This window comes from Lepeophtheirus salmonis, chromosome 4, assembly GCF_016086655.4.
Source record: "Lepeophtheirus salmonis chromosome 4, UVic_Lsal_1.4, whole genome shotgun sequence".
Classification (NCBI taxonomy): Eukaryota; Metazoa; Arthropoda; class Copepoda; order Siphonostomatoida; family Caligidae; genus Lepeophtheirus; species Lepeophtheirus salmonis.
The window spans coordinates 51,014,325-51,077,032 of record NC_052134.2 but is presented as its reverse complement, the minus strand read 5'-3'; the positions used below and the strand labels follow the sequence as shown (position 1 = coordinate 51,077,032).

At 32.7% G+C, this 62,708-nt stretch overlaps 5 protein-coding genes and 3 long non-coding RNA genes across 9 annotated transcripts; 5 read left to right on the top strand and 3 right to left on the bottom strand.

The window, feature by feature from the left end:
- The first annotated feature begins 8,103 nt into the window (after positions 1–8,103).
- On the top strand, positions 8,104–11,693 carry LOC139905086 (uncharacterized). The gene is made up of 3 exons (XR_011779563.1): positions 8,104–8,242; positions 8,299–9,941; positions 10,035–11,693. It is a non-coding gene; the product is annotated as an uncharacterized lncRNA (long non-coding RNA).
- Positions 11,694–18,432: 6,739 nt separating this feature from the next.
- On the top strand, positions 18,433–20,090 carry LOC121116149 (microtubule-associated protein 1 light chain 3 alpha). The gene is made up of 3 exons (XM_040710382.2): positions 18,433–18,699; positions 18,766–18,928; positions 19,015–20,090. The coding sequence occupies exons 1-3, from the start codon at positions 18,666–18,668 to the stop codon at positions 19,175–19,177; spliced, it is 360 nt and encodes a 119-aa protein (XP_040566316.1). The 5' UTR covers positions 18,433–18,665; the 3' UTR covers positions 19,178–20,090.
- A 1,987-nt stretch (positions 20,091–22,077) lies between these two features.
- LOC139905239 (uncharacterized) lies at positions 22,078–24,095 on the top strand. Of its 2 annotated transcripts, XR_011779881.1 has the most exons (3): positions 22,078–23,168; positions 23,221–23,360; positions 23,423–24,095. It is a non-coding gene; the product is annotated as an uncharacterized lncRNA (long non-coding RNA). The 2 variants fall into 2 exon arrangements; XR_011779880.1 differs by having other exon boundaries at positions 22,078–23,360.
- A 2,136-nt stretch (positions 24,096–26,231) lies between these two features.
- LOC121116148 (uncharacterized) lies at positions 26,232–38,555 on the bottom strand. Its single transcript, XM_071888012.1, has 3 exons — positions 37,815–38,555; positions 29,669–29,984; positions 26,232–27,585 (listed from the first exon to the last, which is right to left on the bottom strand). Exons 1-3 carry the CDS (start codon positions 37,885–37,887, stop codon positions 26,271–26,273), a joined length of 1,704 nt encoding a protein of 567 aa, XP_071744113.1. The 5' UTR covers positions 37,888–38,555; the 3' UTR covers positions 26,232–26,270.
- On the bottom strand, positions 31,154–37,659 carry LOC121116630 (Zinc-finger protein 72D; the record flags this gene model as incomplete). Its single annotated transcript, XM_040710893.2, has 2 exons — positions 31,154–34,664; positions 34,727–37,659. A coding segment is annotated over one exon (2,772 nt), but the record flags the coding sequence as incomplete, so codon positions are not given.
- A 527-nt stretch (positions 38,556–39,082) lies between the features above and the next one.
- Positions 39,083–42,361, top strand: polo (Serine/threonine-protein kinase polo). Its single transcript, XM_040710378.2, has 6 exons — positions 39,083–39,839; positions 39,892–40,275; positions 40,567–40,860; positions 40,927–41,399; positions 41,474–41,720; positions 41,807–42,361. The coding sequence occupies exons 1-6, from the start codon at positions 39,723–39,725 to the stop codon at positions 42,047–42,049; spliced, it is 1,758 nt and encodes a 585-aa protein (XP_040566312.1). The 5' UTR covers positions 39,083–39,722; the 3' UTR covers positions 42,050–42,361.
- Positions 42,247–44,629, bottom strand: LOC121116146 (galactosylceramide sulfotransferase). The gene is made up of 2 exons (XM_071888011.1): positions 43,817–44,629; positions 42,247–43,712 (listed from the first exon to the last, which is right to left on the bottom strand). The coding sequence occupies exons 1-2, from the start codon at positions 44,079–44,081 to the stop codon at positions 42,943–42,945; spliced, it is 1,035 nt and encodes a 344-aa protein (XP_071744112.1). The 5' UTR covers positions 44,082–44,629; the 3' UTR covers positions 42,247–42,942.
- Positions 44,630–59,130: 14,501 nt separating this feature from the next.
- On the top strand, positions 59,131–60,011 carry LOC139905085 (uncharacterized). The gene is made up of 2 exons (XR_011779562.1): positions 59,131–59,353; positions 59,723–60,011. It is a non-coding gene; the product is annotated as an uncharacterized lncRNA (long non-coding RNA).
- Positions 60,012–62,708: the final 2,697 nt, after the last annotated feature.

The window sequence follows — 62,708 nt, the reverse complement described above, 5'->3', positions numbered from 1 at the left end:
ATCTGAAAAACTCTCTTTTATACAGAAAAAATTATTAAAGATTCGTGATCTACACTTCAAGTACTATAATAATGAAATATGGATCATAAAAGATTTGGTTCTTATTGGTCGTGTTATGATATACATGAGAGAGTATCCGGAATTGCTCGGAGTTTTTTAGGGGTCGATGAACAATCAAAAAATAGAACTCCCCCCCCTTATTTTCATATTAAATATGACGCGTTGAACTTTAGCTTCAGACTCTTGTTGTTAAAATGATATTAATTAGATCAAGTAGTCACGAAGCTCTAAAATATTAAGCGCACACTCAAAATTGAGGCATCGGCATTTATTTCCTTCTCCCCTCGTCACAGCTGCTTATAACGGATCTAATGAAGCGTCATGGCAGCGAAACGACTCTCTCCCAAACCATGATTCAAATTATCAGAATTACCGTCTTGATTTTCGGGGAGTTTGTTTTTTACATGCCCAAAATGCCCAAAATTTTCATCACTATCCTAGGTCAGAGTTTTGAATATAAATAATTCTTGATTTGCCAAATTGTATTTACAATATGTTTTCTATCAGATAAGAAATTGTACATGGATGAAAAAAAGGTACAAAAAAAAACAAAAAACAATTCTCTATATTTTTCTTAATGTATACATACATGCAGGGTGAAAAATTGAAACTTACACACTTGAAAAAGAAATGAAAAAAAATCTTTTTTAATATTTTTCTGATACAACACCAATGTCAAATGGATTTATTCTGTTCGGCTACCATTGCCCTCAGAAATGGCTACAAGTTTGGCGAATGAAGAAGTTAGTGTCCATGTCAGCCCACTTCTGTCTACAGAGGCCTTCATGGCTTCAATGTTTGGATTATGGATGCTACAAGACCTCCTCTCGATGTGAAGGAAGATAAAAAAGTCGAGGAGATTCCCTTCTGGGCTGTATGGATGTCACATTCTCTTGTCCCAGAATGCAAAAGTGTTAGCTAAGAAGGTTTGATTTATTTTTGGCAGTGTGAGTCGGATCCCCATCTTGCTAAAAGATGATGTTGCCGTCCGGGAAATTTGCCCGTACCCTGGTTGGCCTTGAAAACGTCGATGTAACATACATAGCTGCCGTAAGCCTGTAATACTCCGGGAACCAGATGAGCATTAATGATGGGGTTTTTTCCTGAGCCCTCTCTATGGTCTCGTTTTGGTCTATTCTCTTCTTAACATTGTAGATTGTCTTATGAGCCATTACCGTCAGCCTAGCCACCCCTGTTGGAGTGTGACCCGTACAAAGAAGAGTTGATGCCCTAAGCCTTGAATCTCTCTGATATGATTTTTACGTCCGATTTATAAAGTTCAAAAAGCAGCAGGTGCTTGAGATAGATGGCTACCTATACAATTTACAGACAGTTCTAATTTTCTCACATAGAACCTCTCAAATCAATATAATAAAAGTGTGTAGGTTTCATGTTTACACCCGGTACATGTACATAAGGAGAAAATATTGGAGTATGAGAGTAATAAGGCTTTCTTTTTTATTCCAATGTGGTATTACTATACTTCAGAGTTATTTCATTAAAAAAAACAAAAAAAAAACCCAGAAAGAAAGCATCTTATGATACGCCCCCCCCCCTTCTTCTCCTCATCTTCTTTCTTATTCTTCCTACAAAAACCATGCTGATAAATAATAACAAAAGGACCATGTATAATTAACCCACTCTGCTAAACAACCAGCGTCTTAGACCATCAATAATATTCTCCTCTTGAAGTTATCTACGCCACAACTTTTTATGTATATGGAATCTTTTATATGAATTGCGATTGGATATCTAATCAGGCAACAACATTACGTAGCACAGAGAGCTAATTCGAAATCAACGAAATCAACAGCGTTCAGGGCACTCATTTGGAGAAAAGAAGAGGAAAAGTGGACAATTGACAATAAAATACAGTGTATATTTTTGTAGTATTAGTGAAGATGTAGAAAATATGTTCTCCCGGTATGTGAAAATAAAAGAAACCGAAAAAGAACCTGGTGCTCCTCACAATTTGAAGAATATTTGAGAGGAGAGCAGCTTATCTGTCATGACGTCTCCTGCAAGCAGCTGCGAGGGGAAGAAAAATAACATAAATCCCACTCCTTCACATAGAGGCTGGAATTACACTGATATCAATCCACAATTAAAGCAACTTTGGAACATAAAAAAACCTGTTTAGATTGTCAACTAGAAAAAGCTGCTCTCGCTTTCTAGGAGGTGGCAAGATTAATAGAAATACAAGGTTTTACCATAACGCTTTTCCCACTGATGTTTTTTGCTTTTCAATAGTGACGTCATAGAGAATAATTGTTGCTAAGAGTAGCTAAAGCTCACCCTCCTTGACTGTTAATGTTAGAGTACTAATATTGTTCTCTATGACTTCAAAATCTGTCTGTCTTGGTGAGCAGTCGGTACGCTACATCAAATTGAACAATGCCCGATTATATGGTGTTCTAACCTTGTATTTCTATTAACCTTGGGAATTATTTTATACACCCCCTCACCCCCAATGTGGTTAAGCAAAGAATACTCTATACATTAAACGCACACTCTTTTTTTCTTCTTCCTTTTTTATGACTTCCTTAAGGCCATGTTTCATGTACCAAAATAGAAACTAGTGCAGCCTATATAAAGTCAAAACCTGAATACATTCAAACTTTAAGCACTAACAAGAAGTTGGATTGTCTGTCAAGAAATCTAATTACGACGTGGTATCTTTTTCCTGTGATATAAAATTTAGTTTGAGCTCGGATTTTTCACATTTAATAATGTTTCCAGTCATAATGATCGTTTAAAATCATATTGAGTTTTTCCCCGATACTAGCGCCGTACCGGACATTAAACAGTTTCTATAAGTTTGGAATTACTCTGATGTCAATGTCTGAGTCCAACAGGAACTTCACAAAACAAGTGCTTACATTATACTTATATGTAATACCACGAGGTAGAAAGATAAGACTTGATTCGAGATCAAACTTTAATCCTGTTCGATCTTACTTGATTTTCCTAGACTCATATATCTTATATCAATGGCATTCCCTGCTTAAAGTTAAAGAGATCTACGTCACAAATATAAATAGAATCCATATAATTGTATTGCGATAAGTACTAGGTAGATATTAGTGATGAGACATGGTCCGAGATCAAATTTTTTGGCTGGGTCGGTTTTACGAGATATTTCTGTATCGATATTTTGGTGATCCAGATCTTGGTTTGAAATCGAAGATTGAAATGAAAGATAATTTGCTTTAACTTTGAATATCAAAGGTAAAGGTTGTACCTTTTTCCAGGGGCGTTCACAAGATTATTTATATATATTTATTTTTTTAGGGGGGGGCCTAGTTCAAGCTAACCACACAAAAAAGTGAAAAAGTTTGAAATATTCAATTTTTGTGGAAAAAAAAATTATAATACCTATAGCTATTCATAGAAAAATTTTATTTTTTGGAAATAAATTTGAAAAATGAAATTTTAAATATTACATTTTTTAACAAAAAATATCAAAAGTTAATAGTTATTCACCAATAATTAATTTTTTGGAAAAAAAATTAATTTTAACTAATAAATTTGTTGGAAAAAATTTCAAAATCCATAGCTATTTACAGAATAACTCAAAAATTTACAGCTATCCACAAAATATTAAATTTTTATAAAAAAAAAAAAAAAAAATTCAAAAGTCCACAGCTTTTCACAAAAAAAATAAACTTTTTGGAAAAAAAATTCAGATATTATATTTCTTGCTCTACTGCATAATTCTCTCTACGGACGCCCCTGGTTCCTTGCAACCTTAACTCCGAAAAGAAACAGAAAAAAAGGCTTAAAATCCGTTGGTAAACATCAATACCTGAAAGTAAATTATTGGGTAAACAATGTCTTAGAATATCAATAATATTATCATTTTAAAGTTAAAGATGTCATCTACGCCATAACTCTTGTTGGATATTATGGAATCCATTTTATTTCTATTGTATGCCCAACCAAATCGATATTCGTACGACGTAGGTAAATACTAGAGTTGATACGTGGTCCGAGCCCGAATTTTGTTTTTGGTTCGGTCCACTATTATACTCTTGATGTATATCCAATCCATTAAATGTCTTTCAATCTTGTTTGTACAAGCAGGCAAGGGTACTACGTAGATATTAGTGTTGTGACTTGGTCCGAGACCGAATTTTTGTTTAGTTCGGTCATAAATATTTTTTATTAGAATGCAGTCTGAAACCGTGGATCAAAATTAAATTTGCTTTAGCTTTGATAATCAAAGGTACACATTGATCAGGGACGTCCGCAAAAATTTCCATTAACTTGCTTAGTGGATTTTTTTGGAATTTTTTTTGAAAAATTATAACTTTGGAAAACAATTTTGGAAAATTAATTCGGCAGATTTGTAATTTTTTAACTAAATTATAAGGACGAAGAAATTTTATCTACAATACAGAAATAAGATTGTATAACGATGCTATAACATATTTTTAATACATTTTAGGGTTAGATACAGTTGTGCCACTAGTCCCATTGGGGAAGGGGGTTCAAGCCCCCCCACCCTAAAATGTTTATCATGTACGGAGTCAACTGTAATCGACTGTAACTGTTTTTGAAGTAAGATAAAAGGATTGGGATAGTAAGGCTCCTTAGGGCGGAATTGTCCTAGAAGGTCATTGAGGAAGACGATTTACAATCCATGCATAGAAGAAATTGTAAATCGTCTTCCTCGATGCCCCAGTCTACTCTCCGATGGCCTTCTGAGTCCATTCCGCAGAGAGGAACGCCGCTATTTCATTCTTCTTGTCGTACTCTGTGCTCATGGTGGCGACTAAGACAATGTTTTTCTTATCAATCGACAGATAATTATGTGTTCTACAGCATTCCTTATAGAAAAATTGTTAAAAAATATCCTAACTTCTCAAAATTTGTATAATAAAGTTGAGTTAATAATAACGGTTGGCCACAATGATGACAGCTAGAAACTCCTCTGCTCGAATAACATTTTTTTTTTTTTTTAGAAAATAAATCAAAAAAAAAAAATGTTTTCACATTAAAATTTTTCATCTGGACTGATATTTTTTTAAACATTACAAAACGTAACAGGCGTGTTCTACGCATTTAGATAATTTGCCTAAAAAATACTAGTTTAAGCGAGAATGAGTAGTGAGCTGCACATAAAAATTAAACGGGGTCACGGGCGGACATTCCTGCTCTACCTGGTTGTCTATTAATCTAAGGGTAGCTTCTTAAGTGACTTATTCTAGACCAATCTGGGCGGATATTTCAGTGATTTAGGCCTTGGTTTGAAACCGTGGACAAAAATTTTAATAACAAACTAAAACTGTGAACCAATTTTTAAGTATCTTAGAAAGAAATCCAAACCCTAGATCATAATTAGAATCGTAATGATAAATTTATTTTTCTAAAACACGAAGTTATACATTTTTTTTCTTTTCTCTAAATATATTTACATCATTTTTGTGTCTGCCCGGATCAAGAACATTTTTTGTTGATCGTATTTTACTAATATACCCGTCCAGTCCGAAGTTGGACTGCAAACTAGTTAAAATTATACCTGTCCCAGACAGGTCCAGACTGGAGCCCGACACAAACCTATTATATTACGGGTTGAAATCTGAACACTTACTAATTTAATGAAGGTTGAGTGATTGAAAATGATTATACCGATATATTAAAGCATAAACAATTAATTACAAGAGAAGACAAACCTGAGCTTAAAAACAAGTTGAGAAAAGAACACTTGAACGTGAGCGAAAATTTTTCAATTCGCACACTCCAAGCAGTTGGGTGTCTCCAGAAACCCCTGTCTACGCCAACAGAAAGTCCAAATTGTTGGAGAGGAAAAAGGACTCTGTCAAAAAGGCCAAACTGGGCCCAAATGAGCTACGGAAAACAGGCCAGACCAATCCCTCAAGTCCATGAGGGCTATGCATGATATCTCGTGGTTTCACACCAGACTATCTAGAGAGATATCAAAAAGTGTTGGAAAGAGCCATGTGAGGTTGGAGAGGCCACTTTTGACACCAGCATTGAAAGAAACCCATCTCCTTTGTTGCAAGATTATCTTCAATTCTTTTTTGACACTTTTGGTCTCCCTACAGCCCTGATGCCAACCCCTTTGACTATACCTTTTGGGTACATGTACAGGATAAAGCCTGCAGTGTTATTCATCCAAACATCGAGGCCCTCAAAGCCACTTTCAGCCAGCACTTGAACGCCAACACAGAGTACTACATCCGGATGCCAGGACTTCCACCGCCGCCTGGAAGCTATCATTGCCACTAAGGGCGGCTACATTAGTGATGAAGAGAGCTCATACACACATCTATAAATTTTGTGCATATTCTCTCGTTAATGAATAAAGTATATCTTGTTGAAATTTAAAATTAAAAGTTTTCAAATTTGAATGGACCACTCGGTAAATGTGTCTTGTCAACACAAAAATAAGCCGTCATTATTTTTTATATACATGTTGGTCGTCAACACAAAAGTAAGTTAAAGATATTTTTCTCAAAATTGTGTTTGACGAATCTTTGACGAATTATTATAAATTTCTATCAACAAATTATTTTTATTATGCCTTTGGATACGTCGTAAATTGGACTTAAAGTAGCCAAAATGGACAAATTTTATTTGGAAGACCATATCGGGGTTATTACAAATCTCTCTCATCAAATATAGATTTTATTCTATAGCTTAAACTCTTGGGTATCTGAAGTCATCCCAGAAATTTGAAAAATAATCCTATAAATTACTCAAATATGACCATGAAGTAAAACAAAAATTCTACTTTTCTTGATCTTTTGCATGATTGTTTTTATGTTAACGTGCACACATATGCATATTTTTTCAGTCCCAAACTATCTTACATTTTTCTATTTTAATTAATTCTTCTGAAGAGCCCCAAATTCCACATAAAGGTCACCCAAAACACTGAAAAATTATAGAAAAAGGATATGATAGAATTTATTTGAAGGGTCATATCGGAGCTTCACAAAGTATCATATATAGAAGGAAGGTTTTACAATATAGTTGATTTTCTTGAGTATATCCATACATCCCAGAATTTATAGTATAAAGTCCATATTTGATCCAAATAAGTCAATTAAATATTGATGCGATTATACTGATGATGTAGGCCTCGGAATTTCTGAAATTTATGTTCAATATTGATTTTGTGCTGACACACCATACATATAAAATATGTTGCCATTTCAAATGATTTATATATTCACGTCACATCCCTAATATTACATATTATTAATAATAAAACACGCAAAAAAGAGTGAGATGAAAGAAGAATATTATATTATATATATTTATATACATAACAAAAACAAACACGCCGAACCTGCCATTTTTTCTTTTCCTTCCTTTTTTTAAGCCAATAATACACTGTAAAAAGAAAAAATAGTACTAAATACAATAAAAGTCTTCTTTTTTTCTTCTCCTCTTCTGTTTATAATAGGAAAAGGTTGCGTGATTTATTTTTTGAAGGAGGGGGGGGAGAAATAAAGAAAAAGAAGAATAATAGGTTTGCAGTATGATCCTTGTAGTGATAGATCGTGTTGTAGTTGTTATATTACTATCACTAATAATAATTATTAAGTATGCCCTATGAAGTAAAAAGTACTACACTCTACAAATGTATATAAATAGTCACTTTATCCCGATTTTTTATTTTATATATATAATATTCATATAAGAAAAAACTGGTTGTCGAGTAGCCAGATTTTTAAGGGTGACTTCATTGTAATTGGCGGGAAATTTGGGTGGGATTTTTTTTTTTACTCTCTCTCCTTTTCTTTCCTTTTTTTTTACTTATGGGGTGTTTTTTTTTTCGTTTACGGCGGCGTAGCTATTGTCTTCCGTATTTTTTTATGTGTGTTATATAAATATCATAGATATATTATAGCAATAAATAAATAGAATTCAGGGAAGACTTAGGAATAATTTGATTTTTTATGCGTGTATTATAACAAGAAATAAAATAAGCCTCATGCATAATTTTATATTTTTTTTAAAGAATGTCTGTCGTCAAGACGAATTTTATTTTATTTTTTCTGTTTGATATAGAAAATACCCAAGGAAGGACATTATTGGTTTGAAGACTCGGTTCGAGAACGATTTGTTTCCCAATTCAGTGTTAGGTGATTCTTTGAATATTGATTTGAAAGCGTGACCGGTCATTTTGAGGTGAAGATTTTCCACTCTGGTAATTTTTCCCCCGTACATTTTCCATTATAGATTTGAATATTACACATATTTAAGGAGTCACAGATATGGGATCATAAGTCCATTTCGAAAGGGCTTATTGACTAGTGGCACCTTACTCTGCGTTATGATCTTATTTGATACTTGAAGAAATATAAGAAGGTCCATTGATAGAAAAAAAGCAATGATTTAACGGTAAAAACTAAAGTTAATCAACGAACTAGGGGCGAAGACCGAAATATAATCCTATTCAAAATGTAGTCTCAATATGACGTCATTGTAGGTCCCATGTTCTCAATTACGAAGCACGCATGACGTCATATATGTACAATTCAACAATGTAATCTGTCTAGACCGAATTTTAAATGAGGCCCGTCCAAACCAAACTTCTTTAAATGATCAAATTTGGTTGCTTCCAATACTAGGATACACTGACCGAAACTCAACACAAGAAATTCTCTCTCGATATCCTTAAAAATCTGGACCGCTCTCGTAGTCAAATGCTGTCTCGGGCAGTATTAGTGATGGAAAATTCTGGCTTTTTTTATTCAAACAGGCTCTTTGGACTCGACTCACTAAAAAGAGCCACCTCTTTCGGCTTTCAAATGGGCCTTCAGATTTTTTGTTATTTTTATAAAAAATTTCGATTTTTTTTTTTTTTAGAAAGAAATCCTCTTCAAATTTCATCCTTACGAAAAAAATATATTTAAATAAAGTAAGAAATCCATCATTTGGGGTGAGCTGGCTCCTGATTGGTGTGGAGCCCGTTTTTCACTTCAAAGAACCGGCTCATAGAGCCTTTATGTTCGCGAACGACACATCACTAGTCGGTACCATAAAAAAATGACAATATGTTTTAATAATAATTTCCAATGACTTTATTTAGAAAATAAAATTTTGGTCCACGGTTCAGATAGCGGTCTTGATAGACAATATACTGAAATTTAATACGGACATATCTTTTAAGGGGGTTCAATCATAGATTGAAACCCCTATGAACCGATTTTCGACACTCCCTTGATCTTCAATTTGGTCACAATATACAAAACACATTACACATCATATAACGTCATTGTATTACACAATCTCTCCATTACGATGCACACATGATATCATGTATGTACAATTCATGAATAAAATCCATCTGGACGGGGTTTTAAATGAGACCGGTCTGGACCGAATTTTTTTTAAGAATCAAATTTGGAACGGTTCAATACTAATCCAAAACAAGAAATTATCTTTTATTATCCTTATATTTATAACTGGACAGGTGTCCTAGTAAATTTTGGTCTTGGCGATTATCACAAAATGAAAATGACTGTAAATTCTGGTCCGCATTTCTGACAGTGGTCTGGATCGAAATATCGGTCTAGAAAAATCACTTAAAGCCAAACTAGTAGAAAATTATGTCTTGCACCAAGTCTCAACTCTAGAAATGACCTTTCATCAATAATATATTTTACAGAAACACCTTGAAGTATGAGTATCCCAACCTACGAGGGGGATTTCGAGCATAAATTTGCTTTGTCATACTAGTTTATCTTGAGATACAAACTGGTCGTGGAGAGTTGGTAACATGATGCTGATGCAACTGGAGGAGCAAGAGAGAGAAAGAGACGTTTTAATACTGCAGAAGATGGCAGATGCAATGATACTGTTAGGCGGCTGATCAACAGTGATGCCTAAAACATGTCCTGTCGGTATGTAAAAATAAGAGAAACTGAAGAGTAACGTAGTAATCCTGATAACTAAGGAGAGCAGTATAGCTACCATCAAATTTTATTTCATTTTAGATCAGCTGCATGTAGCCCTGAGAGGAAGGAAACAAACACAAATCCCATTCCGTATATAGCAAGTCCAAAAAAGCTGAAATTAATTCCATTTTGATCCTTAATTCTACTCCAAGTCCAGAAAAGGGCCCACACTTATAACTACCGTGACTTTCATTGTTACTCTCCGTCTTTCATGAGCACACGCTCTGGTTATTACTCTATACTTAGATGTTCTGTCTTCAATAATTAAATAATAATGATTACAGCTTTGGAAAATAGAAAGGTCAGATTATTAACTAAAAAAGCCTCTCCCACTGTCTAGGGCATATTTTATACAATTATCTTGTAGGACTACGAGCACCAAACTAACCATTTCTTCAATAAGTGCTTCGAAATCAGAGAGAACACCAATTGCACCCTTCTGGAAGGATCACTACTACAATGTCGTAAATTGTTTTAAGATTATAAGCAGGTGTGTCCGCAGGGGGTTGGCTGGAGGGGCTGGTGCCCTCCCCGAATTCAGGAATTGTTTGCTTTTTTCTGGAAACTTTATTATTTGAATTTTTTTCCAAAAATTAAATTTTTTCTATAAAGCTGTGTATTTTTGAATTTTTTTTTTCCAAAAAATTTAACTTTTTCTGAATACCTGTTGATTTTTGAAATATTTTTCCTAAAAGTTTAACATTTGAAATTTTTTTTCAAAATTTCTTATTTTTTGTGAATAGCTGTGGACTTTTGAATTTTTTTTCTAAAAAATTTAATTTTTTATGTAAAACTGTGGTTTTTTTAAATTTTTTTCAAATTTTTTTTGCAAGAGAACAAAATTCAAATAATTTGATATTTGAATTTAAAAAAGTAAATTATTATGGAAAAAAAATCCAAAAAACAAGCCCCCTCTGCTAACGCCCCTGATAATTCACCTATGGGGGTCTATAACACGCAGAGCCTTCAATTCTACGTGGAAGAAATTTTGGCCCCCTCCTTTAACTAAAAGGAATTTTGAAGGGTTGGGGTTGGGGCCTATACCGAAGACCTGCAGTTGGAGAATAAATATTAGTCAAAGGTAATTTAGTTTTTTTTTTTCAAGCTTGAAAGATATTATTTGTTTGAAGTGATTTTTTTATGGGATAAATTGGTGCTTTGTCATGCGATATCGGTCCAGGAAGGAATTAAACTCGTATATCGAGGTATTACTGTATTATGAGCAAGTAATAATAATATATTATTATTTTTATTATGGAACCAAAAGTGTAAAAATGTTATTCTTAATGTTGGCTTATACTTGGCGGCTTTCTCTTGCTTTTTTATTATTTATTTTTATGTTTATATTGTTAGGAACATTTCATCATCATCGACCTACTCATATGTTGTTTGTACTAATCATACCATCACTAATATTAAAAAGAGGGGAAGAGGAGGGATCATGCTCCTGGAAATGAAGAGCAGTGGGTCACAACCCTTCAAATAAAACCCATTTTAGAATTAGGAAACATTTTACTCTTTATTTTGAGTTTGGATTTTCTTATTTGGACCGTTGTTTGTAACCTGAAAAATTTTAATTTTTGATGAGCCTTTTTTGCTTCTTTCTAATAATTAAATGATGATAACAAATGGTCCATTAAAATCTAAACGCTTATTAATTAAAAATTGAATTTGAACAAAATCAATACTATATATAGATGTGCGTCTGAGATCTCTTAATCATTAATGTAACCGTCCTCAGTGGCAATGATGGCTTCTAGGCAGGGACGGAAGGCCCCGCTGCCGATGCAGTTCTCTGTCATGGCGTCCCAGTGCCGACTGACAGTGGCTTTGAAGGACTCTGTGTTTGGATGATAGAGACTGCAGGCTTTCTACTCGACATGCACCCAAAAGGTGTAGTCAAGGGGGTTGATATCAGGGCTGTAAAGAGGCCGAAAGTGACAAAAAAAAAAAAAAAAAGAGTTCAAAAGGTGTAGTTAAGGGGGTTGATATCAAGGCTCTAAAGAGGCAGAAAGTGACAAAAAAAAAAAAAAAGAGTTCAAAAGAGTCTTGCAACATTGCTGATGTCAAAGTGGACTCTCCACCCAATTTGGTGATGGCTCTCTGGACAGTCTGGTGTGAAACTTCGATATCTCTTACATGGGCCCCCATGGACTTGAGGTGATTGGTCTGGGTTGTTTTCTCTAAATGCTCTGAGTCCAGTTTACCCTTTTTGACAGAGCCCTACTTCCTTTTTAACGTTTCGGACTTGCTGACGGTGTAGACGGTGGTCCCAGATACGTTCAATTGCTTGGAGTGCGCGGATGGAGATTTGTCGATAACGTTCAAGTTTCATTTCCTCAACTTAATCGTAATCTAGAGAGCTCAGGTTTGATTTGTTTTGTAACTAATTGTTTATACTTTAATATAACGAAATATGAGTTAATTTCAATCACTCAAAATTTGTTAGTGTTCATATTTCAATGGACCACCCGGCATGTATATTGAGTAGTCATGTGTCTGTCCTTATTTAGGACTGAAGACTGGAGGAACCAGTTTAATCTCGATTTGGACTAGTTCAGTTCTAAAACTTATAAAGTTCTGTCCTTGATGACGCAACTCTACTTATTTTATTATTTTTTTTAGTAGTTCTAGAACTGACAATCCGAAGGATTGAAAGTCTTGAAGACCTGCCCCAAGGGTTGATAAGGCCGGTCCTAAGACTGGACTGGACCGAACAGGACTGAAACAACACTAGTATAAAGTTATTTTTTCTACAAGAAACTGCCATATATATTGCAATTATGAATTATAGATTATTTATTAGTGAAGTAACTATGTATACATTCCGTAAATTCTTCATCGGAGAAGAAAATCTCATATGTTGCTCTGATATTTGAGGTTACTAAGAATATTCTTACAACACTTTATACGGAATTCTTAATTATTTTGAGTCAAGAATTGTCTCTTCTCAAATCTCTTGTCTTCCGCCCAGCAGCCTTGATCGCCATTGATACGGTATACTTACTTTTCTTCCAAAAAAAAGTATAATCACTATATGAAGAAGAAAAAAACTCTCCCAGTTCCAACCAAATTCAGCAAAATCTGGCCGGAAGTCGGTTAATTTGGCAATACATTCTCAGATTTTGTCTTGTGTGACTTAGTCAACTGTTGTATTTAGTTTCATATAATGAATTTATAAAACTGTCTTCATATTTATATCCACATTCGACTCAAAAATTGATTAACGACCCCTTAATTATTATACTTAGTTATTAGGCGTCCACGAAGAGACACATTTTGCTTTAATAGTATATATTTGCATTATTTATATAAAAGATAACTTCCATACAAATCCTCAGTGTTATTTTCAGTTTTTCAGTCACTTTAAACTACGATGTTATCTCCCAAAGAAAGACAGAATATAGAAAAAAAGAAATATTATTAAGATCCCCAAAAACAACAACAGCATAATCATTATTATCATTTACATACATAAATATATACACTTTAGTCTCTAGAGCGCTCACTGGTTGAGTCACATTCCTTTTCTTTTCTTTTTAATGTAAAGTGCTCGTGGTTAAACTTTAGTTCTCACCCCACAAATAAGTAGACAGACAGACAAACTTTGATTCATTAAATATATCTTCCTAGCTAATTTGATACAATATCAAACAGATATACAGACAGAAAAACATTGCGTTATAACATAAATAAGAATTATGAAAATATTATAAGATTATTTGGCGATACTCAAATGATGGGTTCTACAAAAGAAAAGTCATTGAATTATAGTAAGATTCTTTGTTATTATAGCCTCCACTTTAAAGTCATTTTCTCCTCTCATTGTAGGGGCAATGCGCCGGTCTGACGCCTTGGGACTTATGCTTAACCTATAGGTAATGATTAATTATTTTGTTGAGGATTCAACTGAGGATCTGATATATATAAAATGTCCCAAGAAGTGTGATAGGTCGGTAGTTGACGAGGTTGAGAGGATCCTTCCCCTTTTTGGGAATAAGCGTAATGATACCAGTATTAATGAACTGAGGCAGTGCTTTAGGTTGAAAAATTTCATTATTCACTTTTTCTAAGACTTTTGATATTGGCTTATTGAAGGTTATGTAAAAGGGAGACCCGATGGTCCAGGAGGTTTAAACTTTTTCTTGTTGTCTACATTATATTTACTTATTTCATGTTCTGAGATGGGGAGGGGGGCAAAGTTGCTCCATAATTGTTATTGGAGTAGGATTGTATTTGTTCTTCTACATGGTTCTTGGCTATTCTCCATTGCGCAGAAAAGTTTAATTTTTTCTAAAGCCACAAAAGGTGTATATTGACCTTGATCAAGTTTTCTAATCGTTTCGTCAATGATATTTTCAATTTAGAAGCTAGTCGATGCATGCTCTAAGAGATATACTTTCAATTATACTTGTAAGTACTACTGGAGTAAAGGAAAGAGGCATAGAGTAGAGAGTGGTCTAAAATGTATTCCAGTTGTACTCTGAATTCTGCAAGAATTAAATTGATAGATGGAGAAACCAGAATAAAACTGTCATTTAATTCGCTTGGAAAGTCCTTTTTGGGGTTAACTGATTGAAATGATCAGACTAGATCTTTTTGATAATAGTTTTTTTATCACTTATTTTAAATTTGTTGGATTTTTATTTATTACATGAGCCCTCGTAGTTACTGGCATCCCTTGTGGAGTCTATCGTTATATTTAAATCACCATGACAGCAATCGTGCTCTGGGTGGATGTATGGGCAGTCAATATTTCTGAGAAATAATCCTATGTATCTTTGTTGAGACCATATATAACAAACAAGTCCGTGCGATGAGAAAGGAAATCAATCTCCATTACCATGTAGTTCCCTGCTGGGTCAGATGCCTTGATAATGGAGTTAATATTTTTCCTTACAAGCACGATGACATCCCTTAACGGGTGTCATCGTGCTTGTAACACACTCACTATAGAGTTGTCGTTCTAAAATAAATATGATGACTGGATGAAATTTTTCCTGAGAATGATTTTCTCTTGATTTTTTTCTTCAAAGAGTTTTCTAGGGGAGATGAAAAGGATCTCTGCATGTTTCTTTGTAGTTTGAGGTTTCTTTTCCCGTCTTTTTCGAAACGGAGTATGAGTATAGCAGAAGTAAAGAAGGGATATGTGTTAAGAAAAAACTAAGTATAGCGATTAGAAAAGGAAAAACAGTTGATGTGTGTGCTCTTTCTTCTTTTTTGTTCATTATTAAATAAGTCGTGGGGGCGTTAATATCTCCCTTTAAAAGAAGAATTATCGCCAATCTTTGGTGTAAATTAATTTAAGAATATCTAATATATCTAAGTAAACATATCTAAGTATCACTTAATATTGCATTAGTTTATCACAAAGTAGAAATCGCCTAATACTCCTGACGTATTAAATGTGCAAGGGACTCGACAGCTGATAATAAAATACATAGTTTTTTTTTGTGTGAGCGAGACTTATAATATTACGGAATGAAGACCTTATTATCATTAGTTGCATTGCTTATTTCCTTCTCCTCTCACACCTTGACACAGCTGATTGTAGCTGATCTCTTCCATTATAGAGGTGATTTTTTTCATTGCAGCCAATAGTTCATAGATATAGGTACTTGAGTCAATTATAGGCTTTGTATTCAAATTTGTGGGATGAGTTAAGATATCCAAGAATTTTAACAATGGCTAAGAATTTTTATTTGATTCATAAGACTTCCATTAAGCCCAATATGGTCTTTCAAATGAAATATACCAATTTAGAATTTTATCATAGTAATAATGTTTTATGGCTAATTCAAGTGCAATTTGCAGCTCTTCCAAAGGGTCAATAAGAATATTTTGCCCGTATAAATTGCCAAAAATTCGTCAAAAAATTGAATATAGTCCACACTCAATTTTGAGAAAAATCGAACTAGCTTGCTTACAAGTTGACGGCTCACATATTATGTATTAAGAGCAATGAACACATCTTGCAAAAATATTTTGGCTTTTATTATAATACGAATATATAATATTTTTACTTAATTATAAAATATTTTTTGTTAGATACTAGAAAAGGATTACCCGAGATTACTGAGCCAAAGAGGGAGCGAGAAATCACATTGACAATGGTGATTATTATTCCTTCTTAATATTGATACACCTTATGCACAAGCGAGCATTATAATATATGTTGTATTATAAACTTCAAATCCATAAAAAAATGGTCAAATCAAAATTCGTCAAGAAAATTGCAAAAAAAAACCACATTTTTGCATTAGTTTTGCAAAAAAAGGTAGTTAATAGAATGTATTGATAATATAAAGATAAACACAAAAATAACAAAAAAAAATCGTACTTGGAAAAGCGAAAAAGTTATGGAGAATAATGTTCTCGAAAAAATACACCGCGATAACTGGGTCGAGTTTGTACGAGTGGATTTATTAGCTTTATCAGTCGAGTTTATTATGCAGGAGCGTCCACATCCGGGGTGGTATGAAGGGGCTGTATCCCCCTCCAAATTAAGGATTTGTTTCTCCTTAAAGAAGTTTTTTTTGTCATTCTGCCAAATTATGCAGCAGAGCAAAAAGTTTAATATTTAAAAATTTTTCCTCAAAATTTCAAAAAATTTAGTTTGCAATTAAAAAAGTACCTTTTTTAATTAGAAAAGGAAAAACGGTTGTTGCATGTTCTGTTTCGTCTAACACCTAATCGAATGATGATGATTCAATAAATTAATTAAATGAATAGAGTACCTGTTGAAATTCATTACGACATGATCCCTTAGCACATAGGTCGGGGACCATATTGGCTGCGAGTGATTTTTTTACGGCCTGCCATCTTATTATGGACAATCATCTAAATATAGGCATACTAATTCAAAATGAAAGTTTCTAAAATTAAACAGCATTATGAATCTTGACATAACCATTATAAAACTTTTGCTCCTGTCATCGACAAATAGTTCACCTGATGTAGAAAAAATATCACAAAATAAGCAAAAACAAGTGTTTCATTAAATAATTAGTATTTATCTTATATTCCGGTCCTTAGGATCGTCAGTCCTAGGGATTGGTCCTTAAACGTCGGTCTTTGGGATTTTTCATACAAATATCGATGTATTATTAAGCCAAATAATATATATGAAATATGTATTAAGATTATTGTACATATCTTCCAAAAATATATGATTTTTTTCATTATAATAAAAAAGGAAAAACACCCTCATTGACGTCACGAGATATCAATTTTACCTTATTTAAGTACCGACAAGTGGGACTGGACTGGACCGTGGTCCTAAATAAGAACCGATACACCACTAATTGCAACTATTAAAAGGCATTCTAGGACATATTTTGTACACCTCTAGATATATTACAACGAATTAAGGAGGCTAAGGCCCTAGGCCACGTGTAAAAATGAATGTTTACTTGAATAAATAAAAAAAAAAGAGCTTGAATTTTTCCGTGAGTTCTACTCCAAATAGAGAAAAATAAATTTTCAATGCCCTTTTCTTTGCGTATTTTTTTTAAAATTTCGACTATTTTTTAGTAAAATAATTTCGAACCCTCGTTGCTATAAAAAATTAAAATATGGGACCCTTTTTTACTGTTAAAGTGATATCAAGTCATATTATTTTGATCACTACTTATGGGTCTTCTCCCCAATGACGTCATGTTTGATATATATGATCATTTGACGTGAGGCTCAAATACAACATTATTAATAATAATTATATTATATATCTACGTAGAGGGCTGCTTCTACAAAATGAAATAAAAAGAGGCTATCGCAATAACGATAAATAATATAGGACATATCTATATATAACTAACTGTAAGTCTTTTGTTTAGAATAGCTATTCCTCTCGTGTGCAGGTTTATAATTGAATACAATATTATATAGATTCCTTGGTGTTCAAAAATGAATAGCTCAGTTAAATTAACTAAATATGTAATTAATATTGAAGCGTGCACTTTAAAATGGAGTGGCTCAAATGGAAATAATAAATAAAAATCAAATTTCATAATTTTCTGCAATTAGAAAACAAAGGGGGGAGGGGGAAGAAAATGGAGTCTAAAGAAAGAAAAATCCTCCAATCAAATTATTTCCAAGATTTGTAGTAACATTATGTCTTTATTTGCAATAATAAGAGAGAATTAATAAAAAAATAACCACTTAACAAATAATAAATAATCTGCGTTGCCATCAGCTAAGAAGCTTCATCATAGGTCATAGATTGGAGTTACAAAAGATGACGCAAAAAGATGTTGGAGAGCTCCTCTTTCTGGCTATTATTATTATATTTGGAGGACTGTCGTATGTACTTTACCTCTCTCTCTCTAGGCAGACGGACAAAAGTCTTTGTTTCAATAATATCGAGAGTGCGCAGAGTTGTCAAACTCTCTACTATAGAGCGCGCGCGCTCTCTTACTCATCTCAACATTTGTAGTAACCAGGAGAAGATATGCGTTGTAGTACGAGGACGACGGAGCGAAAAGAAGACAAACAGCTGAGCTCCAGTGCAGACAACTTGCCTCCCCCCCCCTATTTTTTCATTCTCTTTCTGTAGTAGTTGTATTTCATCTTTTATTATTATTAAAGTTCGTCTTTTGTTGCTGTGTATATTTTGACGTAATTTAATTTTTATTTATTATTTAAAGAAAAGAGATCTATATATATTCAAACATGCAAAAGTCCTTTAAAGAACGTCGATCCTTTGGTAAGTATTTGTTTGTTCGATCATACTAAATATATCAATGTCGCATATTAACGATTAATTTTGTAGCTGCTCGTGTGAAAGACGTCGAAGAAATCAGTGAGAGGCATCCAACGAAAGTCCCAGTCATTATTGAGCGCTATCATGGAGAGAAACAATTACCACTCCTTGATAAATCCAAATTTCTCATCCCAGATCATGTCACTGTAGGAGAACTTGTCAACATTATAAGGTCTTTGTCTTGACTCTTGATTGATTCATTTTAGTACTCGCTATAGGGTCATTAGTTAATTATACCTTATTTCTTTCATTAATTAGGCGACGACTGCAGCTACATCCGAATCAAGCATTTTTCCTCTTGGTGAATCAAACAACTCTTGCATCGGTCTCTATGACCATGTCTGACTTGTACCGCCGAGAAATGGATCAAGATGGATTTTTGTACATTGTCTACGCCTCTCAAGAAACATTTGGAGTTTAAGTGGATTGGTTGTTGCGTATCTGTGATAAAACTTTTTAATAATTCCTTCTTTAATAATATGATTACATTATATTATATATTTTCCGTGTTTTCAATTAGTTTTTAAATATCTAAGTCAGGTTTGAGCGACGTAATTAAGGAAAATTTGAGCCTTAATTACTACTACCTATAATTTCATCATCAAAGTTGTCAGGTACTATTTTGACTTCTTCTGCTAAATTGTAAATTGTTTTGTATATCATTCCATTCTTGAAAAAAATCAACAACTAAATTCACACTTATTTATTTTTTTGTTAGTATTAATTAATTCATTTTGAAATTATAAACCTTGTGGCCCCCTTTTATTAGTTTTTCTCTAATAGGTAAATCATTTATCTTCTTTTTTTCTGTTACATAGTTATTAAATTATATTTTGATTTCCTTTAATCAAAATATCACCCTCTAAAACACCTTATGTAGTCTCGATGGATCAAATGGTAATACCTTTCATCAAATTGAATAACTTTTTTTAATCCTTGTCCATTCTAAAAGCTCAATTACTATAGGTAGTCATTCTCTCAAACTGTATACAATAATCAATAAATTATATTATTATTGGAAAATACCTAAAAAGTACAAAAAAATAATAAAATAAAAAAGTTGTAAGAAATAATAATTATAATAATAGACTGGCAAGTAAATTTATCTATGATTTTTATGTGACAACAATTAAAGTCAATTGCTATCGCATACACTGGAGGAACCCCCATATCTATTTTTTTTTTCAAGCAAGTAAGAAATTTATCTGCCAATATTCGCCCTTTAGGTACCCTCCCCCCACCCCCACCACCATATGATTGTATTCATAATTAATTACTTTTGTCTTAAATATTATTTATATCTAAATTATAAATAAATATGATAAAAAACGAAACTTGATTCGCATTTCTCTCTCATATTTCTTACGTTTCAACTCGTAAAATTTGCAATTTCTTCGTCTTTAGCTGCCGTATTTCATTCCTACATGAGTCATTCTAATATTGTCAACTATTAATCTGGGACTTATTAATTTATAATGTGCCAAGGAGTACTTTTTATCAATGAGTAACTTTTGTCACAAAAATCATCAAATATGTACACCATTAATACATTGACAATCTAAAGTATATATTTTTAATGCAATATCTACGATTTATTTACAAGTTGTAACTTGTATAAGTAGCGGATTGTACAAGTTACAATTTCTACACATAACTACGCCTTATTTCATTATATCAGTCATTTTTATAATTACCAACTATAAATGGAAGCTATCATTTCACTTTTGATCTATTAAACTCGTGCATTTATAATTAAAATGATAAGAAACTATAATTATATTTAGAGGAAATAATAAATGCTTAAATACGCATCCGAATCAATTATAGAGTCAAATTATTAGTCCCGGTAGATTCACATTAATGCAAGGATTTTTATTTAGGAGTAGGAACTTTTGAAATGCATAAATTTGTGATAGCTCATTGTTTGGTTCTCGTGATAACCCCTATCGTAGATTATGTATAGTTACTATTAATCCTTAAAATACTAATGGACCTATTTCAGTATTAATTTCCTGAACTATTTTACAATTCGTCTAGTCTCGTTTCGTCACATTTTAACTCATCTCATTTCGTCACGTTAAAGGAGCGTTTTCATTGACACCATCAATTGCAATTATAATGGAAGGAGACGCCATTTTGGGGGCTCAAAAGTTGATATTTATACTACATAAAATTGAAAAATTTCCAATAAATCTCAACAAAACTTTTTCGCATGTCATTAAGAATAGAAAAAGACTAAACATTACTTTATGCCAATTATAAATACTGATATTTGAATTAAATCAAAGTAATATGTACTAAAAATGATTAGATTTGTACATTTTTTCTTTTCTTGATAGATTACAAGTTAGATAATTAGAGAAAAATATCTTATTATTTCACTTTTAATTGCTAGTTGATTGTCTACAATGTGGAAATAAGATTGTATAGCGATGTAATAACATATTTTATACATTTTAGAGTCAGATAAATAATAAAATTATATAATAGAGGGGAAATTTATTAAAAAGAAATTATCTATTATATAAAAAGATCTTACCTTACCACCTAAATCTATTCATTTAAAGAATAATAACCAAAATTTAATAATACAACAAAATATTTAAAATGTGATATTTAAGATTTGATATCCATTTTTTTTTCTTGCGACTTCTTTTGGATTTTAGGGAATGGGAAATTTAAAAAAGTGAACGCTTCCTTGAAGCTTTTGGAAATTTGACACAGTTCTATTTCTGCATCCTCAATCCTCACAAGCGAGTGAGGCTTTTTTCTTAAGGTTGTTGAGAAGAATATTCAACTTTGCGAGGCATTTTTCCTTGTCTACAGGCTTGAGGGCTTGACGAGGGGTTCTCTTGTAGACCTCAAGGCCAAGATCTTTCTTAACTAGCTGGTCCATTGCCGTGTGATATGTTTCATTTTCTTTCTTTTTTTTTAAGTGCAATGTCTGTTGGGCCACAAATCCCTAGCTCAAAGAGACTCTCCTCCGAACAAAATAAGTTTTATTGTAGACTCCAAGGAAGAAAAAGCTGAAATACAAAGACTTTAGATGGACAGTAAGTCCTTTTATTTGTTGGTCCCATTTTGAAATCCAATAGTGTACTATTTTCCTTAATATTAATTAAAAGTTTATTTTTATAAAACTTGTTTGTTTAGACTTCCAAAATGGCCGACCACTACTGAGGTCACATGAAATGCTCTTTATAATATTTAGTCAAGAAGAATACATATTTTTTTATATATATAAAGTAACAGTGGTCTAATGATGACCTGTTTTAAGCGTATCACCAGGGCCAGTGCTACGATTTGTCTTTAGCACGGCGTTACCTCGCTAAGACAAAATTACTATGTGTAAGTATTTTGTCGTCAGCTGTCGATTACATCGTCTCACTTGTTACGTCATGGCTATTTCATAATTTATTCTTTTTCATATATAGACTAAAGTTAATAGAAATACAAGGTTACACCACGGACGTCTCTACTCTATGGACACCCGACTGTAAAAGCGTGTTCCAGAAAGTGGCTGACAGTCTTAAAAATGAATATGAAGTTTTTATAACTAATATGATTAAGACGGGTAATTGTTTTTATTAGACAATAAAAGATAATTCAAGTAATACATTAACATGTACATAATTAAGTGGAGCCTGACTGAAGCTTAGAAATCTTTCTTGAAGAGGATTTGACATTCTTAGCTGTATTCTGATTTGCAGTCCTTTTTCTGCTCCCTTGACGGGCCCATCATTAAGGGTGATAATTTTGGTAAGAATACAAAAGCGTGCGAGGAGAAGAGAAGAAATACTTATGGCATCATTGATTAAATAATATACATCTTCTTCTATTAAGAACGTAATAATTCCGGCCTTTATTATTCAATATTAATATAATATTAGATGCTCATAGTCTATAGAGAACTGAATAAAATGCCTATAATAACGTCGCCTTCTGTCTGGATTTCTGAAAATGGAGGCCCAGGAATTTAGAAAATACTTACCGGATGAGAAACAGATGGCTTGTCGGATTTGTCAATATAAATATGTCTTTAGTCCCTTGTCTAGAATTACACGCCTCTCATTATCCTCATCTCATATCAAGAGTATGGATATTCATCTATAAAATCAAGTTAACGATGAATACATCAAGTCAGACTTTAACATTGATCTCAGATGCTTATTGCATGTAATATAACCTTATCCATTGCTAATCATCCTACGTTCAACAAATTTATGGAGAATTACACGGGTAAATTCTTCACTTTCCAAGGAACCATCATTAAATTAATAAAGAATGTTGGTAATGATGTCATTTATAGAAATACCCCATTGTAAATTGTGAAGTTAAGGTAATTTTCAGCTTGTTTAGAGTGATCCACACCAAATGACGAAATTTAACTCTGAATTTTGTACCATCTAACAGTAAGTATTCATTTTTTTAAAAATCTAATCATAAAATATGATTCTATTTTAGCTAAAAATATCAAAAATTATGATACATAACTCATTAAATGGCAAACCCAACTGCTTAAATGGTCCCAACAACGGGGGTAGTAGCTTTGGATGGTTCGCAACTAGTTTATCTTACACTAGTTTCTTCACTTAAAGACTTGGGTATAATCATTATGTTTTCCAATATTACATAGTCAATAAATATTACTTTTTTATCACTTAAGGAATAACTATGGTTGATAACCCCCAAGAAATGGTGTTCAGAAAACTCATAAAAGGCAAAAACAACTGCTTATATGGTCACAGGGGTAGTTGCTTTGGGTGTAGCAATATAATTAGCAATTGTGTATATCCTTCATGATAATAGTATGTTGTTATATAAGCATAAATAACGGGGAAATAATCTTTTTTGATGCTCTTAATAAGGATTAATATCGCCGGACATTACTACATAATTAGCTTTTACTCTAAATCTTTACGATGGATTTAATTATAATATTTTTTTTTATTAGTATATTTATTGTTTAATTTTATAATTTTGACATTTACTTTATTATTGATAATTATTTAGATCTCATCGATAGAGATATATCTATCCTGTGCACAATTGTATATAGCAACTTCCACATTAGGAAAAAGGGGTGATGATCTTTTTGATTAAACTCCACGTCTGGCTTGTGTTTAGCAACTTAAAGTTATGACATATTTAACTGAATTCATGTCAGAACTAGAAAATATTTTTTGGACCAATCTATTATTTCAATATTCTGTATTTATAATTTATTGTTATTATTAGTTATATGATTATAATTGTTTAATTTTGTATATTTAACATAAATGTATGTAGCTTATATTTAATTTAAACATGGAACTTCAAATATATTTCGAAATATTCTACTTTGTCGTTTCATTACTTATTATTCTAAGAATATGGTTCATAATGAATTAATATTTCATGGAGTGTGACGTTTTCAAATCTACTGTAACGGATAAAAAACGTGTAAGTCAATTATACGTAGTATATCTTCGTTAAAGTCTTTCTCCCCCTTCTCCTTGCACGTATTTTTCTCTGCAGGATTATCAACTTTGGGTATAACCTTGATATAGACGAAGTAATAAGTCATTATATATTTATGCTCCGTTTCCAATAAAATAGGAATAGAAGTTGGTATTATTGAATTATTTGGCTAACTACCAGATGATTTCTAGTCTTTTTCTGTTTCTTTTTGGACAAAACATTCTGTGATACAAGGAAGGTAAAGATTAGTTCGAGGTGTTGGATACTTTTTTAAATTTTCCGACTAACCATTTCATTTTTTCCTACTCTTACTCTAATTTTGTTTACAAAATTGAAAACCTGGCTTAAGAGGCCATCTGCAATAAGCGGTTGCTTTTTCAGTTTACTTACCTAAGCGCTTAATACAAGTTTGACTGTACATGCATTTCTATAAACATTATACATTTGACAATGCATCCATTTAAATGTTTTTTTAATGCTAATGATTGACTAGATCGTCACTACTGCTTGAGGATACTCTGAAACTTAGTTTTAGCTAGTAACAGGATACTGGTTGTCTTCTGTACAAGAGAGTATTCATTATAAGGCTCAGTAAAAGATAAAAGGTATACTACATGGGCTTTTAGCCTCCTCAGTCATCACCCATTACACAAAACGAAACATTAAGTTTCTTCAAGAAGAGTAAATTTTTGTTTTAGTCAGATGAAGCTGAAAAAAAATCGTCTCGTTTTCGTCCTCAAAAAATCATTGTTAACTATTAATATCGTCTAGTCTTATTTGACCCATTCTAGTTTCAAACATCTTCCTTGAGGCCAGGGATGTCCAAATCTGTGGCCAGCATTGCGTCCCACTTAAAGGTCAAGTGTGGCCCGTACTCATTCTTAATTCAAGTAGTAATTTTTAGAAAAATTGTCACAATATCTGGACAGCTGAAGAGACTATAGCCCTCCCAAAATTAAGTAATTTTTGAAAAATTATCGCTCTGGGAAAAAAAATTCATGAGAAAACAGAGAAGTTATAGTTTTTTAAGGACAAAAAAAAACCTCCCCTCTCCCCAAAAATGGATGGTTGCCCAATTGGCTTTTTTTGAAACAGTTTGGCCTTCAAAACTAGATTTGGTCTAAATTGGAAATACATTTATATTTAATTTTACAGGGTCGCTGATATAATTTGAGGAGGGTTTGAATAAAAGGTTGAAAGCTTTTCGTAATTAATTTTGTTTCATTTTTAATCTAATTATATTTTATTTTAAAAGTAATATTCTTATCTTTTAAAAAAAGTATATTATTTTGTTTCTTCAAAAGGTCATTTCAATACTTAACTAAATTCAAAGTCATAATTTATCCATATGAGAATCGAATAAGAGAGTGAAGTAAGAAAACACTATTGAAAAGTTCCTGGGATCCCGGCACCTGTATTGGGTTAATTGCCGCTCATAGTACAAATGTGTCAAATTGACCCCCTTGTATGTAGTAGAAAAAAGTTACTTTGTAAATTGAGTGTAGTATGACTTTCAGGTTCTATGCAATAATTTGTATCTATAGTTGATTTTAATTCTTATAGAAATATTACTTGTGCCCTGTCTACACAAAAGAAAGATGGAATCATTTTTTTCAAAATTGAGTGTGAATTACATTTAGTATTCTTCCACGAATTATCGTTTATTTCTATTAACTCTTTGGAGGCGCCACAAATTATAAAGAAGTAGCCAAAATTTCTCGGCGTTAATAGGCGTAGATTAACTTTTCTTTCATAATATAACGCGCTGAGCTTTGGTACAAAGCTTCTTTAAAAAAATATATTTATACGAGTACATGAATTTTTTTAAATATGAGACGCAGACCATTAACCTCCTCAAGTCTAATCCTCACCAAATTGAAAAAGGAACCTAAGAATACATAGAACCGAGAACCAAACATTATACAAATTACACTGATATTTTTTTTCTCAAAAAGAACCAAAACTACCCGGATCCGAAATCTATCAGAGTTTAGATACAAAATAAAACGTACTTATTGAGGTATCTATCTAGTATTATATTTCAAACACCCTTGCTATACTCCATAGCCTTTAACATTGGCTATGTTAGATCCTTTAAACCTAACATCCAATTGAGCAATTGGAGTGGAAATGAGTCGGCTTTTCAGTTTTCTCATTTTGTTTTTAAGAGCAATCTCATTTTCCAAGATATGACGAGGGACATTTGGATGGGCCTTAAAGTTAGGTCGATGCTTGTATTTTCCTTTCTTGGATGCAAATTTATTAGAACCTTTCTTCTTCCACATTTCTTTGGGAGGTGGTGGTTTGATACTTTTATTTGTACTGCTCGATGGATCTTCATGTGCATTTGAGGATGAATCATCTTTCTTCAATTTGACTTCTTCTTCTTTAACAACCGAATCACTCTTATCCTTTTTAGATTTCTTTTTTTTGGGGGCTTCAGGTAAAGATTGTGTATCCGTCTTTGGGACTTTGTTGTTTTCATTATCTTCACGAGCTTTTTCTTCTGAATTTTGAGAATCACTGGGAGGCTCATTGTCCTCAAAATCGACATCTTCGTTCTTACTTTTCTTTTTGACTGGTGTTCCACTGGATTTATTGTCTTTTTTCCTTTTCCCTTTCTTCTTAGAACTGGAGTCAACAATCCCTTCTACCTCCTTTTCCATTTCTGATGGTATCTTTTCTTTAAACCTTTCCCCGTTTTTATAAGAATTGGAGTGTGCGATTCCTTCTACCTCCATCTCTGTTGATTTTTCTTCAACGACATTTTCGGATTCAGAATTTTGTTTTTTATCCTTCTTCCGTTTCTTTTTACTCTTTTTAACAGGAGGTACATTTTCCTCGGAAGAATCTTTTTTTGAAGCTCCTCCACAACCAGAATTAATTAATGTATCATCCACATCGGGATCTATTTTATTTTTCTTCTTAACTAATGATGATGTGATCGTCACTTCGTTGTTATCAGCAATACCCATTTCGGGATTCAATATATCACTAGGTTCCTTTGCACTCTCGGTGGATTTGATATTACATGGTTTAGCATCCTTCTCTGACGATTTTTTGACCCGTTCAATTAATTCAGATGATGACGGTTCTATTGAATTATCATTTTCTCTAGATACCCCTTTTCGTTTGTTTAATTCCGCCATCTTTTTTGCAAAATAGTCGTTGATACTTCCTCCCTTTATTACAAGTAGTCCATTATCACATTTTTCTACTTTGGCCTCCTCATTATTTTTTAACTGAGCCTCTTTATCTTCCTCTACTTTTTGTTTTTTCTTCTTTGCCACGACCTCTGAACCGAGAATGGAATTTAGATCCGAAGACGAATAGCTTGAGGTATCTTTGCTTCTTGTAAACTTATGATAACTACAAACAAATAAATAAGTATTAGAACTGGACTATAATTTTGTCATAATAACACTGAAGGATGATTAAAAGGAATATCTGGGTGTAGGAGAAGTCAAATATATTTATTTGAAATCATCAATACATAAGATAAAGTGGAGACTCTTTTTCTCTCTCCTAGATCCTTTAGAATAAGATCTACAATAGTAAATACTATTTAAGTATGCTAAATGATATTGCAATTTTCATATCACATAGTGCCTCAAGTAACTCAAATTAAAAAAAAAAAAAAAAAATTTTACCCAAGAAAATACATGAAAACTAGAAGAGCAACGCGTCTTCCGAAAGAAATGAGCAATTAACAGGAAAGAAGAAAACATATCTACCTAAAAGCAATTGTAAACTGTTGAAATTGATGTATTAAATTATTTCATTAATTAAAATACCTAGTCTATAATTAGCACGAGATTTTGGTAGATATTTTTTAAATATTTCTATTCAGTTGTTGAACTGGATTTCAGCTGTTTAGCGCACTACACAAATAGGGTACCAATTCCTCCGGATTTTCTCTTCTAGCTATAATAATTACTTATTTGTTGCTACCTATAGAGCATTTTCATGTGACGTTAACATGGTTGACATTTTGAGGGGCGAAATAACCAAGTTTTATAACAATATAAATCTTTTTTAATAATATCAGGGGTGAACTATTGGATCTCAAAATGGGACCAAGAAATTAAAAGCCTTTACTGTCTAATAACATTTTATCCATTCAATGCCTAATTTTATTATGTATTTGACCCTAATATCCATTAAAAATATGTCTTTCCATCGTTATACAGCCTTATTTCCATATTGTAGACAATAAATTAACTATTAAAATGGAAATAATGAGATATTTTCTCTAATTAACCTACTTTTCTCGGCCCTAATCGATAAAAAAATGAACAAATCTAGACATTTGTGTAGATATTACTATAATCAAATTGAAACATCAGTATTTATCATTATAATCAAGTAATATTCAATGAAGTTGTTCAGACTTTTTTTCCCCTTAAAGATATTGGATTAAGCTTAATAAAGCTTTATTGGAAATTTCTCCATTTTATCTCATACTAATAAAAACTTTGAGCCCCTAAAATGTCATCTCCTTCAATTATGATGCATTTTATTACGTCAGTTGAAGTCCTCTATAATATCTTAATTATTGTTGTGAGTCCTTATTTATTCGCTCTAGTCCATTCATATAATACTAGAAACGTATAAGCGAAGGCTCAAGCACGCCCGCTACAAATCGGGTAAAAGAACTGAGAAATTACCGCAATGACATAACATAAGTTCATATGTAAAAAAACAACAACACTCATTTATTAGATTCAAATAGTTGAACATGTACATATACCTAAAAAAGAGGCATGTGATAGGCTTGATATTGAAATTGAATAATTTCATAAAAACTATGATTTATGGTTTTCACAGCCGTTATTTTTTTAAATGTAGAAAAATAACTTAAATCTTACAAATGGGCTTTTGAGCTTACGTTATGTCATTGTAGTAATTTCTCAGTTCTTCTACACCATTTGTAGTGGGCGCACTTGAGCCTTCGGTTACAAGTTTTCTAGTATTATATAATCCATTCCAGTCTTAAGACTGTCGGTACTAGAACTGATTAAAAAAAGAAGAAATAAAGTTGATTGCTGTCATCTAGGACCGAACTTTATAAGTTTTTAGGACTTATATGCAGGACTCAATTGTACCGGACCAAGGGTTAACTGGATATAACTGCATTAAGGACTGACGCAACACTATATAAACTTATCTATGGACTACGAAGATAAGTTTTCCTACTAATGGGTTGCATGGAAATTTATTTATTATTTTGTTACGTATGAATAAATAAAGTGACCGTGAATTAAAGGAGCAAATCATGGATTCCTCAACTACTTCAATTATTAGAGCTAGACGATGTTTTTAAAAGTGAAAGGTCTATCACTGAATTTTTAAAAAAATCATCTTTTTTGCTGCTATATGATCATTGTAAATTCAATAGAAGCGAGAGAGTCATCCCCCTCCCGTAATATACAGTAACGTCAGAATTACATACTGAATGCGTTTCTTTGTATTTTTGGATTTATATTCCAAGGATTGGGTATCATCATTCTTTTTTCCATCTTCTTTATTAGGGACTTCAGTTTCCTCTAGTTCATTGGAATGATGTTCACTCAGACCCGCAAGAACGGATGTAAAATCATCTTGATGAGCTATCCATTCATCCTTATCTCCCTTAAACCCTAATCCTTGATTCTCATCGATGGATTTGAGGGATATTATTTCCGTGATTCCCTGTTTTTTAGCTCCAAGTCCCTTGCCTTTCTCCCAGCCGAGCTTTTCCAGCATCTTTTGACCAAACTTACTTTCATCTAACAAGAAGGGGGAAAAAATAGATGGAACAAATATTAGATACAAGAATTGATTTCAAAGTAGAATATCTATTGTAATTAATTAATTGAGTAGACTAGTGTATCTAAATAATTCGACGAGGAAAGGAGGATCCAGTGCGTTGTTGTAGTGGAGTTTGTCTCAGATAAGTTGGATAGATGTAATTATCTTTTATATCAAATATCTTCATTAATCAAGTCATTTCCTTCTTATCTATTACTCTATTAATGAAATTATATTTTAAAATTAAAGTATCTTAAAATACGGAAGGAGAGTGATTATATATTTGAGGTATATAAGTCCAAAAAATTAAATGATTAAACCCTCAACGCATACAAAACTCGCATAATATATTAATCAACCAACGCTCATTAAATTCTTCTAATTTGATAAGGTAATTATTTTCCTTATTAAATTAAGACTTCTTAATAAACAAGAATCAAAATCCAGTAGATTCCGATAATTAGAACGACATCGGGGACAAAATTGCAATAACTTAATGTTATTAAATGAATAACAATGTGCATCATGCTTAAAAAATTATATTATTTCCCTTTCAAAATAAGATCCCGATGTGGCACGATTGAGTAGAATCTAATAGATTAATTATCATCCTTAAGAAAAGAAGCAAAAAGCTGGAACAAACCTTATTATAATAAAAAAAACAACGCATCGAACACTTTTAAAACATAATTAAAAACTTAATTTCATCACCATTTATGTAGTAAAACATATCACAAACCTAACACAGTAGAACTCAGTTAAGGCGTCAAGGATATTCGTTTAGGGCAGAGATTTAGGAAAGTTCGGAATTAGTTATATAATAGAGTATATAAATAATTCGATACGGTGTATTTTTTCAGTCCCTTGAGATCCAGTTTAAGCGGGTTCTACTGTATTTAAAAAAAAAAAAAAAGTGACTAAATGAAGTACTTGATCTGGTTTAAAAAGTGTAATTTGAAACACATGTGTCTGTCTCTCCTATGAAGACCCATCATACTCATTAAACTATTCCAAACTTGGGAATGAATGGTATACATAAGTAGTGTTGTGTCAGCCCTTATTTATACGGTGCATTCCAGTCTTAGGATAGATTCTATCAGTCCTGGGGACCAATCATCCGGACTGTCAGTACAAGAACTGATTTAAAAAAAAAAGAAACAAAGTTGAGTGACGTCATCAAGTACCGAACGTTATAAATTTTTAGGACTGATATGCAGGACGGGACTCCGGTCCTAAAAAAGGCTCAACACAACACTAGGCATAAGTTGAAATCAATTGTAATTTGTGGTAGTACTGCTTAAGTATAAAACTGACCTGTGATGGCAAAAAAAAATTTGGCTAACATTTAAAAAAAATATAATCGTATATTACATTTTTAACTTAAATGATTGAAAACAAGAGAGAAAAATGTTTCGTTGCTGGTTCATTGTAACTTATGAAAATTTTGTGATCATTAATTTTGTCGTGCTAGCAGCTATGAAAATCCTCGGAGTCAAATTCGAATTTTTTCGTTAATATTTTACAAAAAATCGAATTTATTAGTTGTTAAAAAGCTTCCATTTAAAAAAAAATATATACCGATCAGTTTTATTTCACCACACACATTTTTGTGCTTCATTTCAATAACCTTTTAAGGTGCAACAATCACGTATATGTGACGATAAAATTTTTATATAATTAATTAATTTTGAAGAGGGTCAAAGAAGCTAATAAAGTGAAGTATCAAAGAAGAAGATCTAAGGATGAATTTAAGTAGAGAACTTGACATGACCATCAAAAAAATATTAATTATATAAATCTTTACTAAATAATACATATCCCATGAGGTATGAATGAATATAAAAGAACGCCCATAATTGCACTCAAAGTATAGGTAAAAAATAACAAAATCAAACAAACTAAAATCTTAGTAATAGTTTGTGTGTTATGACGTAGAAGTGGAGTACAAGTAACAATTAAAAAAAGAGGAGCGATTTATCGATCATAACACACAACTATCAACTTGTCCGTAGTCTCAAGACCTACCTAACAGACTGATGCGATGTAAGGCCAAAGGTTAAGGATTATTATTACTACTAACTGAGTCGGAAAGCCCTCAGTTACTACGTATTTTTAAACAAATAAATCAATAGAAAAATCCTTTATCAAAAGTCATTGTTATGTGCAATGTACCTTGAGTCGAATTATCTTTTATTTTTTAAATGTGCCACATCGCATCAATGTAAGAATAGCCTTGTCTCGTGTAAAAATGGGTTGTCAAGTTAGGTTCCATATAGGACAATAAAATATTTTGATTACATTAATATATGTGGACCGTCAACATAAAAGCAAGCTAGAATGATTTTTGTTCAAATTGAGTCTGGATATTGTACTTAAGTATTCTTTTTATGAACAAATTATTCTGATTAATCCTTTGGAAGCGTCGCAAATAGTACTATTAGTAGCACAAATTACTCGTCACAATGAAATAATTAGAATTTGATAGATTTCACGTATATACTTGAAAGTTACAATGACGTTTGGGCTCAAATGAGCCTTCTCATAAATCAAATGAAGGTTCTAAACCAGTGTTTTCCAACCTTGTGCTCCACAAGATATTGCATAAATAAAACGTTAGGTTGAACATATTTGATATACCTCCGCAAATATGAAAAGGTTAAAGAATCACGGTTCTTATACTATAAGTACATTATTGGGTAGTATCTCGACTCATTCAAGAAATTTGACCACAAAGCCTATAATAGTTGACCAAAATATGTCAGAAATATAAAGGCGCTTACTTGGGACATTTCTCCTTGATTTGCGTTATAGATTGTTTTTGAGTATACTGAGACCACATATACATATATATATATATATAGATAATCATTAATAATTATTGTCACAAATTGAATATTTGGTTTATTTACTTTTCTTTTCGGGACAATTATTTGCCTTTTCATCAAAAATTATGCCGATAAGAGAATATTTGAGAAGGGTCGGATTTGAGAGTAGAATTATTATAGTAGCATATTTGTTGTATAAGTAGAGATCCTTTTTGCTCAAATGGAAGGACGCAAAAATTACTCTTACAAAGTGGACGATATGCTCCATTTGTTTATCCAAATCAAAATATGGAATCGATTTTAAAAAAAAGTCTCAATTCCGAACCTTTACGAAGAACAGTCAAATCTGTTTTAAGCGTATCACCGAACTAAGCGACCATGACTAGTTTTCAAATTTAAAAGTGTCATAAAATGGGAAACCTGCACTAAGCAGTCGCCTTTTCAGTTTTCCCTTCCTTGACCGCTTATAACAGGTTTGACTGTAGTTTATTATTCAACGTTATCAACCGTAAAAACGTTATAACAATAACTAAGAAGTGAGTTAGTTTTTCTTTTTCTTCGAACGTTTCTAAATCTGTGCGTAACTAGGAGACTGTGCATGCGTATAGCTAATAAATAATATATTATTGATTGCTAATTAAGAGTGATCTATAATTACCTCAGCCACCTTCTCCTATGATATTAATCTATAATTGGATATCTTTCATATTATATAGATAAAAAAGAAGAAGTTACAGGTTGTGGCAGCAATGATAAATATTTATATAAATTCAAAAAATATTATTATGATTACTAAAGAACTGCACAGTCTGTAGATATGCCTAGACTTAAAAAGAGAGGGGATAGAACAAATTTTGGTATTAAATATCAGTTGTATATAAATATGTTGCTAATCACATTTTTGAATACTTAATGATTATTATTTCATATATAAATAATTAACTACAAAAGAAAAAGTGTATGAACTGCAAATCAATCCGTCATTATAAGATATATAAACTCCTAATAAGACATAGTAAGTGATTGGCAACAATATAAGAGAAATAGATATAAAAAAATAATTAAATCAAATTAAAATCCCTCAAAAGGTAGAGAAAGAAAAAAAAAATAGTAAAGAATAATAATGATTAAGCATTTTAACAAAGAAGAAAAAAACATATTTTATTATTAATATATGGATGTAAATTTAGAATAATTGAAATATATATATATGTTGCAAAGGGGTATATTGAGAGAGAATTTGAAGAATATGTTCATGACACCATAACACATTATTCTAATTTACTCATACATCTGTTTTTTTTTTTCGTTTATAAAACAAACATATACAGCAAGGATTGGGAGGATTTACAAACTCTGCAAACAATATTAATAATGATGTAAAAAAAAAATAATAAGAAAAAAGCCGGCAACTTACAAAAAGTGTATATATATATACCATCATTTACGAATTATACATAACATTTAACCATAATTATAATTATTATAACAAAAAGGGGTGTAGACAAAAAGCTCATCATCATCATTTTAGCAAGCTTTACTTCTTATTTGTTTCTTTTTTTTCTTCTTTTTTTACAGAAATAATTATCTATACATATACATATTAAAAAAAAGTTTTATAATATATGTATATATATACATATAATATATTAATTATACATGGATAGGATAATAAGCTATGTTGTAGATTAATGCAAGAAAACACACATAATGTATATAAATATTTAAGATGTTAAAGTGAAGATAGGTATAAGAGGGAAAATGATATCTGATCTCCAATTAATCAATCATCCAGAGACTATCAAAATCCATCTCACCAATGAACTAGAATAACTAATATATAATATAATTAATTGAAAGGAATTGTATGGGATTCAAGTCTCAAAATATTGTACCACTCTATTAGAAGATGACAAACTCCGAGTCTTCCAAACATTCTCTCCCGTAACCTATCCGATGTTTGTATAATAATAATAATAATAATGAACCACTTATTCACACACTCTTCCCTGTAACCTAATTATAACTCACACATACACTCATTAGCAGTACATTCCTAGGCAGCAACTGCTTCAGTTTCTTTTTTATCTTTCTTGCCAATATCTGAGGATTCTTCATCTTCTCTCCGTCTCTTCCTATTTGCTCGTCCCCGAGTATATTTAGGTGGTGGTAGTGGATCAATTCCTAGAACCTTATGTATCTGCCTGAATGCTATCAATCGCAGGGCATGTTGAGCACTTGCTGTGATATCCTCTCTTTGTTGAGGAGATAGATCTTTTGCTGCATCTTGAGGTTCTTTTTCACAAGGATCTAAAAATCCTGGAGAGTCAGGAAGAAGTAAACCATTTGCAACTGCTTCAAAAATGCGTCTAAATGCATCTCCAGGGGAAAGAGGAACCCCAGCGGATGCCAATACTTTTTCTACCATTAACTCAAGGGGGAATAAATTAAGTGGACTCCACGTTGGAACCCTTTGGCATAGATCCCTTAAAACTCGGATGATCATAACACAAGATTGTCGGCCTGCAGCCCTTGCTTGAAACCATTTTGCATGTCGAAGTGCTGCAAGAGCCTCTAGACACTTCTCTGGATTCAATACATTATCTGGATGAGGCGAAGAGTCATCTCTCATTGCAGGGGATGTAAGAGTTATGTGAACAGATGCTTCAATTTCTTTGATTTGAGTCAGTATAACAAAACCGGCCTCATTCGGCTCTGACTTAATTGTATATGACTCATTGGGGGATATTTCTTCGGCGTAGTTAGGGAAATAGTTTATTATTTTATCAAGCAACTCCGTGGTTGGCTTTTCCCCACAAAGTACAACTAGTCGAACTTGAGTATCCCCTTTAAGAACGAGGCCTTTAGCCAAAATTCCAACTTTCATGACACCTTTCAGGATTCTAGTTCCACTGGAAGCTCCTTCAGTATTTCCTTCCACTGAGGGATGCTTCTTGGCCTCCTCTTCCTTAGCCATAAAATCACTTATCATTTTTAAAACTTTTTCAGTGGTTGTTACAACACGTTGAATGGCATTCAATTCATCTTCTCCAGGATATATTTCTCCATGTTTGGCAATTACATGACGATCATCGTTAGAATCAGGTCTGCGTAACATAGGGGGGAAACCAAAAGGTGGAGGTGGTCCAAACCTTTGTTGTTGAGACTTGTGACTGTAATTTCCCTCTTGCGAAGAATTGTTTGATCCTGCAGTAGAGGGAGCCGGGCTAGAGTTGGATGATCTACCACGATACCATTCATAATAATCCATTTGTTCTTCCTCAAAACGTCGTTGTTCCTCCCAATACAATCTCTCAGCCTCCTCCATTAACTTAAACTCTTCTTCTCTACGTCTCCAAAATTCTTCTCTAGCCTGAGTAGTTCTTTTAGCTCGCTCCTCTGCTAACTTCTTTTGACGAATACTAGGCTTGACATCAACTACCAAATCCGGGTTTACTTTTTTCTTGTACTGCAGTCGATGTCTCCTTCCTTTCATATGCATTTCTTTAGCGTTGGGATCGTTGAACCGACAATCGCAGAGCTTGCAATTAAAGGAAATCACTTTTCCATCATCATTTCTTATTTCTTCAATATAGTCATGACCTACAGGTTGAACATCCTTCTCCTCGGGTAAACGAGGTATAGTAACCTCTTCAGTATTGATCGTTACATTCTTTGAGCCATTGGTAGAGGATACCATATTCGACACATTCATATCTAACTGTTTGCTCTCTATCTTTGCTTGATTGGATCCAACAAATGTGATCTTGGGAACACTGGGTTGCTTAAAACTAATTTTATTAGTTGGGGGTAGCGCAGAAGATGGAGTTTGACGAGGACCAATCAGTGATGTTGAAGTGTCACCTTTGGTGACAACAACAGGGTCTACAGATGGAATAGGCTTCCCTAATTTTGTGTGTAATTTGACTACTTTTTGATGCTTTGCTCCACGAATATGGGCGGCATATGCATCCGATCCCGTACAAGTCACATCGCAGAGCTCACATCTGAGCGCATTTCCTCCACGACTACCCCCACCATTATTTTTACCTAGATTGTTAGAAGAGGAGCTGCCCGCAGCTGCAGCAGCCTCCTTCTTTTTGTGTTTTTGCCCTTCCAAATGTTCCTTATAGGTTTGTGGTCCGGCACAACTGATTTTACACACTTCACAATAATGTAATTGTTGTGGTTTAGGAGGAAGACGAGGTTTAAAGGGCCTTCCTGTAATTGTTGGAGCACCACGAGCAAGTTGAGAGGCAGTCACTGTCTTCCTTTGTTGCTGAGGAGGCCAATTCGGCGGTACTTTGGCCACTGCGGCGATATTTAAAGTAGCAGGAGTAGATGCAGGTTGTACATAGATATTGGGCTTGGCAGCCGCCACAATGGAGGGTGGATAACTGTATGCAGCAGCTGGAGTGCTCGTGGTTGGGGTATTGGAGGTGTAGGATGCATATCGGGGAACTGGAGTATTGGGGCGGCTATAAACGGGTCTGGCCTGATAATGTGGATCCGGTGTGTAGGTTGTAGGAGTATAGTAGGGATACTGGTAAGTGGCTGCAGCGCCCGCCGCAGCTGCTGGGTAAAGTGTTGTCCCATACGTTGTCGGGGGGCACCTGCAGCAGCAGCTGCGGCGGCTGCAGGTGCCTGTCCTGGGGCTGTTGGATAGGCGGAGTAAGCCACGACTTGTTGCTGCTGTTGAGGTTGAGCAGGTTGAGGGGCGCCAGTAGGAGGCTGAGGGGCTCCTGCGCCACCTCCTGGTGCACCTCCGGGAGCACGATAACCATAATTGGCTGCAGCCGCTGCTACGACTCCAGGGTACGTGGCAGGGTTATACCCTCCATACCCGAAAAAGTTATTGGCCGCCGCCATTCAGCGTCGAGTTGGGAACAGTGGACCACGACTTGATTAGACGTTCAATCTCTCTCGGATCCTCTCCTTTCCTGGCTGTAACTCCTATTTATTTTCTCTCTAATTAGTAATTACCTTGAGTCCACAGATGGCCACGGGGATTTAAAGACCACTTTGCTTTGCGTTTCTTGTCACTTAGCATAGACATCAGAGTTGAGCAGAGTTGAACCTCGAGGATTTCTTCTACGATATGATGAGCTAGCTAGCTAGCTATATTCTTTCTTCTTCTCTTCCCTTCTTCCACAGCTCAGCGTAGTCCACCGTCTAGCTAGATAGAAAAGGAAAGGAAAGAAAGGAAGAAAAAAAACAGAGAGACAGAAGCACGAAGAAACACGCAACTCATCTATCTTAGGACCAAGCTTCAGCTGCTCATCAGAAAATAAAGAGAAAGACAAAAGGGAGGAGCTACTATCAGGTGCTAACTCTCACCATTCTTGTATTTGTTTAATTAAATAACCATTGATCACGGAGCCGGCCAGAGCTAAAGCTTAAAAAAAAAAGTAGCTTGAGGAATGGTCATAAATCCATATTAGATCTATCATTTTTCCCAATGTAGATGTCGTTTTTTATAATACCACAGATGACGTCACACTATCATTTTCCCTTATACCGTCTGCAACATTTTCTTCCCTTTGTATAATTTTCCTTTTTAGCTGTTCATTCAGTTATTCAAGGGGTAAATCCAAAGAGGCTGCGCAGTTAGTAATGACTTATAGCAGTAATATCAACGAATACTACAGTCTACCAAAAATAACTATTCTTCTATGCTAATGTTCAATACTTAATTAATTAGATGTGGAGAAAAAAAAAGTAAACTACCATGTACATATATTGATCACGTGTTCTTCGTTTTGCTACTATGTTTTAAATCTAGCTTTGGCTCTAGAGCTGACACAAAACATTGAAAAAAAATCTAGCTGTTTTTTGAGAATACATATGATAATTTACAAAATTCTATGAAATATGAATGAAATTAAATCTGACGCGCCTCAGCCAATGACACCAAATAATATACATTAATTTTTTTATAACACAGGACTCACAAACTTGTATTCCTTAACTGCTAAATAATATAACATTTAATAAGAATACCTAAAGTATAGCTAGAGAGAGAACCAATTGATTGACCTTATAAATTATCATAATAATTCTGACACTATTATGTTCACTTGTTATATAATAACGAGTCATTATTTGAACTGTAAACGTTATTCTGCTCATAGACAGTAAACAGAGGAAATGAGACTCAAAAAGATTATAATGGATTATTCCATCAGTAATTAGTATATTTAAAATATATATTCATGACTTTTGTTTTTGTAAGGTATGATTTACCAGGGAACGACTGTTATTACCTGTAATTCTAATTATGCGAATGATATAATTTTTATATTACTATTATTTTGCCTAACAGAAATAAAACAAATCAGTGATCAGGCAAAAAGAAAGAGAAAAAAAAAAAAAAATTAAAACGAGTATCCCTACTACGACTATTATTAACATAACATATTCATCAACAATAAAACAAAACAAATGACGTTGAGCTAGAGATAAGGCCGCCATTCGTGCTCCAACTCTACTCCTCATGATGACTTAAATCATTGAAACAAAAAGAAATACATGAAAGAATGCATTACTGGTGACGGCGAATTATATAGGTGGAGGATGATTGAAGGGTAAATACTCCAAGTTAATGGAAACCCTCGTGTTCATCAAGTTTGATTGGCTGCTACAAGATTTAAAAAACAGAAAGATTGGTGGTTGGGTGTGCTAGGAACAAAGTTTCAACCGCTTTTATTCCTTTTCTCTCTCTCTCTCTCTCTCTCTCCCTCCATTCTCCCTTTTTTCATTCTTCTTCTTTTCTTTCTTTTTTTCATAATTTTTTTTTGGGAGCCGCGCGAAATTCTAACGATTAAAAAAAGGAAGTAAGTTTTTGATACGAATTAAGGGAGAAACTTGTAAATTATAATCTGAATCTGGGGAATGACATCCACGAGAGGAGGGAGAATGGAGGCCACAACTACAAGTAAGGAAATTCCCATGATCATTGTGGATAGTTCCTCCAAGAAACAGTATCAAAAGGGACGATTTTTGGGGAAGGTGAGTGAGGAATGAAGGAATGAAATGTCTTGTTTGACTCTTTGATTCCCAGGGAGGATTTGCCAAATGTTACGAATTAACGGACATGGCTTCAGGAGAAGTGGTTGCAGGGAAGATCGTGCCGAAATCTCTTCTTACAAAACAGCATCAACGGGAGAAGATGTCTCAGGAAATCCGACTCCAAAAGACTTTTAATCATACTTACATCGTCAAGCTTTACAGTTATTTCGAGGATTCCAATTTCGTCTACATTATTCTTGAACTCTGTCGCAGAAGATCCCTTATGGAACTACACAAACGGCGTAAGGCCATCACGGAGCCTGAAACACGCTATTTCATGAATCAAATTTTACAAGGATGTCTTTATCTACATGAAAATAAAGTGATTCACAGGGATCTCAAGTTGGGAAACATTTTCCTCAACGACGACATGGAGGTGCGTCTTCTTACTAATACTAACACTCCTTCCTATTCTAATTCTAATTCACTAATCCCTCTACTAAATCTTTTTCCTTAACTTAATATTGTAAAGCTGTCCTATGGGAATGGGAGCTCGTAAGTAGTCACTTCAACATATTCTTCTTTTTACTTCAAGTTTCTCATTTTTTATATTCACTTTTTACGAGACTAAAGCCAAAAGAATCATCCATTATTTCTATCTTTTCAATGCACTGCGTATTTTTTCGTCTCCTGGCAAAATGTAATGCTCTCTTTTTATTCTCATTAGGTTAAAATTGGTGACTTTGGTCTTGCCACAAAAGTAGATTATTTTGGTGAAAGGAAGAGGACTCTATGCGGAACTCCAAATTATATTGCTCCAGAAGTTTTAGCTAAAAAAGGACATAGTTATGAGGTGGATGTTTGGTCCTTGGGTTGCATTATGTACACACTTTTAGTTGGTAAACCTCCTTTTGAGACTCAAACTTTGAAGGATACTTACGCACGTATTAAAAAGAATGAATATCACGTACCTTCTCGGGTTGGTCCTCTAGCAAAAAATCTCATTACTAAACTCTTGCAGGTAGGTACAACATTGTTTTTCATATCTTTTGATGAAATAATTCTATTATTCTTCTCCTTGATTTAGTCTGATCCTTCTAAACGCCCAGCCGTAGCTGAAATTTTAAAAGATGAATTTATGACAATGGCATATATGCCTCATCGTTTACCCCCTTCGTGTTTGACTATGGCTCCGCGATTTGACGCAAATCCAAATTTGAGTATTGTAGCTCGTCGCGGACCTCTCACGGAGCTCAACACAGAGCCCTCGGCTCTTATCCCGACAGCTGGAAAAAAGGATGTAAACGGCCGCGGTAATGCCAGCGATTGCTATCTTGGAGAATTACATAAGCAACTTGCTTCTGTTATTGCTTCTCAGCCTGCTTCTAAAACCCCTTGTCTAGAAGACGAAGCAGAAGATCCAAAGGTTAGCCCTATGGTTCTAGTTTCTAAATGGGTTGATTATTCCGATAAATACGGGTTTGGTTATTCACTCAGTGATGACTCTATCGGAGTTGTTTTTAATGATCTTACTAAGCTTCTATTACTTTCAAATGGAAGGTGAGATTTACTTTCATTCATACTTTTGCTCTCTTTAAAAAAATAAAAATTAATGAAAATATCCATTCTTTTAGCAACATTCACTACATAGACTATGGAGGAGTGGAACACTATTATACAATTCAAGAATTTCCATCCGCGGTAGAAAAGAAGGTCAAGCTTCTTAACTACTTCCGTGCTTATATGAAAGAACATTTATTAAAGGCTGGTGCTGATATCGAAGTTCGTGAAGGAGATGAACTTTCTCGAATTCCTTTTATGAAGACTTGGTTTAGAACATCTAGGGCTGTTGTAATGCATCTGACGAATGGAACCGTTCAGGTATGCATCCTTTCTTTTTCTCTGACATTATGAAAATTATTATTTTTATTTGAATACAATAATAACAATTCACTTTTTATTTTCAGATCAATTTTTTTAAAGACCATACAAAGATTATTCTTTGTCCTATGGTGGCAGCTGTGACTTATATTGATGAACAACGTCGTACTCGTACTTTTAGATTTGATTTGATAGAAAGATACGGATGTAGCCAAGAACTAGCCTCCAGACTGACCTACGCCTATGATAAAATAGAAGCATTGATAAACAATCCTAAAGGTTCTGGAAGTTCTAACAACAAGGGAAAACTACCGTTAGTGGTCAAGTGAAGCCAAACTTACATATCCTGTGCTAAAAGAAAATAGATTATCACTCAAGTTTTCACATTTATAATATATCCTCCAAGATTTATAACTCATAAATATATTATATAGTGACAATGTTCATTCTGAAATATCTTTTCGCTAGGTACAAGTCTTAAGATTAATAATTCTTCTGCTATGCATGGCTTTAGAAAAATAACTTATTTGTTATAGGTTTTGAAAATCGAACCGTAAAAAAAAAAATGTTTTAATTTTATTTTTTTAATTAACAGTATATAAATAAATCGTGTGTGGCAGATATAAATAAATACAAATAAATATAGATTTAATACTTAACAAAACATACAAGTTCAAGCTCAAACCACCCGAAAATAATACACAAAAATATTGTCTTGAATTGGAGGAGGTGGATGGGTCATTACTCTTTGATGAGATGATGAAATAGTGGAATACATTCATTGCCTGATTTAGAAGTTTCTCTATTTATTATGCTGATGAGTTGCAAAGCTTATATCATCTTCATGTTACATTTCGTCTTGTGTTTATTGTCAAGTCGGATGATAAAACATTGGGGGCTTGGGGTTTATGCGAATGAATGTGAAGGAGTTTTCTCCGGTTTTGTAAATGTAACAAATTGTGTTAAACAACAGACTCCGATCGATACATGATTAATATTTACACGTCATTTAGACTAACTCGATGCTTACTTTATTAGAATAATTTGGCACTCGAGATTCATAAAATAATAATTTGATGTGAATTCGTTCGCTACTGATGTCCATGATTGACTATGACTAATCCTTGAGTCTATTGTATGTACAAATCTGAATGAATTTTATAACGAAGGATGTGAAATACCATTGATAAGAGCAAAATGTTACTCCCTTCCTGATTCATTATTAAGGAATCCTTAATTTCCGAATCCTAAACTCCTGAATTTTTTTATTGATATCATTAATACTTTGAATATGCTGAGCCTCCATGCCCATGGGTGTGACATTATACAAATCCTTCATTCTCTCTGTCTGTTTATTTCTAACGACGTCGATGAAAACATTTTCTTTCATTCCATAATACTGACATTCTGGTGTCATTTCATAGCCGATTATATTTTCTTTCCAGAGTTTAAATTTGGGATCATTAATATCATGGCTTTCCTGGACGGTCTTAAGAACACACTTATCCTTCAATTCGGTATTTTTCTGTTTTAAAACTTTTACTTCAGTTTTCAGGTCTTTATTGCCCATAATTTTTGGGATGTAGTAATTATGAAACTTTTCCATAAAGTGATCGTATAACATATAATCCCCGAGCAACCAACTTTTTAACGAATGCCGCACTTCTTCCTTGGTTATATTTGTAAATAACTTTTTTTTGGCTTTCGAGTTTCTGGAATTAAGTTTTAGGTAGGCAATGTCATCAAAGTTCCAACAAAGAAGTTCTTTCAATAATACAAGGCTTTCGTCAAAGTATTCAGCAATCATAACAAAATGAAAATCTCTATTCAACTCTTCAATTTTCTTTTGGATTGCATTTTGATTATTTAAAGAATATATAGGAAGTCCCAAGTCTCTCAGCATTTGATTTTCCCCTATTTGAGGGATTCCACTTTTTTGAATCAATTTGGTTTTTTTCGTATTATTCAACTTAACAAAGTCATCGAGATGAGCTGAAAATTTATTTAAAAAAAATATAATGAATTATTATATACCTAATTAACTTATTAATTATTTAGATTTAGTTAACACTTTTTATGCACTTAAATGATCTTACTTTTTAAGATAGCTTCAAACTCAAAATAATCCCATTCAGATAAAAATAGTTCAACTGGGTCCCTCAGAATAGTTATATAAATTGTATCAGGCTTCATAATCTCCGAAATTGTTTCTTGATTCCAAACAGTGTGAATTGCAAATATATCGTATGATATATTTGCCATTGCCCAAGGTGTTAATGCAATATAATCCTTACGAAATGGAAAACCATGTCCCAATAAATTGCCTATTTGTGGTAAAACAAAATTTAAATCCCTGTTCATTCCATAGCGAAGTAGTATCCCCTGAACTGTGGAGCTTGCTGCCTGTTCATTGAGTAAAATTATTCATGGAATAGTCCATTTTATGTACTTTGAAAATTAATATATTATTTAAATGTTTTAAAGAACAGTGATAGTATTCAGATATAGTCATTAATAAAGAATGTCAGAATGATAAATATGATATCTAGTTCCACGAATAATTTCCTTGTGATTCTTTGAGAAGGCGATGCTTGTTCTTGGTTTACAACTTCTTTCATAGTCAAAAGTGGATAAATTATACTTTTTGTATAGATCAATATTGTAGTAAAACACTATTGTTATACTAATGACACCCAAAACAAATAAAAAAGACTGACACTGTGATATTTTCATGATGAACTAATTCACTATAAGGAAATAATAACTTTATGTGTACAATACTCAATGTATTTTCAAGATTTTTCAAGGACTAAATAGTATATGTACTGTACACGCTCTCTTATCGTTGAGTGCCTTTATATTTTCATGCATACTGCCAAGTAATGTGGTTTGGAGAGGAGTAAAGGTACCTAATGGAAAAATAAAAAAATGAAGAAGACCAGTTGAATAATGTAATTTTTGAAAGTGTAATTCAATGTATAAAATTAATTTTGTTAAAAAGGTCAAATTTCATAACTCTCCTGTCCTCTAAGATAGTCTATAATTATACTATGATGTTATATTGTAATTTTATGCATTGATAGACACAGATTAAATATAGATACAAATCATCCCTCCAAGTATTATTATGTAGATATGCAGTATGCTACACCAGGGGCATAGGGGCATCTGCAGGATTATATTTTGGGGAGGGCTTTTTTGAAAAAAATTTGAAAAGTCCATAGCTTTTCTCGGAAAATTAAATCATTTGGAAAAAAATTTAAAAATTAAACTTCCAATATTTGAAATTTTTTGGAAAGAAATTCAAATATTAAATCTTTTGCTCTACTACATAACTTGCCCGAATGATTGCGGACGCCCGGTACAGCTATTTTGTGAGACGAGAGGAAACTTCTTCATGAATCATGGGTGATTAGTACTTTTAAGCTGTACATCTGTACAATAAAAGCAAACAAAATTCCTTTGAAAATACCTACGTTGTATATTGAATTCAAATTTTAACATGGTAACAAGAAACCTGCGCATTATCCTTTATCTAGAGCGATTTTACTCCTAATAAATGATTAGATAAATCATAATCAGATAAATTTTTTATAGCATGACATCATATGTTTTTTAAAAGTACAATGACATAAAGTTTAAACAGATAAATAGGATTAATTTTGATACCGCCGTCATGATAACATTTGTTCATACTTTTGAGATTTTTTTGAAAAAATGTACAATGGCAAAAAATAGTCTATAATATATCAGAAAAAAAATGGGTCCATAAATTGAGACCAAAAAAAAATTAGTCGAGTCCAAATCAAAAAAAGGTCTGAGACCGAAAAAATCGGTCAAAAAAAATCGGTCAAAAAAAATTATTAAAGAACAAACTGAAAAAAAAATAATTTGGTGCTGGACCGAATCTCAGGACTACATAGTTTGTCATGAAATTTTAGAGTGTTGAAGGATGTATTAAGATTTTGTGGAGTTACAAAGGATACATTACATTCTTTAGCTGGATATTGGAAAGACGAGGTAAAATAAAGTACTATTAGGATTATAAAGTATATGACAGGTTTGTACCCGTTCATCTTTTGCTCGTTTATAAAAAAAAACAAAAAAACTGAACGACGATCATATGATCAATTTTCGAAATACCAATGTTTATAGAAATACAAGGGTATACCATAACGCGTATAAGACTGATGTTTGACTTCTATAACGCTTTTAAAAATAGATGTCATGGAACTATGAGTGTTTTCTCAAAATCTGTTTGTTTTTTTGCCCGGGAGGCTGTACGATACATTAAATTGAAAACTGAAAGAATGAATGCACTATTTGTCACTCAATCTCTAAGCCTAGTATATGTTCATGATTATATATAACCTTTTAATTTAGGTAAAGGAGAAATTTCCTAATCATTCAATCAGCATTGGTGAGATTTGCCCTGGTCTAGTCAAAACGGATTTTTTGGGGGCTATGCTTGGAAAAGATGATATAAAGACAAAACATATTAATGATTTTTTTGTAATTGCCCCATTCATACTTCCAGAAGAAATAGCTGACGCTTTTGAGCACATGATACCACACCAAAGAATATTCAAATTGAGGATATTGTCATCAGAAATACGAAACAAGTTCTGTAATTTAGTTATGAAATAAAACAATCTTTTTTTGTTCCAAAAATTCATCATTTTGTTAGTGGTGGACAGTGCACTCGATACATTCTGTTACTCTCGAGATTATATGTAAATTGATTTATACTTCCAAAAGAAATAGCTGACACTTTTGAGCACATAATAAGCGCACTGAATAATTTTCAAATTGAGGATATTGTCATCAGGAATACGAAACAAGTTCTGTAATTTAATTATAACATAAAACATTTTTTTTTGTTCCAAACAATCCATCATTCTATTAGTGGTGTACACTGCACATTATTCTCTTGATATTATGTTAGCTTTTCGGCTTATAGTAAAGAGACTATTAGGAAAAGGCGTCATGCATATCAATCAAGATTGTTCTTCTTATCTCTAATTCTGATTCGTCTAAAATTTTGTATATTTTTATCTCTTTTGCAGTACATTTTTATCACGTGTTTTGACTAAGATTCTTCTAATGTAATTTAATAGAAGTCAACGTTTCGGACAGGGTTATGTATTTTTCTTTAGATTTAACTAGAAACATAGAATATTAATTAAGACCATGCTTCATAGTATCTGAATCATAATTATACTCTAAAAAATTATAAAAGTTATTTTAAAACAAAAATCCTAATCATCTACGAATGATATTATTATTCCATATTTTTTGATCGAGGTTGGATGAATCCTGAACATAATTCATGTACATAGTTTTTGTTTACTTTATATTTCAACCAGCTTGTCTTCTCTTTCCTTATTAGTGTCTTTAGGTCCTGGGACTGATTTCCTAATCAGTCTCCCCTCAGTCTTTTTTTAAATTGCTCTGATCTTTTTTAGCATTCAACGGTCCTAAGGGGCGATACATCGGTCTTTCAGTCCTACAGTCCAAGTTATCTTTTTATTTTCTGGCTATCATTCATTATTTTTTTAGTCCTTATCAAGGTGACTATATATAAAGGTGAGGCTACAAGGATTTTCTATGGCATTCTGGTTGGCGTTAGCTGACTCAGCGGACATAGTGACGTCATTTTTGAGGCAGTTCAGATAATTTCATTGAAGTGAAGTGCACTAATTTGGATCTGTTTGGAAAAAATGTCATCATCTCGAGGTTCAAGCGTGTTTGTGCCATGACTTGTTGTCCCAATCCACGGGATGCCCAGTATTTTGCATTTCCTCAGAAAAATTTGATGCCCCAGCGTCTTTGGATCTCAGTCTGCAGGAGAAAAGATCCAATTAATATTAATAATGCTAAGATTTGTGATAGGCATTTTACATCCAATGATTTTGAGTGGAATCTCCAGGCTGAGCTTCTTGACTTAAAGGCCAGGAAGAAATTAAAAAGTGATGCAATCCCCTCACTCCATATTCCCTTTTCTTCTCCCAGTTCAGATGAACCCAAACCCTCCAGAGATATTTATAAGGATACTCGCAAAAGGAAAGAGCCTTTGAAACAAGTATTGGAAGCAAGTAAGCTCCAGGAAACCAGTATGGACTCAGAAACAGAGACTGATAATGAAGGGCTCATGGAAATTTGTAGCGGGATCACTGAGTCCCAACAAGAGCCTTTGACCAAGACACGAAGATCTCAGATTCACGTTTACAAATTTGAAAAAGGGAGTCTAATTTGAGGAAGCAAATTGGCCTTTGTATATAGATCAGAGTATTATGTGTATCAACAGTGACGTCATTAAATTTTCCTTCTTCTCTTGATAATAAAAAAAACACAGGCGTAGAATTTCTTTGCTGCCTCACCTTTATATATTATATAGTCACCTTGGTTCTTACATTCTTCAATCCTAACTATGAGTGAAGAAAAAAAAAAGATAGATATGACTGTAAGACTGAAAGACCAATGTATCAGTCTTTAGGACCATTGAATGGTAAAACAAAAAGACTGATAAGTCGATCGCCTCCTACTTTTAAGTTCAGGTATCTTGTGTCTTTGAAAGAGGTTATGAATTATTATGTTACTTCAGCTACTCAAATGACCTAGTTAGTAGTAGCTGCGTAAATTCAGCAGTTGTAGTTTCCATAAAAGACCGATAAGGACCTATTCTAGGAATGAAAATTTTATTAGGACCGGACTGAAAGAACTGCTACGTTGTCTTTCATCAAGATTGGGCTCCGCTCATACTGCGAAAATTACTCAGACCTTCTTAACTAAAAACGTCGCTTTCTGTGACAATGTATCCACCATATAGTCCAGATGTCAATCCCCTCGACTTTTCTCTCTAGTTGCACATCGAGAGGAGGGCCTGTAGTATCCATTATCCAAATATTGAAGCCATAAAGGACTCTGTCGACGAGGAGTAGGCTGTCATAGACCCGAACTTAATTCGCAATACTTTTTGCAACTCTTTTCCCAAGATGCTTGTCGCCATCTGTGAGGTCTATGGATTATGTATCAGAAAAAGATTAATAAAGATTTTTGTTAAATCTATAATTTAAGAATGATTTACCGAGTTACTTGGGCTGGAATTTTTTATTTCCAGTCACGGAACCTCGATATATAAGCCTTTAAAAATTAGTCCGCGTATTTATGCAACTACCGATATATATAAAAATATGGGAGGGGGGTTTGGTTTTGAAATTTTTTTCTTTCAAGATCAAGATCTGGGTTGAACCCAAAAAGAACAATATCAACCATCCACATGTCCCCAAATGGAAATCCTCCCTCTCAGAAATAGAATTTTTTTTTTTATGACATTATCCATTTTTTATTTAATACTAATTCTCTACAAAGTTTGACTCGAAAGTGTAATCTAGCAAGACTTTTAAATTATCTATCCTTACCTGATGTAGTTATACTAACTTATACTAGACGTTGCATTGAAAATGATTTTTTTATTCCTGAATGTTATGTATCCTTCTCATCACTTAAGGGATTTAATTTGCATTCAAAGAGAGGTGTTTCCTGACTCATAAAGTCGAGCTTGAATCCGAAAGTTTAATTCTGATATCGAGACGGAAATCTCATAAAAGCTCAAGTCGAATATTCTGGTGCTCTTTTTCATATAATTGGTGTATACGGCTCCAACAACGATGGCCCAGTCTTCTTCGAAGAGAGACTGATGTCAATCATTTCAAGAATCATGGTTGGAGATTTTGACATAAAGCTCAAAGTGTGTCGATATATTTTCAACCAAGTTCGGTGAATGACCATCCACGTGCTACTAGAGCACTGAAGGCAATAATGCCCCCTTTGGTTTCCAATCATGAACGACTTTATTCATTACTTCTATACAAAAGTTTAGCATTCTAGGAAAAGATCTTCGTGCTTTGATTTGTTCTTGATTAAGTGGTTTCTAAAGGAATCAATTTTTTCTTTCAAAGTCATTGAGCCAAGGTTATCAGATCGTAGAGGCATTAGCCTACAAATATTTCCAAAACTAAAAGAAATTACAAATAAACGACAATGAAAACTCAACTTCACATTGTTAAATGACCCCGAGACAAATGACGAAGTTATTTATATTATCCAGAGGACATATAGGTCCATTGATGCACACATGAACATATTTACTCTAGTTCAAAGCATGCTCTTAAAAATTGCAAGCCTATTAAAAAGAAAGAAAGCTATGAAACTGGAAAAACCCGGCAAGATATTGCTAGACTCGAAAAAATTACGAAGAGTGAATTAAGGCCGATAGAAAAAAGATATATGGCAAAACAGCTTTTTAGCGAAACATACCTTTTTTATAAATAGAACCAAATTCAAATTGGAATCTATTGTTGATTTAACTCATTCACCGCACCTGAAAAATCGCTTTCAATTCTGAGAATTAGATTGACTCTTTAGAGGAGGATCTTACGGAAAAATAAATCTAAGATGCAATAAATACAAATGCAAAGGTTAAAATATCAGACGGACTATCTGGTTTTACCTTTGAATTTTATAAATAGTATGCTCATTTTTTATCACGCATTTTAATCCCATTTTATGAAACAGTTCTATCTGTTGGTAACGTTCCGAATTTCGCCTCGATAAGACGCATTATTCTCATTCCTAAGCAAGATAAATACCTCAGATTTCTAAAAAAATGTATGCCCTTTGACTGGCTACACAAAATATTTTCCTACATTTGAGGAAACCGGTGGAGCCAAGTTTTTAAGCAGATGTTACACCCGGCTCAATATGAAAAACAAATGAATGGATAGTACACCTTTTACGTTGCAGACCTTTTTAGAATCTTCTGACGATATTTCTTTGATGACTGTTGATTATTCTGAAGCATTTGATACAATATCTCACAAATTCATAACTGAAACGTTATTAAAAAAAAGGTTCTGGGGATTTTATTGTCAGGATGGCTGGAGCTCTTGTAGCCAAATTACAAACCATAGTTCAGTATTGAAACAAATAAGATATGTTTGATAATAGAAGAGGTGTACAACAAGGGGACTCTTCCTCTGCTCTGTTTTTTATCTTGTGCATTTACCCTCTATTATAGAAAATTAACATGGATGGGGACATAATCTTTTTTCTACCCTTTCATCCTACCCAAAGTGTCTTTGTTATTCAGATGACTTAACCACGATTTTTTTTTCCACTACAAACAATAAAATCTGTTAAGAGAACTTTACGCCTGCTAGATGCTTGTCCATATTTTCTGGACTAAAAATAAACACTGAGAAAACTAAAATACTCATCCAATATCATGGAATCATTGAAAAAACATGGCCAACCTTTAACACGATATAAACCATGAAGTTAATTGGGGTCTTGTATTGCAACCGAGTACGTTGAAAAAAAAAAATAAATAGAAGAAATCACCAGAAAGATTGGGCGGCCTTGTGACTTTTTTTCAGCGTTCAATCTTAACAGATGGGACAAAGTTCAGGCATGATCATAATTTCAAAAGTGATTCACCTTTTTACGAGTAACTCCCTATGATGAAGAAATTGCCACACAGATTCTCATAATGGAGATGACGTTTTTTAAAATTAAATAAGCAAAAAAAAAAAAAAAAAATCGGTGAAGAGAGTTCATAATCCCCTGAAATATGAGGGCATTTCTGTCTCTTAATCTTTTATTGAAATTGCTTAACTCCTACTGGATAGGGCAACTATTGACAGATGAACATTTCTGACATGCTCATTTCTCAATGTTTAGGTAACACTAAGGCTCAGAGATCTTAGAAGGATTAAGGAAAAGTTGACAACCTATTTGGAAAGGATGAAGACACTATTAAAGGGGATATCTTCTGCTCTTTTGAGAAGTCCCTTAGGTGGGAAATTCCTAACAGAGGTTCTCTCAGTGATATGTGACAAGTGGAGTCGATTATACAGGTGAAAAAGAAAATTCAATTGAGTTAGTAAATAAAATGGCCTTTGAACAGTACAAGTTAGCTTTTGGGAGTTATGTTACCAGTTCCAAGAGCTTTATTGTCAATACGTCTTCGATTGTTATTTCTTAGTACGTTGGATCAGAGAGAATCCAGTCGAACTCCGACATGGAAGCCTATTGTTAAATACCTGGAGAAAAGGACAATAAATTACTCTGTAAGGAAAAATATAAGCGTTATAAAAAAAATCCTCAGTATAATCCTGAAGTATAGAATACTATCTGGTACCCTAGAAGTAAGAGCAACGTTTTTATGGAGATAAAAGAAATGTGGGGCTTGTCGGAGCAAGAACGAGACAAGCCATCATTTTCTATTTGAATGCAATACGCTCCTTCCAATTTATAACGCCATCGGCAAACTTTTAGAGGAACATTTTGATTTTTATAACATGAAGAAGGATGATTTTTTAGCCTTTTACTCTGGAAAAACGGAGAAGATTATTAATGGAACTATCACAAAGGCTCAGTGAAACGTACTTCCTCGGACTATGATATCTCCGATTTTTTATCGGTTGTGAAACTCCACCTTTGTGTTTTAAAAGCGATAGTCCTTTTATAAACAAACTCTACAATTCAGTTTTTTTCTTTTCAAGTTTTTGTCTTTATCTTTGCCTGATATATTAGTTTTTTTAAATTCTATGTCTTTGATTAAATTTTGGTGTCTTCTTGTTTTAGTAGACATGTGTATGTATTTGTATAATTGATTTCAATAATTTTCGTAATTTTATAGTACTATTAAATTGAATAATAGGTAAGTCTTGTTGGCCAAGAGAAAAAAGAATTAAGCCTTTCAGGATCGTCCACAGGAATATATATATATATATACTTTTTTTTTTTTTTTTTTGGGCTTGATTTTTGGAATTTTTTTGCAAAAATTCCAAAAAATGAAATGTTTTGGAAAACAATTGCAAAAATCTACTGTTATTCACAATGAATTAATTTTTTTGAAAAAAATTTCAAAAATCCACATCTGTTCACAAAAAAAATAATTTTTTCTTTAGAAAAGTTCAAAAGTTCACAGCTGTTAACAAAAAATTAATTTTTTTGAAAAAAGATTTCAAAAATCTACAGTTATTCACATTGAAATAATTTTTTTGTGTGAAAAAAGTTTCAAAAATCAACACCTCTTAACAAAAAAATTAAATTTTTTCGTTAAAAAATTCAAAAGTCCACAGCTGTTTATAAAAATTAAAATTTTTTGGAAAAAAATTTAAAAGTCCACACCTGTTAACAAAAAATTCAATTTTTTGGAAAAAAAATTGAAAAATTAAATGTCAAAAATCCATAGTTATTCAGAGAAAATAATTTTTTTTTTGCCTAAGGAAATTTTACCTTAAAACCATTTGTTCTCAAGGATATTTCGCCTTAAAATATAGATAGATGAGGTTAATACGTTGTTATTGTTTATTTTTGGTTGAAATGGATACCCCCTTTAAATTTTTTAACCATAATATGTTAGAGTTATTACAATAAAACACATTAAATGATTGTTTTATGTTGGACTAATGATGTAATTATGCACTTTTCTCTTATTAAGCTTGTTTGTTAATTCATGAGTTTTTTCTAACATGAATAATCCATCATATATAATGAAAATTAATTACGGAGGAGTGGTTAGCACTTCTTCCGTTCGAATCGTTGTCCAGTTTTTTATTTTACTTATTATACTAATCTTATTATCTATTTTGTCTCTGATTCGAACTTATTTCATAGTATTTCGATGGTACATATGTATTGAAATTTAGGGGATAATTTTATCTGTTATTTATTTATATTTTAAAGCCAACAGCATCACACATATGACAAGAGAAATATAATTATCACATGGTTTAATTGTTAAATTAATTTCATAATCTTAATTTTGTTACCGGTTCCATTTTAATAAAGTATTGGTTTTGTGCAGACAGTTTTCCAGTTTTGTACAGTATACAGACACTAGCGGGCTTGTTAAATGAAGCTGTACAGTTTCTGAGACATAAAAAAGTCGGATATTCCACGTTCCATGGAAGGTGTGTTCAATTTTGGGTTCCGTTCACAGCCATAGTTTTATGTTACTTGAGTTTGATTAAATAATTACATAACAGTGCATCATACTTTGAAAGATTTGATCTATCATACAAGTTTTTTCTTCAAGCAATCCTTTCACAATAGTTGGTATTTTAAATATAGATGTCTCCTTATCAATTATAACGCTCACTATATGGTCAGAGTGAAATGAAACTGAAGGAATGTTTACAATTAATTACTATATGTGATTGTGTTCTACCCTATCACAATGACTTGTTCTTTAATGCCGTGAGTGACGAAGTAACATGATCTTTTGATAGACTCGATTCTGCACATTTGCCAAGGAGTCCCTTTCTAGTATCCTTGACTGACGCGTTATTTCATAACCAAGTATAATGTTAATAAAAAGGCAAATTTAAATCGAATACATATTTGTATTGGATCAATTTGAAGGGAACATAAAATTCATACCCTGTATGTACTGAATTTATGTATCCACATGTTAATATGTAATTATTGAGTCATATATATCCTAAATATGGTTGACTAATTTAATTGTAATCAATATATAATAGTTGGGAGTGTTATGGCATGGCCCTCCGGGAAGAAATATCTGACGTCTGGCTGAGCAAAAGAGAAGCAATAAAATTAAATATGTGAAAGTACTTATAAATGAAGGTTACCAAATGAAGATGGAAAGAACTATTTTGTCCTGATTGTGTTAATTTACAACCAAATATTATTTGTTAAAATGGATGGAATAGAATAAAAGTAATATATAGTTATTTGCAAGATAATACGCATAAAATATACTACTGTAACAGTAAATTCAAAGTAATTCGCAATCAGGATCTTTTAGTATTCTAAACATAATATTCTAGTTTAAATTTTATTACGTATTCCATACGTTTTATAAAGGAAATTCAAGTACCGTCGACAGGCCAGATGAACTCACTTTGCGGCCCGGATCTGGCTCATGGCCCTTAGTTTGGTGACCCCTGGTTGAGACAAACAAAATTTTAAACATTTTTTTTATATTCATGTCACATAATTTAAATTTAAAATATTTTGATAAAAACATACATATATGAAATTGCTTATTGCACTAGTAAAAAATAGATCTTATGTTAATTTGATAGTTTATAATCTTCCTTTATGCATGTTCTTCAGGATCGATATTTCCTCTTTCCTTTGAGAGAGTGCTTACCAAATCAAGCTATTTTAAGTAGATATTCCTGGATTTCTATGTATACCTTCTTGGACTAAGGATACGCATGCTTTAAATATTATCATCTGGGACACATATAAGAGGGAATTACTTCGGAATTTGACTTCACTCAATGTATTTGACATATTAAATATAATTACATATAGTGATCATGAATAATTAATTGCAAACATTCATTCAACTCTTGCCATAAAGTGAGCGTTTTAATTGATAAGCAGATATAAATAAATTCAAATACCGACTATGTACAAGGACTGCTTAAAGCAATCAACTGTTAGGATTAAATGTAGTTTAAAATTTTCATAATATGTATATTGTTATGTAATTAAACTCAAGTCTTGATTCATAAGTAAAACCTCGATTCCTTTATGCTTTAACTTTTAAATTATTGAGAAAATCATAATTGAAAAAGATAAATTTGAAAATACCTTCGTCTTCAAGACGACTAATTATTTTAATCATAGTTTCAATTGTTTTATTTTTTTCATTTAAGATATAACAAAATTATATTATATTATTTCGTAATCAAGAAAGAGTAAGTATACTAATGGCATAATGAATTCTTCAATTTGATATTTCCAATTTTACTAATTATATACCAAGACCCAGCAAAATTCAACTCCATTTCGAGAATCATTCAAATTTTTTTAAGTTGATTAAACTTTACATTAAAACAGTAATTTAGTCTTGCTTCTTCATTTCCATAAAAAAGTTTTATCCAAGATCCATGAAGCATTTGAGAATATTATCATATAGATATATTTATTGCAATTTGAGAAAATTACAGAATTGAAGGCAATCGAAAAAATATGTATATCCACTTAGTGATCAGAAATAATGTTTATTCAATAAAATTCATTCAACTACGTCACCATTAAAGTGAGCTGCTTTCCACAAGTGTAACTATAGTTAAATCTATATCGATATATTACACTTGAACCTTTAAAGCAACCTGTTAGGAAAATGTAGTTTAAAATTTTCATAAAATATGTATATTGTTATGTAATTAAACCTCTCAGTTTGATTCATTGAGATTAAAACCTATTGATTCTTTTATACTATGAGCTAACAGATTTAAATGATTGAGAAAATATTGTTTAATATTTTGTACTGCTTTTGAAATATACATCTCCGTCTTCAAGAAAACTTTTAGTCTTTGGCCTCTTTAATCAGAGTTAAGAACGTTTTATTTTTTTCAATAAAATATAACTGTATTATTGTCGGCTTTTGTAATATCTTTCAAATTAATGAGATAAGGACGATCCAAAAAATAATAATCTAAAGGACAACCATCACTGCAGTCTTAGATCATTGTCGAGTGTCTGTAATCTCGTCCAATGTAGGAAATATATCGTTCCCCTCAAGTTCTTTTTTTTTATCTTGGTCAACAATAATTTACTTTGCAACTCCATTGACTTTACAATTAAAGAAAGAGGGAATTAATTATCCAGTCTAAATACCCATGAACTTAACAAAATTAGATCCATGAAGCATTTGAGAATATATATATATTTATTGCAATAGAGAAAATTACAGAATTGAAGGCAATCGAAAAAATATGTATATCCACTTCTGTCAGAAATAATGTTTATTCAATAAAATGTGTTTCCAATCTACGTCACCATTAAAGTATTGCTGCTATCCACAAGTGTAACTATAGTTGAAATCTATATCGATATATTACACTTGAACCTTTCAAAACTAGATGTGAATTCGTTCGCTACTGATGTCCATGATTGACTATGACTAATCTTTGAGTCTATTGTATGTACAAATCTGAATGAATTTTATAACGAAGGATGTGGAATACCATTGATAATAGCAAAATGTTACTTCCTTCCTGATTCATTATTAAGGAATCCTTAATTTCCGAATCCTAAACTCCTGAATTTTTTTATTGATATCATTAATACTTTGAATATGCTGAGCCTCCATGCCCATGGGTGTGACATTATACAAATCCTTCATTCTCTCTGTCTGTTTATTTCTAACGACGTCGATGAAAACATTTTCTTTCATTCCATAATACTGACATTCTGGTGTCATTTCATAGCCGATTATATTTTCTTTCGAGAGTTTAAATTTGGGATCATTAATATCATGGCTTTCCTGGACGGTCTTAAGAACACACTTATCCTTCAATTCGGAATTTTTCTGTTTTAAAACTTTTACTTCAGTTTTCAGGTCTTTATTGCCCATAATTTTTGGGATGTAGTAATTATGAAACTTTTCCATAAAGTGATCGTATAACATATAATCCCCGAGCAACCAACTTTTTAACGAATGCCGCACTTCTTCCTTGGTTATATTTGTAAATAACTTTTTTTTGGCTTTCGAGTTTCTGGAATTAAGTTTTAGGTAGGCAATGTCATCAAAGTTCCAACAAAGAAGTTCTTTCAATAATACAATGCTTTCGTCAAAGTATTCAGCAATCATAACAAAATGAAAATCTCTATTCAACTCTTCAATTTTCTTTTGGATTGCATTTTGATTATTTAAAGAATATATAGGCAGTCCCAAGTCTCTCAGCATTTGATTTTCCCCTATTTGAGGGATTCCACTTTTTGAATCAATTTGGTTTTTTTCGTATTATTCAACTTAACAAAGTCATCGAGATGAGCTGAAAATTTATTTAAAAAAAATATAATGAATTATTATATACCTAATTAACTTATTAATTATTTAGATTTAGTTAACACTTTTTATGCACTTAAATGATCTTACTTTTTAAGATAGCTTCAAACTCAAAATAATCCCATTCAGATAAAAATAGTTCAACTGGGTCCCTCAGAATAGTTATATAAATTGTATCAGGCTTCATAATCTCCGAAATTGTTTCTTGATTCCAAACAGTGTGAATTGCAAATATATCGTATGATATATTTGCCATTGCCCAAGGTGTTAATGCAATATAATCCTTACGAAATGGAAAACCATGTCCCAATAAATTGCCTATTTGTGGTAAAACAAAATTTAAATCCCTGTTCATTCCATAGCGAAGTAGTATCCCCTGAACTGTGGAGCTTGCTGCCTGTTCATTGAGTAAAATTATTCATGGAATAGTCCATTTTATGTACTTTGAAAATTAATATATTATTTAAATGTTTTAAAGAACAGTGATAGTATTCAGATATAGTCATTAATAAAGAATGTCAGAATGATAAATATGATATCTAGTTCCACGAATAATTTCCTTGTGATTCTTTGAGAAGGCGATGCTTGTTCTTGGTTTACAACTTCTTTCATAGTCAAAAGTGGATAAATTATACTTTTTGTATAGATCAATATTGTAGTAAAACACTATTGTTATACTAATGACACCCAAAACAAATAAAAAAGACTGACACTGTGATATTTTCATGATGAACTAATTCACTATAAGGAAATAATAACTTTATGTGTACAATACTCAATGTATTTTCAAGATTTTTCAAGGACTAAATAGTATATGTACTGTACACGCTCTCTTATCGTTGAGTGCCTTTATATTTTCATGCATCTGCCAGGTTATATTTTGGAGAGGGTTTTACCTAATGGAAAAAAAAAAAATGAAAAGACCAGCTTGAAAAATTAAATTTTGAAAGAAAATTTAAAATTAATTTTGTTAAAAAGGTCAATATTTGAAACTTTTTCTAAGATAGTCTAAATTCAAATATTAAATTTTATGCATTGATAGACATGATTAAATATAGATTGCAAATCATCCCTCCAAGTATTATTATGAGATATGCAGTATGCTACACCAGGGGCATAGGGGATTAGTATATTTTAAGCTGTACATCTTTTTAAAAGCAAAAAAATTCCTTTGAAAATACCTAGCTTGTATATTGAAAAATTAAACATGGTAAAAAAACCTAAAAATTATCCTTTATTTGAAATTTTACTTAATAAATGATTAGATAAATCATAATCAGATAAATTTTTATAGCATGACATCATATGTTTTTTAAAAGTACAATGACGTTATATGAAGTTTAAACAGAGATAAATAGGATTAATTTTGATACCGCCGTCTCTTATATGAAACAAAATTTGTTCTAAAATACCTTTGAGATTTATTTTGAAAAAAAATGATAGTTGATCTAGAAACAAAAAACCTAGTCTCTCATAATATATCAGACCGAAAAAAATGATTAGATAAATTGAGACCAAAAAATTTTTCAATAGCATGAGATCAAATCAAAGTACAATGGTCTTAAAGTGAGACCGAAAAAAATCGGTCCACGGTCTGAGACCAAAAAATCGGTCGAAATCGGTCAAAAAAAATTATTAAAGAACAAACTGAAAAAAAAATAATTTGGTGCTGGACCGAATCTCAGGACTACATAGTTTGTCATGAAATTTTAGAGTGTTGAAGGATGTATTAAGATTTTGTGGAGTTACAAAGGATACATTACATTCTTTAGCTGGATATTGGAAAGACGAGGTAAAATAAAGTACTATTAGGATTATAAAGTATATGACAGGTTTGTACCCGTTCATCTTTTGCTCGTTTATAAAAAAAAAAAAAAACTGAACGACGATCATATGATCAATTTTCGAAATACCAATGTTTATAGAAATACAAGGGTATACCATAACGCGTATAAGACTGATGTTTGACTTCTATAACGCTTTTAAAAATAGATGTCATGGAACTATGAGTGCTTGCATGTTTTCTCAAAATCTGTTTGTTTTTTTGCCCGGGAGGCTGTACGATACATTAAATTGAAAACTGAAAGAATGAATGCACTATTTGTCACTCAATCTCTAAGCCTAGTATATGTTCATGATTATATATAACCTTTTAATTTAGGTAAAGGAGAAACTTCCTAATCATTCAATCAGCATTGGTGATATTTGCCCTGGTCTAGTCAAAACGGATTTTTTGGGGGCTATGCTTGGAAAAGATGATATAAAGACAAAACATATTAATGATTTTTTTGTAATTGCCCCATTCATACTTCCAGAAGAAATAGCTGACGCTTTTGAGCACATGATACGCACACCAAAGAATATTCAAATTGAGGATATTGTCATCAGAAATACGAAACAAGTTCTGTAATTTAGTTATGAAATAAAACAATCTTTTTTTGTTCCAAAAATTCATCATTTTGTTAGTGGTGGACAGTGCACTCGATACATTCTGTTACTCTTGAGATTATATGTAAATTGATTTATACTTCCAAAAGAAATAGCTGACACTTTTGAGCACATAATAAGCGCACTGAATAATTTTCAAATTGAGGATATTGTCATCAGGAATACGAAACAAGTTCTGTAATTTAATTATAACATAAAACATTTTTTTTTGTTCCAAACAATCCATCATTCTATTAGTGGTGTACACTGCACATTATTCTCTTGATATTATGTTAGCTTTTCGGCTTATAGTAAAGAGACTATTAGGGAAAAGGCGTCATGCATATCAATCAAGATTGTTCTTCTTATCTCTAATTCTGATTCGTCTAAAATTTTGTATATTTTTATCTCTTTTGCAGTACATTTTTATCACGTGTTTTGACTAAGATTCTTCTAATGTAATTTAATAGAAGTCAACGTTTCGGACAGGGTTATGTATTTTTCTTTAGATTTAACTAGAAACATAGAATATTAATTAAGACCATGCTTCATAGTATCTGAATCATAATTATACTCTAAAAAATTATAAAAGTTATTTTAAAACAAAAATCCTAATCATCTACGAATGGTATTATTATTCCATATTTTTTGATCGAGGTTGGATGAATCCTGAACATAATTCATGTACATAGTTTTTGTTTACTTTATATTTCAACCAGCTTGTCTTCTCTTTCCTTATTAGTGTCTTTAGGTCCTGGGACTGATTTCCTAATCAGTCTCCCCTCAGTCTTTTTTTAAATTGCTCTGATCTTTTTTAGCATTCAACGGTCCTAAGGGGCGATACATTGGTCTTTCAGTCCTACAGTCCAAGTTATCTTTTTATTTTCTGGCTATCATTCATTATTTTTTTAGTCCTTATCAAGGTGACTATATATAAAGGTGAGGCTACAAGGATTTTTTATGGCATTCTGGTTGGCGTTAGCTGACTCAGCAGACATAGTGACGTCATTTTTGAGGCAGTTCAGATAATTTCATTGAAGTGAAGTGCACTAATTTGGATCTGTTTGGAAAAAAATGTCATCATCTCGAGGTTCAAGCGTGTTTGTGCCATGACTTGTTGTCCCAATCCACGGGATGCCCAGTATTTTGCATTTCCTCAGAAAAATTTGATGCCCCAGCGTCTTTGGATCTCAGTCTGCAGGAGAAAAGATCCAATTAATATTAATAATGTTAAGATTTGTGATAGGCATTTTACATCCAATGATTTTGAGTGGAATCTCCAAGCTGAGCTTCTTGACTTAAAGGCCAGGAAGAAATTAAAAAGTGATGCAATCCCCTCACTCCATATTCCCTTTTCTTTTCCCAGTTCAGATGAACCCAAACCCTCCAGAGATATTTATAAGGATACTCGCAAAAGGAAAGAGCCTTTGAAACAAGTATTGGAAGCAAGTAAGCTCCAGGAAACCAGTAGGGACTCAGAAACAGAGACTGATAATGAAGGGCTCATGGAAATTTGTAGCGGGGTCACTGAGTCCCAACAAGAGCCTTTGACCAAGACACGAATATCTCAGATTCACGTTTACAAATTTGAAAAAGGGAGTCTAATTTGAGGAAGCAAATTGGCCCTTGTATATAGATCAGAGTATTATGTGTATCAACAGTGACGTCATTAAATTTTCCTTCTTCTCTTGATAATAAAAAAACACAGGCGTAGAATTTCTTTGCTGCCTCACCTTTATATATTATATAGTCACCTTGGTTCTTACATTCTTCAATCCTAACTATGAGTGAAGAAAAAAAAGATAGATATGACTGTAAGACTGAAAGACCAATGTATCAGTCTTTAGGACCATTGAATGTTAAAAGAAAAAGACTGATAAGTCGATCGCCTCCTACTTTTAAGTTCAGGTATCTTGTGTCTTTGAAAGAGGTTATGAATTATTATGTTACTTCAGCTACTCAAATGACCTAGTTAGTAGTAGCTGCGTAAATTCAGCAGTTGTAGTTTCCATAAAAGACCGATAAGGACCTATTCTAGGAATGAAAATTTTATTAGGACCGGACTGAAAGAACTGCTACGGTGTCTTTCATCAAGATTGGGCTCCGCTCATACTGCGAAAATTACTCAGACCTTCTTAACTAAAAACGTCGCTTTCTGTGACAAGAGAATGTATCCACCATATAGTCCAGATGTCAATCCCCTCGACTTTTCTCTCTAGTTGCACATCGAGAGGAGGGCCTGTAGTATCCATTATCCAAATATTGAAGCCATAAAGGACTCTGTCGACGAGGAGTAGGCTGTCATAGACCCGAACTTAATTCGCAATACTTTTTGCAACTCTTTTCCCAAGATGCTTGTCGCCATCTGTGAGGTCAATGGGTTATGTATCAGAAAAAGATTAATAAAGATTTTTGTTAAATCTATAATTTAAGAATGGTAGTATATTTTCTTTTTTCTTTCCAAGTGTGTAAGTTTTAAGTTACCGGTCGACGGTAAGTGATGGGTGATTGTTATCAAAAAAACAATTTTGAACAAAAATCTACTTAGAAAACAAAAAATACTCTCTTTATTTTTTTTCATCAGAAATACATAGATTCCAAGTTTCGTAGATATACTTGGTCAATTACAGGCTTTCAGGGGCGTCTGCAGGAGTATAGTACATATACCGGTAGTTGCATAAATACGCGGACTATTTGTGGCAAATAATTAAATGTGTAAT

Bases quoted from the DNA above. Each gene is read 5' to 3' on its own strand.
- LOC121116149 (XM_040710382.2), top strand. From the start codon at position 18,666: ATGCAAAAGTCCTTTAAAGAACGTCGATCCTTTG. The intron at 18,700-18,765 runs GTAAGTATTTGT...TTAATTTTGTAG, and splicing joins TAAAGAACGTCGATCCTTTG to CTGCTCGTGTGAAAGACGTC. The intron at 18,929-19,014 runs GTCTTTGTCTTG...TTCATTAATTAG, and splicing joins GAACTTGTCAACATTATAAG to GCGACGACTGCAGCTACATC.
- polo (XM_040710378.2), top strand. From the start codon at position 39,723: ATGACATCCACGAGAGGAGGGAGAATGGAGGCCACAACTACAAGTAAG. The intron at 39,840-39,891 runs GTGAGTGAGGAA...TTTGATTCCCAG, and splicing joins AGGGACGATTTTTGGGGAAG to GGAGGATTTGCCAAATGTTA. The intron at 40,861-40,926 runs GTAGGTACAACA...TCCTTGATTTAG, and splicing joins TCATTACTAAACTCTTGCAG to TCTGATCCTTCTAAACGCCC.
- LOC121116148 (XM_071888012.1), bottom strand. From the start codon at position 37,887: ATGTCTATGCTAAGTGACAAGAAACGCAAAGCAAAGTGGTCTTTAAAT. The intron at 29,985-37,814 runs GTAATTACTAAT...CCTTCTTGTTAG, and splicing joins TGGCCATCTGTGGACTCAAG to ATGAAAGTAAGTTTGGTCAA. The intron at 27,586-29,668 runs GTATGTAATTCT...ATTTGTTTGTAG, and splicing joins AATACAAAGAAACGCATTCA to TTATCATAAGTTTACAAGAA.
- LOC121116146 (XM_071888011.1), bottom strand. From the start codon at position 44,081: ATGAACAGGGATTTAAATTTTGTTTTACCACAAATAGGCAATTTATTG. The intron at 43,713-43,816 runs GTAAGATCATTT...ATAAATTTTCAG, and splicing joins GTTTGAAGCTATCTTAAAAA to CTCATCTCGATGACTTTGTT.